The sequence below is a fragment of the Rhinichthys klamathensis genome, unplaced genomic scaffold (genome assembly GCF_029890125.1).
Source record: "Rhinichthys klamathensis goyatoka isolate OS25496 unplaced genomic scaffold, OSU_Roscu_1.1 h1tg000180l_1, whole genome shotgun sequence".
Taxonomy (NCBI): Eukaryota; Metazoa; Chordata; class Actinopteri; order Cypriniformes; family Leuciscidae; genus Rhinichthys; species Rhinichthys klamathensis.
The window spans coordinates 783832-855920 of record NW_026606708.1 but is presented as its reverse complement, the minus strand read 5'-3'; the positions used below and the strand labels follow the sequence as shown (position 1 = coordinate 855920).

Below are 72089 nucleotides of genomic sequence, written 5' to 3'. Positions count from 1 at the left end.
GACAGTGCTGTTGTGAGTAGAGCCATCCTTTTCTTTTTATATATTTATCACAAATGAACCTTCACGCTACCCAAAGCAGATCTCCAGAGGTCGCTTTGTGACACTCTTATACTTGGTCATACTAAATAGAGTTACAGACTAGGAACACCTTTTGCTTTGAGTTCAGTGTGTGGACCTTTATCCATACCAGCATCCAAAATAGACTCAATAGGCAGATGGTGCATAGCAATTTACCAAATGTGCTTTCACTCACACATACAATGTGGACACACCAAGAACCTGTATCCACACCCACCTACACAAATACCAAGAGCAGTAGACACTGATAAACTCGATATGCTGTGAACTGCGAGCATGTGTTTGTGTGTAGTAAGGTGGTTTTGGATGATCTATGGGCCATTCTGCAGAATGATGGGATAGCAATCTTACAGATCCAAAACACACACACACACACACACACACACAAACCCCACTTCAAATATTTTTATAAAATGGTCTGTCAATTTCTTTACAATCCTTCCTGTATCTGTCTGTATTCAAAACAAACACTCTGAACTGTTGTCAGTGACATACCGAAATCCCACCCATCCTGCCACCTGCTACTCAGTCATCTCGCACTTTATTACGGGCTGTAAGTAGCTATGGCGACGGGCCAGGTTGGCAGGTGAATGTTGAGGTCACTGAGGTGGGTGGGGTAAAGCTGTATGCCCCAGACATCACCGCACCACACACACTTACACATTAACATCTCCACAGAAACGACCTCTGCACTTCCGGAACTCATAGCTTTACAATCTACAACCAGATGCTGCCACAGTGACACACCCATTTATACAAGACAAACTCTTTGAACCACAAATCTACCATTGCTGTGGTGTTTTATACTTCAATCTCAGAATTAAAAATGAAATATAAAAAAAAAAAGAAACACACCCATTTAAAAGTTTGGGGTGGGTAAGATTTGTTTCTGGTAATAGCATTACAATTTAAAATACCTGTTTTCTATTGTAATACATTTTAAAATGTAATTTATTCATGTGATGGCAAAGCTGAATTTTCAGCTTTGCGAGTTTCATTACTCCAGTCTTCAGTGTCACAAGATACTTCAGAAATTATTCTAATATGCTGATTTGCTCAATAATGTTTCTTTATTATCATCAATGTTGAACTTGTGCTGCTTATTGTGGAATTTCTTTTTATCAGCATCCTTTGATGAATGGAAAGTTCAAAAGAACAGCATTTATTTGAAATAAAATTTCTTGTAACAATGTAAAAGCCTTTACTATCACTTTTGAATAGAAGGGAAATCTTAATAAAAAATAAATAAATGAAATCTTATAGCCCCCAGTAAGATTAAGTGGTCTCAAAGTTTTGGACATCACTGTATTTACATTTTTAGTCATTATCATTATCATTATTATTAGTAGTAGTAGTAGTACATTAAATATAATTTTATCAACTCAATCCTATAAACTCAAATGAGGTCATAATCTGAAAGGTCAATAAACCATGAACATTTTGAAAACAAAACCTAGTGTTGATGCCAACCAAGACAATGACACAGCAGGCATGGCAACCACGGGAACAATCAAGCATATCTTTGTTTACTGCCAAATACACACGCTGACACAAACTCTCAGAGAGAAAGAGAGAGAGAGATGAGCATACGAAAAGAATAAAACACCATATCGAATTGGCAGAATGTGGCAAGCGTGAGAAAGAACAGAAAGAAAATAAACAGAGGACACAGGACAAGGTTCACACGGTGATTAGGATAAAGACAAAAAATACATGCTGCAAAAATGGTTCTCAATATTTTTTTGTCTTGTTTTTCTATAAAAAAAATAAAAATAAAAAAATATATATATATACATACAGTATAAGCATTCTACAAGATAAATATCAAAATAGTTTTCCCCCTTGTTTGAAGCATAAATCTAAATTTTGTAAGATTTATGCTTGCAACCAGAACAAAATAGCCTATCTATTAATATATATCATATATACAGTATTATTATATATTATTAATAAAATATTTTCACCTATTTTTTTCAGTTATTTAACTTGTTTTACGGATGTTTAGATGTATTTCTGTAAAACAAAACAAAAATCCTGCTTTAAAATGATTTTTGCAGTGCATACAACATTCACACACCCATCCCTCACAAAACCCTCTTTTTCCCCTTATTTCTCGGTTCTTCATGTTTCTCTTTCAGTCATTCATTCATTATTCAGTGTAGGAACACAGGTGCACCTGTTTCAACTGACTCTTTTCAGACTAGCAGCTACAGTCAAACACACATAATCCCCAACTTCGCTGACACGCACACACACACACACACACACACACACACACACACAAACTTCAGTAACACCCACCAGCTCGCTCACTGAATGTCTGCCCTTTAACAGAGGGAGGAGGAGGCAGTCAAAAGTCATCCGTCTTTTTTCCTCTTCAGCTGTATTGTGTTTGCAGTGCGTCACCTGGTGGAAAAAAGAAAGGATAAAAAGCCTGCGGATGGAGAGATGAAAGGCAGAACAAAATCAAAAGATGAAAAGGAATGGAGGGAACGGGAGAGGTGGAGTGCACACAAAATGAGCAAAATAAAGCAGAGGATGTCGTCCAAACTGAAAAGGGCTTTTTAAAGCTGCCCTCCCCTCTAAACTGCTCTTCAGTCCTGTGTGAATGTTCGGTCTTTCTGTTCTCAAGCTCAGGAGACAAAGAGAGAGGATGGAGAGCAGCTAATAGACGAGTGAAATTAAGGCTGAATCGGGACAGTCAGAACAGTTTACTGACTGCATGTTCGAGGAGTGTTACTTGCTGAGTTTTCAAAAGGTTACAGTCAATTTTTTTTTACAATTAACATGCAGAAATACTGAGGAGGAGAGAGTGGAAAATATTATATCATAAAAGGCACATTACTAATTGTGCAAATTATTTATTTATGACCATTATTTCTAATAAAAAAAAATATTTAAGATGATTGTTGTAGTTTAGTACACTAAAAACTAAAAATGTTTTGTCTGTCAGTACAACACAAGCGAATGTGTGTACTGTATATATGAATATATATATGCATTTATTTAAACAAAAATATAGTAAAAACAGTAACATTGTGACATTATTACAATGTAAAATAACTGTTTTCTATTTTAATATACTTTAAAATGTAATTTATTCCTGTGATGGTAAAGCTGAATTTTCAGCATCATTACTCCAGTCTTCAGAGTCACATGATCCTTCAGAAATCATTTGAATACACTGCTCAAGAAACATTTGTTATTATTATCAATGTTGAAAAAGGTTGTGCTACTTAATATTTTTGTGGACACAGTGATAGATTTAAAACTTTCTATTCATCAAATAATCCTGAAAGAACAAAAGTACAGAATTTTTTTGTAACATTATAAATGTATTTGCTTTCACTTTTGATTAATGCATAATTCAATGCATCCTATTAATATATACATTGGTCAGTAATGATATGGTCCCAATATGTAACACTTCACCTTTAAATATGTTAAATATGTTTTTTTTCTGTTTGTATAACGCACAAATGAAGGTGAATGTTTTCTATAAAAAGGAAAAATGCAGTCAGTTATTATTAAACATCAAGTGTGAACATTTACTTTAATATCCAGTGTCTTGCAGTTTCCTCTGATTAAATCAAAGCTGTAACTTACTCTCTGAGCATGTGTGTGGTTTTCCTCACTAGCAATCATGCTGAGCACATTAAAGTACTTACAACAGCTCTTTATGCTCCTCTGAGACTTACAGAAAGAGAGCGAAAGGCCCGAGAGAGAGACTGTGTCTTCCACTGCCCACAGTGTTGGTCAGTGTGTCTGAATTCCCCACAGAGGCTCATATCTCACACAGTATGACCTCACACCATCCTACACACATACACACTTAAACAAGTGAGCTAAGGCTAAAGAATGGGACACAGTAAGTAAAGGGGACAAAACATTCTACCCACAGTGTTGAACATCCCACAATGCAGTACTGTTTTTCCATTTCCTCCCCCGTTCTTTCTGTTCTTTTTCATTTAATGGGGCTTTTGCTGTGGCTGGCAGACAGAAATACACAATACCATTTGTTTCTCAAAGAGAAACGGATTAAAATTGACCATGGTGTCACAGCACACAGTAATTCATCTGAGTGTGTTACTCTGGTATGAATGCACTGCCACCTACTGGATGAATGACACAGTACAGGGGATAGGTGCATTCTTGACTAAACTTTGCTTATTTGGAATTTTTTGTTTTTTTGCCCAACACCATATTGGCACTCATTTCTGGGTATAGAAGTTTTAGGGCAAGTCATTTGAGCCATAAATGTTGTGTTACTAATCAAATGTTCGTCAAGATAACATTGACACCACAAGAACACAATGCCACTTCTACGAGCCTTATAAATAAATAAATAAATAAATAAATAGGTTATTGCCCAAACATCTATCACTTTATAATGAAGTACAACTATACAAGGTACACACTCAGCAATCATTTTCCACTTACCCCCTTAACAAGGTACAAAAATTGTCACTGGGGCCCTTTCAAAAGGTACACCATTGTACCTTATTTAAATTATACATGATCAGTCTAATCTTGATAATTACCGTCCGAATTCAAATTGGCCATTTATTTCTAAAATCCTGGGAAAATGTGTTGCAACTCAGGTCCATGATCATATCTCCAATAACAAATTGTTTGAGCAATTTCAATCTGGCTTCAGTCCCCATCATAGTACAGAGACTGCTCTTGTTAAAATCTGCTCTGGTTTATTAACCATACTTGTCCTTCTCGACCTGAGTGTGGCCTTTGATACCATTTTACATAAGATACTCCTTGACAGGTTAGTTTCTATTGAGATCCCTGTCCTGGTTTAGATCATATCTCTCTGGTTGCACTCAGTTTGTCCAACTTAAAAATTTCCGATCAAGACCATCTACAGTTACTACTGGTGTTCCTAAGGCCGTGTGTCCACCAAAGCGTTTTTAGCCAGCTGAAAACGCTAGACGCTCTGCTGAAAACGCCTAGCTGTGAGCGCATGAGAGCGTTTTGGAAGCGCAGCGTTTTTTCCGTTGAGACGTTTCGTTGCTATGATACAGAATATCCGCAGCACAGTTTACTTGTAACTGATTTCGCAGGTAATTTGTTTCATACTAAAAAAATATTTTTCATCCATTTTGTTCGGTTTGCTCTGCTGGTTGATGTCGTTGTACAGAAAGAATGTTGTGACAGTTGGTCGGTGTGATATTAGTCCCGCCCCTCCTCCACTGTGATTGGACGGTTGGTGAAAAGTGACAGTGATGAGCGCTGCGTTTTATCCAAAAGTTGAAAATTTTTCAACTCTCGGCGACCAGTAAAAACGGCGGGCGCTCAGCGCTTCAGAGTGTAAAAAACGCCGAACGCTCAGCGCTTGAGCGTTAAATACACGCTCAGCGCCTCGTTGCGCTCATGGCGTTTAAAAAACGCGGCGCTCCCATTGAAAACAATTGAAAACGTACGCCAGGCGCGAGTAAAAACGCTTTGGTGGACACTCGACCTAAGGGTTCTTTTTTGGGGGGGGCCTGCTTCCATTCATTTTCTACTTACTCCCTCTTGTCCATATTTTTAGGAAATATGGTATCTATTTTCACTGCTATGACACCCAGCTCTACTTGTTTTCCAAACCCTCTTGACTTTTCTTCCACCTTCTTTGTTTAGCTGTTTAGCTTAAATAAAGATTGGCTTTCAGATAACTTTTTGAAACACAATAGTGATTAAACCGAGGTCCTACTTGTAGGCACAAGATCTACTCTGACTAAATCTGATTGTTTCTCTGTGGATATTGATCATAATGCAATTTGTTTTTCCCTGCAGGTTAAGAGTCTGAGTGTCATTCTGAATAGTACACTTTTCTTTACGCCTACTACATACTTTCACCTGCATAATATTAATCATCTCCGCCCTTCCCTCACAATGAACAACACTGCAATCCTTATCCATGCACTGGTTGCACATATCAATCATTGTAATGCGCTTCTTAATGGTCTTCCTTCCAAACTTCCCTATAAACTTCAGTTGATTCAAAACTCTGCAGCTTGTGTTCTTTCTAGAACTCCTTCTACTGAGCACATTTCACCAATTCTCCAGCGACTACAATGGCTTCTAGTGACGTATCGTGCTGATTTAAAAATTCTGCTTCTCACATTCAAGGCACTTCACAATTTCGCTCCTCCGTACCTTACTGATCTTCATAATATTTCTACCCCTTTGGTTGGTGGTGGTGGGACTCGAGATGTTTTCCCTAATGAACTTCTCGTACCTCTGCTTTACCGATATATTACTCAACTCCTGAAAGGATTTCTGCATGCCTTATGGACATATCAAACTGAACGTCAACTTGTCACCTTAATCTTGACAAGACTATCCTCTTCTTCCTTCCTTCCTCAACAAAATTTCTCTTTATCTCAGTCGAAGGTCAAGCAGTCAATGCCTCCAGGTGTGTTCAAAATGACCAGCTCTCATTTGTGAGTGACATTATGACTGACAGATCTTCCTTTATCCTTCAAAACATAGGGGAAAAGGGCCCTACCTTGACAACTAAAATACAACAATCCAGATTCCAGGCCCTAGTTGTTTCATTTCAAGACTAAAGTAACTCTTCCCTTTACAACTACCAGCATCTAAACATCAGAAAGAGACATTTTATCTGCATAGAAAGCACTGTGGGAGAGAGTCACTTCTAGTAATAACGTGATGTGTTCAGCATTCAAATCCTGTATAGTCTGGCTCTAAGGATACATTATCTGGATGTTTCAATATCAACATGAGCCTCTGAACACAGATATGTTCTGATTTCAAACATTTTCAAGAAGCCCAAAATATCAACTTCACTTTTCTTTTTACTTTCCATTAGTGGCCAAAGGGCCTAGATCTAGATCATGTTATCCCTATACTATTAAAGACAAGATTGTTAAAATCGGCTATACAAAAGGCCTACGCCTACCCTTTAAAATAAAAGACTCTCTCACAGAAACCAGTCAACTCCCATTTAGATGTCACTTTATGCTATTCAAATCTAGTACTCTCAGCTGTTTAGTATATAGTTAGATTATATGACAGTGAGTGATATTAAGATTTAGATGCAATCCTTTTAAAATAAATAGCAGCACTGTAAAGTGCGTGTGTTATTGGCATGGTAGATTTATTTGCAATGCAGAAATGCATAACTTTCACTGTTACTCACCAGTCCTCGAGACGATAGCAGCAGGTAGTATGGGTGCTTCTCAATTCTTATTTGTGCATCCTCGTTTCCTTTCCTCGTGTCTCATCTCCACCCCCTGTAGGATGCGAGGGAAGGCTGCAAGGAAAGAAAAGGAGGAAAGGCATACCGGTATATCACACTGAAATATTACACTGAAATATTATGTTATACTCCACTAAGTGGAGCATTTGAGTTATCTTGAAATTTATCTCAAATGAAACATACTGTATGTGTAGAGGTGTTTTTAAAGACTTTTCCCATTAACTAATGTCCTTCACTTCCGAAGCGCGTACTACCCAAGAGCATTCGAGTGCGTGAGGCGTGAAGGAGCGTTTGATTGGTTGGACATGAGGGGATACGCCCTTCACGGAACGAATTGGTTGAGTGAATGATTCAATGAATCATCAATCCTGTAGTAAGGCCGTATGTCCACCAAAGCGTTTTTCCATGCGCCTGGCCTATGTTTTCAATTGTTTTCAATGGAAGCGCCGCGTTTTTAGAACGCCATGAGCGCAACGAGGCGCTGGACGTTTTTTTCACGCTGAAGCGCTGAGAGCTCGCCGTTTTTACTATTTCGCACTGGCTGCGAAATTATTTTCGCTGCCGCTAGGGTGCGTCTAGATTTCTAGGCTAACGAAATGTCTCAACGGAAAAAACGCTGTGCTGACAAACGCTCTCAAGCGCCCACAGCTAGCAGCTAGGCGTTTTCAGCAGAGCATCAAGCGTTTTCAGCTGCTAAAAACGCTTTGGTGGACACACGGCCTAAAGATCAAAAAAACAAAGCAGTGAACAAACTTTATAGTGAACCGAAAGAGAATGAATCATTCTCCACTAAACAGATGTTAGCTGTCAGGGTGTGAATTTAATAAATACATCAATTCTAGACGGACATTTTAGAGTAAATTCCAAATGTTAAAAAATAAAATGGTTTCATGAGTATGGGGCTTTTGCTGTGGCTGGCAGACAGAAACACACAATACCATTTGTTTCTAAAAGAGAAACGGATTAAAATTGACCATGGTGTCACAGCACACAATTCATCTGAGTGTGTTACTCTGGTATAGAGGTCTGCACTAAGCCCGAACCGAGGTCCGTTTCTCACAGTAAATAGTTGTTGTTGTTTTTTTGCAATGTATGCTGTATTTTATGATTGATTGCAACGATAAAAAAAAAAGGCTACATGTACAAACACCGTTTCACCAAGGCACAGCGGCCCCCTCATCAGTCAGCACCATAGACTGTTAGCACACAAGAGAAGAAAGAGAAAAAGCACGGACTTACTACGAAACTTTGATGTGGTTGAACAGGTGAAACAGTCACAAATTCCCCTGGAACTCAAACATTAAACTTCAAAACAAAGTTTGCGCAGTTGCACAACTATTTACATAAATATAGCCTATCCTTCTCAGTACGAGTTTGAAGGAAGAGAACAGCATCGACAGTTGATGGTTTCAGCTCCGTCCTCTGATTTCGGTGTTGTGACTGAAATGGCGCGGGCGGGAGCACATGCGCACAAAAGTTTTGTAAAATTATATATGATTAAATAAAAATGGTTCATATATCATTTTACAAAACTGTTTTGCGCATGTGCTCCCGCACGCACTATTTCGGTCACAACACCGCAATCAGAGGAGGACGGCTGAAACTGCGCACAACTTTCTCTCTCGCTTGCGTGCTCATATAATTACGATCACAACACAGCAAGCAGCCAAGCGGCACGCAAAACTATATATATAGTATATATGTATGTATTAGCCTATATAGTTTTTCTAAGTTACAAAACCAAACCCGAGGCTATTCATTAAACATTAACCGAACCCGACCCGAAACCAAACCCGTGAGTTTTTCGGGATCCGTCGGGCTCGGGTCGGGTAGCAGACCTCTACTGAATGAATGCACTGCCATCTACTGGATGAATAAATAAGTAAAAAAAAATCCTATTGTGGGTAATATAAACCATGAATAGAGATTCAAAACGTATCAATTAAGTTTATTTCTACAATGAATCAACATTTTTATTTTAATATTTCTAAAATAGAGGTAGTGCTCTGGATGACAGAATCTCTCTTACTCAATCACACTTTATATTTAACCCTTTCATGCATGAATTATGATAACCTCAGTCAGGATTTTTTTTTTTTCCTATGTGTTTTTATTGCTCTTAGGGCATGAAAAACAAGATTTGATTTTTATTTTTTACACATATTTTCAAAGAGATTTTCAGATGTCCACCTTTATGGTTACTGAAGAGAGACTGTATTAAACATAATACAGTAATAACACAGCAATATTGTGTGTATTTAACAAACCAATCAATTCAATTCTATAAAATCATGTGAAAATTATAAAATATATAAAGATATTGCAAAGGCAATTTAACTTCATACAAGTTGAACTTCGCGTATCTTTGAGAACATGAGGACGTGATTCCATCAGAGATCTCTACACAGCCTGTAAGGTACAACTGTGGAAACCCAACTCAGATGCTCCCTCCAGTGTACCAGAGTATGTCAATTTACCCTTATTAGCTGATGATTCTGATAATGTTCAAGATGGACACATTTCTAACATAGCTCTCCTCTGAGAAAACAGCGATCAGGTGTTTTCAATCTCATCTGAAATGAGCAATGAGGGGGGGTCAATCGACACACAACGGCTTACCACTTGGTGTCAATGTATAGGATGATGCACAAGGGTCCACTGTAGGTTGATTTGCAAAACCCAAGCAAAGAAAATGCTTTTTTAATAGCCGTCCACTGTAGTGACCTCTATGTATGAAAGGGTTAAGTTATCAGCATCCCTCACAACAAATATTTTTTGGTTACACTTATTTTGAATGGTACTCTTTAGACATTCTATCAACTACTGTATAAGTAACATTGCACTGTCGGTATAAGTAGACTTTTAGGAGTAGGGGTAGGGCTAGAATAGTAGAATAAGGGGTTAGATAGAAGTAGTTGACATACTTGCAAAGTTACTGAAAAGTCTGTTGGACGACCATCAAAATAAAGTGTCAGATACATACAGTCTACTAATACTCTAATGAGAATTTGTTGGAATGTAGGTGCAACGTTAATTGTAGACAACATAATATCTAAAGCAGGGTACCATTTTTATTATATTATGTATTTTTTTTATATTTTAGATGAAATACAACTACATGCCAAACCTTTTTTTATTTCTCATACCATACTAGATTACAATTCTAAACAGAATATTCCAAAATAGAGAAAAAAAAAAGAAAAAAAATTTAACAGAAGAAACAAATAACATCATTAAATAGGACATGAAATTCAGCAACATTTTCCATCCACACGTCTTAAACTGCAGTGACATCAGCAAAAATTCCAGAAAAAGAAACACTGATTTCAATAACAACCAGTTACGGGTGTGTCTTTATGTGAAAATCTTGGAGTGTTTAGAGGAGTAATGCTAGCCTCAGACAGATGACGGGGAGCTTGAACCTCACAGCATGGAGATGCCACAGCTGCCCTATGAGAAACACAGTTGTCTTTGCACAAATCAACTCTGAAATTTAAAAATAAAGGGATGAAAAGACTGAGTGTTTGTGTATCCAAGTTAGTGAAAAAGGGAGACAAGAAATTCTCAGTGTCTGGTGGTGTGCGTTGGTGAGAGAGTGATATAAAGCAGCTGCAGGGTCAAAGAACCTCTCTGTGTCATAAACCATGAGGAGAGACACATACGGATGACCTCACAGTTTGCCACTCCGGCAACAAGGTCACTAAGAACAATCATACTTGCACACAAACAGAAAGTTAAAGCCAACACACAAACTAAAACGAAGTACATGGACAATTTACAAAACATCACATGCCCTCTTCCACACCTGACAAACACACAACCATAAGTGCAAAAACGCAACAGTGCTGATGTGACTCACAGTTTATAGTTTGACATCTCTTCAAAAGTTCTTGTGGACGTCCTATGAAATAAAGGTCTGGGCCGCTCGGATGCTGAATTTCAAGTTTAACAGCAATAACAAGACCAGCCTATATCAAAACCAGCAGTTGTTCAGTAAACATCTTTCAAAAATCCAGTTAGGTTTTATTCCAAACAGCTTTTTTTGTGAAGTTTTTTTATTTCCCTAAACAGGAAATGTACAACCAACACAGGAAGACATCCTGAAGGCTCTTCACCTTTACAGAACACGGTGAACTCGGTGCTGTTGATAGTGGCACATCCTATCCAGAGGAGTAATATGCAGTTCAGTGCTGTAATATTTCATAAAGGAGGTAGACGCACTTCATCACATTTTGACACTTCAATGTCAGTGTAAACCTCCAGCACGGTTCACTGTTGTGTGTTAGGAGGAAGTGGGGGGTCTTTATCATCATACTGTGGGGGCGGAGTGAGAGGTTCGATGGTGAACACGTTGCTCTGCTGGATATCGCTTAAGCTTTTCCTTCTGAGGTTGTCCGATCTGATGCGCCTAATTTTAAGGGGAATCAGCTTGCGACTGGGACGGCTGTTTCTGCGGCCGCCCGCTCCAGTGGTGGGGTCGATTTGGGATGAAGGTCTGCGTGCTGGGCTGGATCCATCCAGTACGGTGTGCTGATCTTCCTCTAGCTCCTCATAGGCTGGCAGCTGTGTGACGCTGTTGTGTCGCTCAGAGGACTGAGTGATGGGATACTGGCCACTCATAACCACCTCCTCATAAGTGGGCACCATGTAGTTCTGAGCTATTTGATCCATCCTAGATACAAAAATAAACGGCCATTTAAAACCATACACAGCAAATTTAGGTTGTTATACACTACCATTTAGACCGTTTACCGTTTTATTTTTAATAAAAACGTAATTCTTTTATTCAGTATGAATGCATTAAATTGATCAATTAAAGCGTCAATAAAAGATATTGTTACAAAAAAGAAAGCTGAATTTTTTTTTTATCATGGATTCCATCAAAATATTAAGTAGCACAACTGTTTTCAACGCTGATAATAATAAGAAATGTTACTTGGGCAGAAAATCAGCTTATTATAATGAGATCATGTGACTGAAGACTGGAGTAATGACTGCTGAAATTTTTTCTCGATCACAGGAAGAATTTAATTTTAAAATGTAAATAGAAAAAAACATTTTAAATTGTAACAATATTCACAATATTACCATTTTACTGTATTTTTTTAACAAATCAATGCAACCTTAGTGAGCATGAGACTTCTTTCAAAAACATCTTGACCCCAAACTTAAACAGAAATGTAATAAATAAGAATGTTCTTATGTTTTTTTTTAAAACCTTGATTATTTTCAATAAAAATGTTAATTTATTAACTAAAAAAAGTCATGTGGCATAAAAGTATTTTTTTCCCACCTTGAATATGTCAATGTATACATCTTAACATTTTGTAAAAAATATTTGTCTATTTGTCTTATATTTTTTTTTTATTAATTCATAAATAATATAATTTTTTTGAGAATCACCGCAAGACATTTTACAATCTGAACCAACCATGCCAAATTATATGATATTGGATCAATTCCATTTCCTAGAGCTCTTCCTGTTCGATTTTAGGGAAAAATCTATTGGAGACACACAATAGATTACTTGGGCGTGCCGAAAGAACACCACAGACACAGTGCAATCAACATGGGAAAATCTCACAGTAAAACATGCAGCTGTGAAAAATATGATACTCTGGTGTTTTGCCTGATGAGAAGTTTATCCATGTATCATCTTTTTACCCTTTTAATTCCTTTTATAACCGTTTTAATTTTCCTTGCTTTTAATTTTTGATTATTTGAATTCCTTTCTGTGTAAAGCACTTTGAATTACCATAGTGTATGAAATGTGCTATACACACAAGCTTGCCCTGCCTTGCCTATTTATCCTGCATGTTGGTTGGACCACATGATATTGATTTGGCAGAAAAAAAGTTTGTCAAATATTAATAAGCAGTGAAGCAATTTTGTTAAAATATTTTTTTCTAAGACATAATAATACAAGATTATGCCAAAGTACTTTATCATTTAAAAAATATATATATTTAAAGACTTTAAGACTTCTTTCTTCATTATGATATCAGGAGGTTGCATCAACCTGATATTTATGACTTCACACTTCCCCAAAAAATAAATAAACATTTATTTTAATTCAGAAACTAAAAAAAAACATAGAAGTGTATTCAAGTCACTATAAATTGCATTTTTAAATGTTTTTGCATAAATTATTAGAATTAAAACGTCACGTCATTGGCGCAAATATCATCATAAAGTGAATGAATGTGATTTCACCTGGGTGTGTATTTAACAATATGTACTCACGTAGCCCCCTCCCCCTGTGTGTTAGCGGGCGTACTGCCGGCTTCCTGTCCCCTGGCCGCCCGGTGTTTGTTCCGTATGCTCAGACACACAGACAGCAGCAGCAGCGCCACTCCTCCCCCCACTAGGACGAAAGCCACGGACGAGGTCTCCTTAACTTGACTGGATTCCATGCCTGGTCTGGAGCTGTTCCCACCGGACCCTGCCGGCACCACGCTCCACACAATCATGACGATCCCCAGAGCGATGAGGCCCACTCCCAGCGCAGCGGTAGCATACTGTGCCCCAGAGTTACTGCCGCTGGTCCTGCTGGGACTGGGTGGAGTCTGGTCGCTGTAGGACATGCTTCCAAACCTTACCATGGACTTCCTCCGGACAAGTTGTTTTTCGTCCTGTACCTTTCAAAATGTCTGAAAACTCGACCTATCTCATTTTCCACTTTGTTTTCTGGAGCACTGACCCGCTCTGTGAACAGAAGATCAAATAAGGATGAATCATCGGACATCAAAATGTGATTGAATAATCAGACTATCATAAAAGAGTCTTAAATCAATAAACGTCAAAGATCCAAGTCCCTCCATAAATCCTGTGTGAAAATAGCATAGCAGTCACCCGGCCTGTGCTTAAGCAGTGATAAAGTTTTTATCAAAGCATATTTATTGTCTGCACAGTGCACACACATCGGTAGACATGTTAGGTTTGTCTAACTTCCTTCCATGAGATTAAATAGGTGTCTCGCCTACCAAGCTTTAGTTACAGGTGCAAGAAAATGGAAGAAAGAGTTCGATTCAAGAGTGAAGTGAGAGAGAGAGAGAGAGAGAGAGAGAGAGAGAGAGAGAGAGAGAGAGAGAGAGAGAGAGAGAGAGTTCATGAACACAGACTTTGGTGAAATTTCATCTCTGCTCTGAAAGGTTTACGTTGGAATGAAGGCGGCCAGTAAAAAAAAAAAAAAAAAATCTCCAAAATTATCTTTACTGACAATGTGTTATTGTTTCATAGTTACACACTCACACTAAAGAAAGCACATCATAACTCTGCTGTGTCATGCCTACACAGTTTCTGGAATTGTATTGGTTATCTGTACAGGCAGGTCTGGGATAAGCGTTCTTACCACACAATTAATCACTTTCTCAGCAAGGAAGCACCAATAATTATTGGTCTTAGATCAGTGTAAATCATACATGTAGAGCCAGGTGGTTTATGATGGACTCTATTTTCTTCAGCAGTGACTCATACGTTATGCTGTGTATGGAAAAATGTGGGTATAGTTGCTCATGAGCTCTGTGTTTTTTTACTCTTGCAGGGTGATTAAAGTCTCCAATGGCAGACATAATTTCATCCCGGCACATTGACTTGTTGAATGTGATTTCCTTGACGCATAAGCAAAGTTTAGAACGTGTACATGACCGAAAACTGAGTTTACTAAGCACGTCTAAGCATGCAGACAGATAAAATTATGATAGTGAATCTACACTGAGGAATGGCAAGAATTTCCTCCTCTCACAAAAGCCACTTTGGCCAGATTAGACACACACAAAAATAGTGCCACATAAATTCACATTACACAGGGGCACCGTAAGGTTACAGTTGAGGGAGCTCGAGGCAACAATAGGTTACCAGGGGTCCAGAAACTTAAGCGACACCCCCATTTATACGTCTATCTACAGTATCTTAGAAGGAACTGCAGGCTATCACATTTCATCATTCACAGAACGCAAAATAAGGTGCTGTTAACACAGAACATGGTTTTACATTTAAATAGGCCTACGCAAGACAGTGGAATTGAAAAAAGTTTAGGCTAACTTTTAAAGTTGAATTTTAACTTGAGCGATCGCGATTTTAAGAATGACATCTACTGCAAAAGATATGAAACACGTCTGTAAAGCTAATTTTTACATAGAAAAACAATAAATTTCAACACAGTGTGTTCTAAAAAACACACACAAATTTAAGTTTGAAAGTAGTTGAAATAAAAGAAAAAGGTCTCTAGACCATGCCGCATTTTTAAGAATAAAAACGTGTTCCGTGTGAATGGCAAGGCTGTCAGTGCCTACAACTCATGCCAAACATCTCTATTTATGTACTCAAGAAAAAAAAAGTAACGTTAATAGGGGTTTGAAAAAAATGTAAGGGTACTGGCAAAAAAAAATGTTTGGGGGTGAACTGTCCCTTTAAGCATCAACGTCCGAAAATCTACCGGAGAATACTAACGTTACTCATATTAAAAAAAGAAGTAAAAGACATAAATGCAACTTTACACAAACAGACGTCCCCATAACGTAAACAATACGAGAACAATAATCACACTGCAGGGCAAAAAAAAATCCTCTCAGACAAAGAAAAATAAACAACAAATCACGTTGCGCACAACATGTGCTAAAAGAAAAACCTAACGCGCTATGTAAAACCATATAAAGAGTAACAAACGTTCCAGGAAAACGAGCCACACTTCAAGTTCACTGTAAGAGTCTTACCGAGAAAACTTCGCTTCCTTGTGTTTACCCAGTCCGTTTCAATCCTGAATGAAACCACGTTTAATCCAATGATGCACACTATACCGGAGCATTTGTTACATTCCTTAAGAAACTGAACTTGAATTCCTTAAAGCAGTATGGCCTTAAGTTTCACAGATATGAACATCTTCCTGTCCCTGCAGTCCAGAATTAACCCTTTAACAGACCCATTCAGGCTTCTGCCCCGCCCATGTGTTCGGGGATTTAAAACGTTCTCCATCCCCTAATGGTTCATACCACATTTTGAGACGTTTAGTGAAACAGATATTGATGCATGACTTCAGAGTGAATAAAAATAAAAACTTCATATAGGCTACAGAGTCCAAATTAACCCTTTAACAGACCCATTCAGGCTCCTGACCCGCCCATGTGTTCTGAGGGGTAAAAAAGTTCTCCATCCCCTAGCAGTAATGGTCCATATACTATGAACCACATTTTGAGACTTTTAGTGAAACAGATATTGATGCATGATTCCAGAGTGAATAAAAATAAAAACATCATAGGCTAATTAACCCTTTAACAGACCCATTCAGGCTCCTGCCCCGCCCATATGTTCTGAGGGGTAAAAAGTTCCCCATCCCCTGGCAGTGTGATCCGTAAAACTACAGAACCACATTTTGAAACTTTAAGTGAAACAGATATTGATGCTTGATTCCAGAGTGAATAAAAATAAAAACATCATATAGGCTACAGAGAAATTTTTTACTTTATTTTTAAATAAAATCAAGAAATACATGAACCCAGTTTTTAACTGATTAAGCAGTCAATTAAGTCTTAATCTTATTTTCATTCATCTTTTAATATTTTCACCCTAACGGTAAAATAGAAAGACTGTCGATCTGTTGGCATTCTGACAGAGTTTATTTATGATTCTCAGAAAATACCTAATCTCATACAGGTTTTAAGATACAAGCATTAATCACACTGATCGGCAGTCAGGGTGGTGCACGTCAAATCACCAGCAGCAGCACCCACATAAATGTGTCGAAACAGGGTTCATCAAACATAAATCCCTAGAGCGGAACAAACGCTCAACAATATTTAACTACTTTATGGGCAGTTGTGATTCTGGGCAATGTTAATGATGTAGGGCAAAGTTTGACCATATAGGCAAGGTGCTTCCTCATAACTGTCCGTTTAAGTTAAGGGACGTCATGTAACTTTTAAAGTAAACTGAATAAGGAGTGCTCTGATAGGTATTACGTATTTTTTCTCAGTAAATAAAGTAGATTATTAATCCTGTGTGGGGAAATTGTGGGAATTCCAGGTATGATGTGTAACAGATGCTAGAAAAATGTGAAACAAATACTCAAAAATAACACAACAAAGAAACAAATGAAAAAAAAAACAGCTGATTATTTTTCATAATAATTTATAATTGTTTCTTGTCTTAATGTCCTTGAATAAAATAAGGAAGAAGTACCATAAGGAAGAATACAGAATAAAATTTAAGACCATTTTTTAAATGGAGAACTTGTAATCTATATAAATATGCACCTTACACTGATTCAAAAACTTTCAACGGTCATATCTCTGATCTTTGCACATTTCCTGTGACGATTAGAATAACCTCTGCTACAACTTACCAATGTGCATGACCTTGGAGTTAGTATATACTAACTATGGTATTTGTGCATGAGGTTGGTGATTTAGTTAGGACACAAAAGGTTTGAACCGTTTGGGTTTTAAATGGGCTTCTAAGAGAAATTTCATATTATAACAAATTGTGCACTGTGATTGGGAAAGAATTGTAACCTTAGTAACCTTTAATTATGGATCTGCTAATCACCTGACATCAATGATCCTCATGATCCTCATTCTAATATGAACCACATGACTATTTGAACCCCAGTGGATTTGAACTTTATTCAATTCAAATAATCATCTATTCGAATAACAATGTACTATTTAACATGACATTTCACATTCTAATCTTCAGTATTTTGTGGTTTTGAATCTAACATCAACAGCTAAAATTCAATGTAAAACATATTCATTTAAATGGAAATAAATTCCAATTTCCACACAAACGTCAGCTATAATTTCATCAAACATCTAAACGGATAAATAAATGTTATGTGCTCTTTCAAATGGATGCTTAACTCTGTCTCACTTTGAGACAAATGAGTCCACACTCACAACAACATAAGGTCTACAAAACAATGCCAAGGCCCCTACTGGCATACTGAGGGTCCAGAGTCAGAAAATGTGAACTTTCTTTGAGAGTTCTTCAGTGTTGACCTTGAAAAGAAAATCCCTCCATTTGGGAGCCTTAAGTGTCATGTTTTTCAACAGTAGTCTAGACAGGAGAAAGACTCAGACATTAGTGAGCTCAGCAGCAGAAAAATGTCGAACTGGGCAACGCTCTTGCTGAAGCGAGACCTCTTGAAGTCCATTCCTTGGAAATGAGCCGGACCTGTTCTGTTGACTGATCTTCCGTCCAGCGAAATCCTTTGGGCTGAGACCGAGCTGCTGCTGCAGAAAGAAATGGATCCATCAGATTTCTGATTCACTGGTTCTACAAATATTTGACTTTTAAGAATTATTCAAGCAATAATATAAATCTTCACTCTCTGAGGGTGCATTGTTACTGAGAACTAAACTCAAAGGAAACTAAAGAGCACAGACCTTGAGAAGAGAACTCACAGTGGTTGTGCAAAGAGATTTATACAAAGGATAAAGTGTTAAATGGCTACCTTTAAAGGGTTAGTTCAGCCAAAAATTTCATTTATCTCATAATTTATCTCACCCTCAAGCCATCCTAGGTGTATATGACTCCCATTATAAAGCTTGGAAGAGCCAGGATGTTTTTTTAATATAACTCCGATTGTGTTCGGAAAGAAGAAAGTCATATACACCAAGGATGGCTTGAGGGTGAGTAAATTATGGGATCATTTTCATTTTTGGGTGAACTAACCCTTTAAGGGTTTCATTTCCTATGCGTTCCAAACCTGTATTAATTATTTTCTTCAGCGGAACATAAAAGAATATATTCTGTAGAACGTTGGGAACCAAACAACATTGGAGCCCATTGACTTACAGTGGTGTGAATAAGTTATTACCCCCATGCTAAAGTTGCCTAAAAAGAGGAATAAAAAATCATCTTTTGGAAATTGATCTTAATGCCTTAATTAGAAAAATGAGGAAAAATCCAACCTTTAAGGACACCAATTTTCTTTGTGTATGAATAATGTATCATACATAAATAAATGTTCTTCCTTAAAATACAGGGTGCATAAGTCAGGCCCCCCCTATGTTAAATTCCCATAGAGTCAGGCAGATTTTTATTTTTAAAGGCCAGTTATTTCATGGATCCAGGATAATATGCATCCTGATAAAGTTCCCTTGGCCTTTGGAATTAAAATATCCCACATCATCACATTCCCTTCACCATACCTAGAGATTGGCATGGGGTACTTTCCATAAGATCATCTTTCAATGCAAATCAAACCAGCTATTAGGCTAACTGAAATAACACCATGCCAATCTCTAGGTATGGTGAAGGGAATGTGATGATGTGGGATATTTTAATTCCAAAGGCCAAGGGAACTTTATCAGGATGCATATTATCCTGGATCCATGAAATAACTGGCCTTTAAAAATAAAAATCTGCCTGACTCTATGGGAATTTAACATAGGGGGGGCCTGACTTATGCACCCTGTATTTTAAGGAAGAACATTTATTTATTTATGATACATTATTCATACACAAAGAAAATTGGTGTCCTTAAAGGTTGGATTTTTCCTCATTTTTCTGATTAAGGCATTAAGATCAATTTCCAAAAGATGATTTTTATTCCTCTTTTTAGGCAACTTTAGCATGGGGGTAATAACTTATTCACACCACTGTATTTTTCAAAATACCTTCTTTTATGTTCAACAGAAAAAAAATCATACAGGTTTGGAACAACATGAGTAAATGATGACAGAATAAAAATACTACAATCCATGTTTTATTTAAAAAAATAATAAATATATATATTTGGGGGTGGATGTACTTAAATGTAATGAATTTAATGTCACAAAAAATAGGATTTAAGGCTCATTCACAACAATAGCAGAGTCCCCACCACAACTATAATGATAACAGCACAGAGAAACAATATTGTTGGAATCACTTTCTGAACTCCCCCCCGCCAGCTGATGAACGATACAAACATTGACAACCAATCAGAATATATCCTGCTTAAAAGAGCTCAAACATTTAAAGCGACAGACGACAAAACTGCAGCGTGCACTAAGAATAAACAGAAGAATAAACAGAACGATATCATCCGCTGGTGTGGATGCTAATATAGTTATCGTTATAGCTACAATTCTTAGAGTGAACGTGCCTTTATTTTCTTTTAATATTGTTTATTTCTATTTTTGATGTTGCCATCCATACATGTTCTTGACAGGTTTCAAAAGATTCCCCCCTAAAGGTGGCATTAGTATGAGATTTAAGAATTTCCGATTCAGGTTTAGTTTTCTACCTTCACCCTCCTTAAAGACTGCTGATCGTCATGAAAACTGGTTGATGAGCTGCTTAGAGAACTTTGTCGGTGGAGTGTGGGCGGAGTCCCCAAAGGTTCAACTTCCTGATCAAGCCCTGCCCTGCAGATACAGACATCTGTTGAGAAATCTGCACTACTCGACTCTCTCTTCATCTCTTGATTTTACAATATATAAAGAGACATTTATTATGATTGTGTAGTGTTCTTAGATAGTACTACAATACTAACAGTGCATTACCTGGCTGTACTGACAAGTGCCTTCATCTCTTCATTGAGGTGATGACGGACCATGTGCTTGTTGCTTGGAATACATAACGCTGTTGCCATGGTGTCAGAGCTGAAGGAGGGATCCAAAACCATGACAGCACCATGAACCCCACTGTTCTGAAGACTGTCAGCAAACTCCTAAATACAAAATACAAAGATACGTTTTTCTTTTGAGTCTTGAGATATACCAACACCTACACTTTCTCTGTTAGCATTGCATACCTTCAGATCAATCTCTTTGATCCATTTGATGATGCGATGACAAGTCCACACTACAGGGTCTGTGTTCTGATTCTCACACTCAAATCGTCTGGACTGCAAAATCTGCAGCAAAACAGTATTTGGTTATTTGTTGTTAACTTCATTAACTTTAGAAAATTTTATACATTCAAACGGGTTGTTTTTCCAAACTGGGCTTTTCTAATGTGTGTTTGTGATTGTTGTTGTTCCTTTTTGGTAAGGTTTGGTGCCTGTGGGAATCGCCAGGATTACAGCTTCTGGTTTATGTGTGTGTTTTTACCTCTTTGTCAAAGCTGAGCGTGTGTAGCAGCTGTATTCCCAGTAGCAGGCTGTTCTGGTGGGCTTTTTTAGAAACGTGCATATGTTTCTCTAGGTCGGTGCGCGTGAGTGTACTCAGGAGACGTCCGTCCACAAGGTGAGTGTGGAAGAACTGGGAATATTGAGGGAGACCCACATCTGTCAGCCAGGCCTGAGCCACCCAGTGATGATCCAGATCAGCTGCTTTAGAAAGGCTGAAACACATGGTCACCATAAAGAAAAAGGAAAATAGTTTAAAAATCTAGAAATAAATGCTTAAAATGCTTTTTATTCATGCTGGTTTCATATGGTTTAGAAAAATATACCACTTACAAATTGTTTTTAAAAATAATAATATTTGACAAGCCTTTTTGTTTTTGGTGGTAATCAACATTATGCCACACATTTTGTAGTCTGAACTTAACTTGTATTGATCTTGAAACTTTATTGAATATATTTTTTTATAGGATAAAAGTGCATGTACATCATGATATTTTCACGAATATCATGAATTATGAACATAATATTGTGATGTTACTAATAAAATAAATAGCATAATGGTTTTGCGTAGTCACACCACTTGCCTGACAATTTTAGAATTTGAACTAACCTTGTCTTGTCATTAAAAAGGTCCGTTTTTTTTAAGTGTCACCTTGACAGAACAATAAGGATCTGCAGGGGACATTTCTTTTTCTATAATATTATTTTATATAACTAATGGTGCGTTTATGTCTCACCCATGTCCTGATTCCGCATCCCTGTAGTCTTCAATTGCCAGACGGAGTTTTCGGCGGTGCATTGAATTACTGATACCCAAAACAAATTCAAGGTCCTCATCTGTAAGAACTAACAAGACCTAACAAAATACACCGAAATTAATGTGGGATTCTTAAATTCAGCCCAAAATAGCCTAAGTATTCAGAGCTGATATCATTGATCATGATAATTATAGACTCATGTAGACGTGTTTATGTACAATAACGGTAGACTGTATAATACAAGGTCACACATCTACCTTCCCACTTTTAACGTTGTCTGCACAGGCCCTTATGTACATCGGCATAGCCATGATCACCTCCAGCCACGCCTGCACGGTTCCTGCACGCCAACGACACATGGGGGCCGTCCGCGCGAGCTCCACCTGCTGAAGCCGATCCAGCTGCTCCTCGCATTCTGATAGGCTCGCACTGAGGCGGGCGGGGCTTGATAAACTATCGGAGTCTAGATTGGTGGATGACGGCAAAGGGGCGGGGCTTAAGTGCGAGTATGTTTTCTCTAATTTATGAGCATATTCATCGTGTTTTCTCAGGTAAAGAGAGGTGTGGGTTGTGTTCACGGTAGGCTACCATAAATACAAAATGTATTAATTCAGTGATGTTATATAAATGTCATGTAGCACATATTTTTTCTCATTTATATCACGTTTTTGAACACTAGCTGTTTAACACGTCTGTTAAAGCATCTTGTGTGTGTGACTGTGAACCAATAGTTTTACCAGTAGACGGCAGCACTAAACCGCCTCCAAAACCTCAACCAACCCAAGCGTCCATGGGTGATCCAGGCAGTGTTTGCTTAGAATTAACCTAAAGTGTTTGGGTCCAGAGGTTATAAATTCATGACTGACAAACCCGATGGCTACAGCTAAATGCTTGTAAAGAGTAAATGTTGTTGGAAAAGACATAAACAGCTCGTCTAGCCTGGTTTTGCCTGAGATTGCTCATCTATTCTACACAAGCCATCCATATATTAAACTTCCCCCTTTTCTAATAGTGCCTCATTATCTGGATTGTGGAGCTTACACATCACCAGAAGCTAACGAGGCACTGCAGAGGAAAAACAATACAGAATTCATCATGTGCCAAACTGACTTTGAGAGCCCCCGTCAAGACTTCAAAGTGAGATAAAAAGAACAAATGCATTAAGCAATCACACACACACACACCCCACACACGCATACACACCCCATGTGGTTAAGGATATTTAGTAATGAGTTAATTATGATTACACACACTCTATTACCTGAGATCCATCAGGCAGATGAGTTAGCCAAAGATGAGCTCAGGGAGGCAAAGTGCCAAAACACAATTACAAAGAGCAAAGAACTCAGCCACACGCTGTTCAGTGTTTTTGATTTTATTTCAAAATAGTCTGTAGTTATATAACTTATTACCATTTTCATTTCCATGCCATTTAGAGTTCCATGCTATTCAGCACCAGCCTGAGCCAAAACACAGCAGGGGAAACGAGAGCCGTCTCTCCATCTCCAGCTGATGAAGAACACACTACATGCTCTAAAAAAACTTGTTTATTTCTTCATTTCATGTCAGTGCAATATTGAAATGTACACAATGGTAAGAATCTGCCACTGAATGATAGCTAGCACTGATTTCAGAAAAATAAAAAAGAGACTATAATTACAACGTTTAATGGTGAAAGGCCCTGTAAAGGCAATGCAGTCCTCATTTGCAAAGCAGCATGGGAAACTACTGTGGAGCTCTATGTCATACCCTGCTTTATTTAAGGTACAGTAAAAATTTCCATGACAACTACCCCAAGCTTTTATAACCAATGATCTGAGTTTTGTATTTCCACACTGTTATCAAATTTTTTTTTGCCTCCTGGTTAGTGTTGTTGTGAAGGGATTTGTCAGAGTTAGTGTGTGTTACGGTGGTTATAAATTCTCCTGTGGGAAAGGCAGGGCGAGCCACTGCTCACTAAAGTCACACAACTACATCAAATATCCAAATATCATAATATGCTACAGTTAGACGAATAGATATCTTTTAGATCACAGTGTGAAATGGCACACATCCTTTTTTTGGAGGTTTTCATACACACTGAGGGTCCTGCTGACTTCCTACAGGAGAGCTCCATCAATATGTTTAACACACAGGTTTAAAAACAGCTGAGACGATGAGCGTTAAATGATATAAAAAGGCATCTGGAAACATTTACAAGCACTGAGCGCACAATGACAATTATTTCACATTCAGCAGTCCTTCAAGTTTCCAGTGAGATGCTAAAATGGGTATAAAATGAACACACACACACACACACACAGGGGAGGTTTGGTTCTACTGCGGCACAGTTTGGAATCATTGAACAGTCAGCTTGTGCTCATAAAGATGGCAGCGATACACACACACACACACACACACAGAAATGAGTAGCGTGGCTCTACGCAGCGTCACCAGTCAGCATCCTCTTCTATGTAGTAGTCGGGTGTGTTAGTAGTACCATCAAACAGAGTGGGGTCCATGGACTTTCTTTGCTTCCCTCGACCGAACACCCGCGACAGAGAGCCCAGACCCATCCTCTCTTTCTTTTTTCTGCGTCTCTGCTCTTCTAGATCCTCTAGAGACTAGAGACAGGGACAAAGAAATAAATAATGAGTAATAGAAGTAAAGGTGATACATCAAAAATGAGCAGAGAAGCTATTCAGCATTATGGCCCGATGCACACGAAGGTTGTCACAATATCTTAATCTCACGGTACAATACCAGCTAAAGTATCATAATACCACTCAAGATGTGTCATTCAAGATGTGCAAGGACAGAAGGCGATGGGTACTCTGCTGTGGTTTTAATTCTTTACAGTTTCAATGGATTATTATTATTATTATAGGTTGCAATTTTAAAAACAGTACTATTAAAATCTTAATATAATTTTAGATTACAATTAATCACAATATTGAATTAATAGCAATTATTATTAAAATAAAAAATTAATAAAAATTATTATATATATAATTATTATTTAGTCTCTATATTTTTTTTGTTATTGCAGACAAAATGTTTACTTAAATTTTGATTGAGTAAATAATATATGCACATTGCATTCTGCGCAAAGCATTTTTAATAATAGTAACAATAATATTATTATAATTTTAGAATCCAATTAATTGCCATATTGAATTAATAGAAATTAATAATAATAATAATAATAGTATATAGTAGTATAATGTAATTTTTGTACTAAAAGTTTGACAGGGCAAATAATATTAGCACCATGCATGCAATAATAGTAACACCATATTTTGTGCACCTCTTCTGAACAATTAAACATTTCACAACCTAAACCAAGGCATTTACAACAAAAAAAAGGTTGCATTTCACCTCTGCTTTAGCTTGTTTCCTAATCTAGCCATTCAATAAACCTATGAATATTGTTTAATATAGTATACTATAAATATTGCTGGCTCTGTGATGAATTGCTAGATATATTTCGCATTTGTATGTCGCTCTAAATAAAAGAGTGTGTTTAATGAATAAATGTAAATGTACATGTAAATGTATTTTGAGATTTGGGTATCAGGTAGACAGTATCATGCCACACCACCGTACACGTTTGTGTATTTTTGTAATGCAAAGAGTGTCACAGTGATTTGAATTCTGTGTTTGTGTCTTACATTGCAGAGGGAGTGTGTTCTGTGTCGTGGTGAATCGGATGCCGTTGAGGATCTCTCTCCCTCCATCACTGAGGCGTCTGAGATGACAGACGGTTGTTTCGAGTGACACGGACTGATCCTGGCTGCGGCTGATGACATCATGCTGATGCCATCAGCATCGCAAACGCATGATGATGCTTTCAGTGCTAACATACACAAACATATGACTGATTCAGTGAATTTGTTTCAGAATTAGGAGGCTGATTTTAACTCGGGTAACTTCAGCTTGTTCAGATCTCTATACAGACAGGTCATTATTGTATGTGTAATGTGTACTATATGTACCCTGTCTGTCCATTGAGTAGTAAAGGTTTTGTTGACTCTGTCGTATCGCCGCAGTCAGAGGAAGCTCTGCATGCATCGCCCACTCTTGGTTGCCGTTGACGACAGTTTCCGTGGGCATGGCCAGCGAATGTCGCTTAGGAACATCCTTAGTGAGAGTAGCCAAAGACTGTTTTGCCTGGAATACACAAACAGATTTAATTCAATTAGGTCCACTTCTTTGTCCAGAGAGTGTTGTAAACAAGTGTAAAATGTGTGAAAATGAATGTGTAGTACTGCCCAGAATAACTGCTCCAAACTGTTTCATGGTAGTGGCAGTCTGGAGCTACAGACAAGTTATTAATAGGCCCACACAGAATTCTGCAGAAAATACTACATACGTCTAAACTTGTTTAATTCTAAACTTGTTAAAACAATGTTCTAAAACAATAGAACATCTGTTTTCCAAAACAAAATTATCCATCCTTCTTCCCCCCTTATGTGTTAAATCCCATTGTTTTAATATTTTTTGACCAATAAATATCCATGAATTTTCAAGTTGTTCGTGTCTACTGAATTCGGATATTTAAAAAACACATTTAGAAGCTTTATGCTATATATATATAATTTATATATATTAAACATTGTTTTTATGTTCATAAAATATTAGGGATGCACGGTATATCGGCAACCATATCAATATCGGCCGATATATGTTCATTTTTAATGTTATCGTTATCAGCCTGATAAGAAAATTTTGCAGACATATTTAAGCTGATAAATAATGGATTATTTCCTTCCGCTGAGACACTTCAGATGCGCACTGTTTGCCATGATGGTTTTTATTTGCTTGAAATATGATTGGAAAAAAGGAAACTATAGTAAAGTGCAACATGTGCAGCACAAGTCTGTCATATCGGCTACATAAAATTATAACGAGAATATTATAATTGTGTGCTTGAGACATGGATTTTAATGGTGAGACTTTTGCTTTTGTAATCAGGCTCTCAAAAATTATCAAAAAAATTGGATTTAGATTTATCGGCCAATATATCGGTTTATCGGCTTTCAAATATAAAGAATTATCGGTTATCGGTATCGGCCAAAATTTTCATATCGGTGCATCCTTATAAATTTTTTTATATATTATTTAAAAAAAAGAAGTATATATATATATATATATATATATATATATGTTGATATTTTTTTTAAATATAAAAATAATCTTCATGTTTCATATAAATTATATATATAGCATATAGCTTTTTATAGTTATAGTATAGTATAAATAGTATAAATATAGTATAGCATGAATATAGTATAGTTCCCACATAAAATAACATATATATATATATATATATATATATATACACACACATATAGTACTGTACAAAAGTCTTAGGCATGTTAGTATTTTCACCCAAAAAAAAAAAAAGGTTAAGGCAGTTAAATATATCTTTTGCCGTAGTGTGTCAGTAGGAAATATCAGTTTACATTTTCAAACATTCCTTTTGCCATTAATTATAATAATCCATTGAGATTTTTGTATGCACAAGTAGTCTGACAACAGCCGGTATATTCCACACAGAGATCTGATCTCACCCTCATCGAGTCCATCTGGGAGTCCTTGGTGGGACTCGATGTTGGTGAGATTAGATCATACAGGCTGTTGTCAGACTCCTTTGTGCATACAAAAATCTCACTGGATTATTAAAATGAATGGCAAAGGGAATGTGTGAATTTCCTACTGACACGGTACAAAAATATATAAATAACCGGCTTAAACCCATTTTTTGGGGTGAAAATACTAAAGTGCCAAAGACTTTTGACTATACATATATATATAATATTTAAACCTATGTTGCTATTTTATGTGGGACTGTGGGAAACCTGTTTTCTTATAAAAACAGGCAACCAATAAAAGTGAATTCTCAATACTGTTTAATACATTATACCATTTGTAAATCATTTTTGCAAATTTCTGCACAACTGTTCCCGCAATTGGTGCGCTAAAGCCTGCAGATTCCATGTTGGGCCTAGTTCGAAATCATTTCACATTACAGTCATGACAGACAACAAGCCCAAATAACACCACCACCATCATTGCCATATTCTTCATTATCATTGGGTCAGAATGCTTCCCGAGTTTCTAAACATTCTAATAAACTAGCATGCAGAGAGAAACACACAAACACATTGATACTCACAGCAAGGGAACAGAACTGTACATGCTTTTTCCATTCCATAAACAAAACGCGTTTGTTCTCAAAACAAAATACACGTGCAACCAATAACATAGTCTAAATTCTGCATATCAGAGAGGGAGTCAACACTGCAGACCGATCAAAGAGGGACTTGGGGTTGAGTGACAGGCCTGGCTTATCTTACCGACACTGTTTTAGGTGATGCTGGTCTTTCTGGAGATCGAACAAACACGCGACTCTCTAGTTTCTGAGCCATAAAGTTACTCATCTGTTAAAGAAACACACACATAAACAAAGCACCCATACACTACTCAACACTGAAGTTTTTGAGCTAGTTGACAGATTGTTTGAAGACACTCTAAATCAGATAAACACGCATTTCAAATATTTATGAACCCACTCGGCAGACAAGAAGCAGGATATTCTAATGTGTGGTATCCTGTTTTTCTAAATAATGTGTATCTTACCATAGTTAGTTCAGCCTCCAGCTCCTTGATCCTGTTCTCTTTCAGGTCCAGTGCAGAGCGGAGTGCACTTGCGTGTTCTGTGGCCTCTTTGGTTTGTCGACGTAGGTCCCACTTTTCCCGCTCTAAAAGATCCTTTTCCCTCGCCAAGACTCTCACTGCATCCTCACTCTCCTACAACACAAACAAGTTTGTGTGTGAATACTGATGTGTGTGTGTGCATGTGTATACGTGGGAATTCATGCATGTTTAAAGTTGCTGTGCAAGTATTAATGCATAAGACATGCGAGTCTGCCAGGAAAATACTTTTCGGTGTTGCTCATAGTTGCGTATGAAGTCTCGTAGCTGCTCCTCACGGCTCTCCAGTGTTGTGTAGAGCTGCTGCATCTGATTCACGAGATCAGTCCTCTCCAACCTCAAACGCTTCCGGTCTGCCTTCATTGCTAGGGGAAAAAGAGAGATAAAGATAAAGATATATAAAAAGTTCCTCAGATGGACCCCTCTCAAAAACCTCTAGACAGCAAGGGAATATGCTTTAAGTATTCAAGGAACTTTAATATATTTTGAGAGTATTTTTAAAAACCTTCCCATTTGATGGGGTTCTTGGAAGAAAGTCTGACCATCTCTGAAGTGCGTGCTGGAACTTATGGGTTACTTGTTTTAAGAGAACCGACCCTATACTGTATGGACCTTATTCTATATATACCCGCAAAAATTAAGCAACAAAGCTGTTTTCAACATCGATAATAATAAGAAATGTTTATTGAGCACCAACCAGCATATTAGAATGTTTTGTGAAGTGACTTGAACTTTTATTAAATTAAAATTGCAATGATATTTCACAACATTACTGCTTTTTAAAAAAAAAGCAGCCTTGGTGAACATAAGAGACTACTTTCAAAACCATTAAATCCTCTTACTAATCCAAAACCTTTGAGCAGTAGTCTGTTTCCTCAAGTCACATGATTATAGGTATAATTCATATCCATAGCACAAACACCAAAGTTTAATACATAGAGTTATCGATTTAAAATAAATCCCAATCCTAAGTATGAGTGATAGCAATCCTTATTGGAGGCCTTGCGAGCACCAATAATTAAAGAACACAAACCAAAAAGAAAGAGAAAACAATATAAGCAATAATGTTTCTTATTATTGAAAATAAAAGTACTTGTATTAACTTTGCAATGTGTGTAATAGTTTAAAATAATTTTCTAAAATCAAGGTTCTGTGCTCCACTGCTAGTTTTGCTCTGACAAATCAGAAGTGCTGCACAACCTTGACTATTGTCAACCTTCTGCTCTGTTTTAAACAGTATGAATTAAAATAATATTCATAATAAGACCTTGCCGAGAGGCCAAGAGAAAGCATGAAGGATATCTGAGATATAAGAAAGGGAATTACTCATCTACCCATTATAAATGGACCTCAGTGTTGATAAAATACTGCTGCTATGGATTCACCTGCCAGTGCAGTTGTATGTAGTCATATTAAACCTTAAAGATTTTCTGAAATGTTTTTTCAAGTGCTATTTTGGTCTGTGGTCTTGATCAATTTAAAACTATAATATGGTTTAATTTGCATATAACCGTTCCCATTTATACATTACTATTATTCTCTTGATGCCCAATCCCTCTCTCTCTCATTCCCTCTTTTTCCTCTTCTAGGGTGTCTCTCTCCCCAGCTGGCTGTGGTTAATATTGTGTGATAACAGAGGCAGTAATTGACTGTTTTAGGTTGTTTGTATAGTCTCTGCTCTGACTTGCAAATTGCAGCTCGTCTTTTCCAAGGACATTGAGTCCATTCACCCACCACTTAAAGACTCATTATACAGGAGCCAAAAGGCACACACAAAAAAAAACCTTTACACACTCGTGTACACACACACACACACACACACACACACACACACACACACACACACACACACACACACACACACACACACACACACACACACACACACACACACACACACACACACACACACACACACACACACACACACACACACACACACACACCTGGTCGGAGGTGGAGAGAGATTGTGAATAGCAGTGAACATTCAGATCAGTAGATCCTGTAAGGAGAGCTCTTTAAATGTTCTCCCAAACAGTGTGCGTTTCATTTAATATTGGATCATGTTCCTTTTCCATTAGCTCACACACAAAAAAACATGATTAGTTATATGAGTTTTCTTTATCCCTCCATCTATTGCTGACGTGGATTTCTACAGCAGACATGTACAATGCTCATTTCAAAATGATGATTTTCATTACTGATTTCAGTAAGCCTTCGCAGAATACTGCAGACACACAAAGTCAGCTCTGCTCAGATGAACACAGAAGACAGCACCCACAATGCAAAGCTGTTTAGGTGAAATTAATGTTAAGGATTGCCATTCAACTCTCCCTGATCTAGAATATCTATTCCTGCATTCCTGTCACACTGGGCTTTAAGGGTCATTGGAAAAAAGTAGACTTCAAGACAAAGTCAGACCAAGGAGGTTAGAATCCCTTGATACCTAAGCACTGAGAATATTATGGCAGTTTTGTGGTCAGTGCTTTTCTGATTACTTCTGCATTTCACAGCTACAGAGCTGAAAAATGAGTAGCAGCACAAAATAAAGAAAGACGAGAGATGACATCTAAATCGCTTTGAGGAACTTTTAAATGGTGCAGTCAAAACACCTTTTGCACTTCAAATATATATACTGGATCAAATCACTTGTCTGACACTCTTGTTTAAATATGAGGTGTATAATATAATGTAATGTAATGTAATGTAATGTAATATAAGATTCTAAAACTGCCAGTAGGTGGGGGTAAATGTCCAGCGTTGTCCACAAATGAAGAGTCAGTCATTCATTCAATTCGTTGAAATGGCTGATTCATTCAAGAATGAAGGAAATAGGTGTGTCTAATCGGTGTGTGACATCAAAGTACTGCGAGAGCGAATAGAGAGCAGACGGCTCTGTATGATCTCTAATCTCTCTGGCAGTACTTTGATGTCACACCGATTGGCCTGCGCAGAGCCGCTTCAAGTTGAACACACCTATTAGCTCTCTTTATTAATGGGCCATTAAATAATTTGTTCACCCGATTGATTTGCTCGAAACGTGGATTCATTCAGTAATAAAACGCCGCTGTTGTGTTGCTCGGAGACGCACTACAGTTCTGTTCTGGCTTTATAGGCAATATATTAGTTGGAATTTTTTTGCAAAAACAGACAATATTGTTTGTAAAATATATCACAATTTTACCTTCTTATTTATTGAACTGTTGTTTAAATCAATATCACATTTGCACTCATGCTATTCGAGACAATGACAGCACTCATGTGATACTGCGCTCGTAACTCGTGTGATATTGATATTGCTTAACTATATCATATCATATAGGCCTATATACTGTATATCAACTCAGACATCAACTCGTACAGGGGCATTTTTATCTTGAATTTTAGGGGTATTCTTACTACATTCCATAGGCTCCATCACGCGGTGAGTTGTTGCCCTGCATCATGTTCATCACCAATCAACTATATGAAATGTAAGATTATCTACATAGGTCTGTGGGTGGGGCCAGGTTTGGTAAATAAGTTAAATTATTTTAACACATTATTTTTCCATAACCAATTAAATAAAATTAACACGTTAAATCAACAGCCCTGCATATAATAATCAACAATAAAGTAAATATATATATAAAGTAAATAACAATAAAGTAATATAAGGGTATGATAGTGGGCTAATGCCGCTCCACAAGTCAATTCATGTAAATGACACGTTAAAAATGTGCCAAAATGAATGCATAAACCATTATAAATCACTCATAAATAAATGAAATCAATAAAGCAATCAACCACTCCTATTCTCTCCATAATATTTATGAATAGTCTTTGTTTCCATGAGCAAGTTTGCACTAAGCAAGGGGTTTGTGCTTTTATGTCTATTGTTTATTTCAAAATGACAGGTCTAGGGTAGGCTGAGAGCTGGGGATGAAAGGTCGGGCTCATTGTATTCATTTCCTACCTTGTAATGCCTCCTTTGCTCTGTCCAGCTCCTGCTCTTTCTGTGTTAGCTGCACTCGGATCTGCGAGACAGACAGCAGCTCCACGGAGCATCCTCCTCCTGTCTCCTCCAGCTCACGATTCAACATCTCCCTGACCTGCTTCAGCACAGACACCTCCTCCTGCAGACGCACCACCTCCTCATGCAACAGCACTACAGAGGAAAGGACAAAAAGAGAGAGAATAATTAAATAATTCAACATTATAATCATCACTGTGATGGTTTCCTGATTTACTTTGCTAAACAGTTGAAGGTTTTTATTATTATTCAATTATTTACAATCATTGATATAAGAAGTGGCATGAGCCAAGTGGATTCTCAATCAATCAATCAATCAATCAATCAATCAATCAATCAATCAATCAATCAACAAAAAGCATGGACATGATTTGACAACGTTAAATGGTCCTGAAATAGTCACACTTCTATTGTTCGCGGTAAAAAATGAGCGCATTGGAAATGAATGGGAAACTAATTTCAACTAGTGGAAGCATTTGGTACTGCGCCCAATCAAAATCTTACTGAAAGCTAATTTTTTGAGATATCAACCTCAAATTAGGAACACAACTTGTTTAGATTTATGTTATGAACTTTTTCAGCAACTATTTTCAAGTCTACTTTAAGAAAAAAAAACTTTTCACTTCAGCAATAATCTGCCAAGTATTTAAAAATATTAAATCCAAAACATTAAAGATTTATGATAGTTTAACTTGGAAATGTAATTTTCAGGCCCATGCTGAAAAAGTGAATACATGGATTATAACTACTGCATAAATATACATTGATACAAAATATGAAATAAAAAACAAGGTCATTTTTGACCGACACAGTTTTCTAAAACGTTTCTGTTTCAACTAAATGCTGCTTTTATAACCCAATAACCCAAGAAATATATAAATATTATTTTTCTATTTATTCTTTTTGCAGTGCCTGCAACCCCTAACCATAACAATAAATCACAATATACCTGAAGAAGTTTATTATAAATGGCAATTATAATCCAGGATTTTGGAATATGAAAAGAAATCTTTAAGTATTCCATCAATTTAACTACATACTCAATATGCAAATATTCCTCCTACATGCGTTCTGAAACAAGTAGATCCACTCAGCAGGTGTTAGGACACAAGCATAAGAGCATTCCAGTCATTTCTGCAGAATTTTGCAGAGAGAGGCTATAGAAACTGAGTATAGGCAAAGGATGATAGTGATAAAGAAGACACAGTAATCATGCATCTACAGTACACAACGAAATCACACATTCATTATCTAAATATGCATGATTCTGCACATATGCATACAGAATCACAAAACATCTGCTTACTACAATCTTTGAGCTTTAAATTCTTAAATAGCACTTCTGGATTTACACAAAGAGATAAGTGTGCATACATACACAGTAATGTGTGAATATAACCATAAAGACTATAAAACAGTAGCCTGTGAGCCAATGTAAGGTGTGGTGTGTGTGTGTGTGTTTCATAATGAGCTTTGACCCATGTCAGTATGGCCGTGTTTATGAGTTTGTTTTAGTTGTTGCCATTCTGAAGAGTTCAGTTCAGCCACGTGAGAGCTTCAGTTGATATCTGATTCACTCTCTATCCTTTCTAAACACTGTGAGGAGATCGTGTGAGTTTAAAAAGTTCAACAATCTAATAAATATTCACATCACAGTTGGCTGGTATGGAACAGGTGAGGAATCCTGAACATCTGGTGTTCCTTCTTGCCAGAACAGGCTGAAGTCTTGTCACAAGCATCTAATGCAGTTCTAGAGCACTGCAGATCCGGCAGGCTGTTTTACACGGATTAGAGCTGTAAGACCTTGGCATCAACTAATCCAAAAATGAGCCTCTAGAATGCAGATGCGACTCTAGATTAGCTGATGGGTTCAGTGAAGGGTTACAGTTGGCACTAGCCGGTAGTTTCTTGTCCAGACAGGATTTTTTTTATTACTGTTATGTATTACATAAGTGTATGGAGTGAGTTTTTACCTGGACTCTCTGTGCTTGCTATTTTAGGCCTTTAAAAACAGGATATCAGATCATTTAAACAAGCTAGACAGAGCACCCTACGGAAGTAGCCCTCAAAAAAGCAAACACTTCGAACAACGTTCATGGCATGAAATAACAAAATATCAAACCAATTGGTATCTGGAAATGATGCTAAACGTTTATTCCAAAGTAGTTTATTTTGAGCAATTTTTCCTGTCAGTTCCACTTAAGTTCCTTCTTTGCAATAGATACCACTTGGTTTCATGTTTTGTTAACCAAGGCAATGACATTAATACATTTTAAGTGTGACAGAGAAATAAAACACAGAATGTGTGGGCTTTTCATGGAATTTAAAGAGTCTTGAGTGTCTTGGCCTTTGAGGACACAACAGAAAAGGGCAGAGATCTGATATCCACGCTCTGAAGAGTTTGATTAATTCTATTAGTGCAGTCAACCACAAAATGAGTCTGTGAGCCTTAGGGAGATGACTAGAAGAGGACTGATCTTTGGGCTTTTAATTAATATAAAATAATGTAGTGAAGGCACAAAAAAATAGTTAAATAATTAATTAATTAAAGGTGACCAGTTACAGTACTTAAGATACGTTTACTCTAATCTCGCAGCAACCATAAACAGCATTTCAAAAAATAACAGTGACTGTCGGCATGAGCGTTGCAGAGTCATAATTGATCAGATGAACGTTTGCATCATACACATGAAGTTTGGACTTGATAATAAAGAGACTGCTGGCTTGTGATGTGTATTTGTTTCTGTTCTGGAAAGCTCGTGCTTCAGTTTATGTACAGTGGGATGAAACGATGCCAGGCCTGTCCAGTGTGATAAATACAACTCCCAGAGTTTCACCATGCTCTGTGTTATCCATCTTCTGATGGTGGGCTTTTTTGATGCAAACAGCTCCATGACAATGCATCACTGCATGTTTTTCAGCTTTTAAAAATGAATTTTACATTAAACAGAATGATGACGACGACATGTAAAAAAAAAAAGCCATTCATTTTCTCAAATATTTTCATCATTTATCTGGACAGACAAAAAAGGTTTTCACAATTTTGGAGTCCTGCAGAGTTGAGTGACTCACATAAATCATTTCAGGAAATAAATAAGAAATTTTCAAGCTTTCCTCCTACTATTAAATTAAGTAGCCTAATGTTTATGAGGAATTACTTAAATGTTAATTTATGTACATCTTATGGCGTGACACCTCCACATAATAAAAAGAGAAATATTTAGCATTAATAGCATAAAATAAAGCAAATTATACATATTTATATTACTGTATAATGTAAATAGTTATACATAGTTAATAAATTATATACATAATATTTTAAATATGCCTATTTTTGGTTAAATGTTCTATTATTATTATTATTGTGCACACCATTAAATCTTAAGAAATGATCATCAGCAACAATTTTTTTTGTTTTACACTCCAGAAAGTGTAAAACATTTACTTTAACTTAAACTCTTGATATACTGTCCATTTGTTAACTATCCAAGTGTGTGTGTGTGTGTGTGTGTGTGTGTGTGTGTGTGTGTGTGTGTGTGTGTGTGTGTGTGTGTGTTTGTGTGTGTCCACATGTGCACGCCTGTGTGCATGCATGGCTGTGTGTCTATTTGAATATAAACAAGCCTGATGATGTTACAGTCCATAATTTCTGATGCTTCATTGCATGCATACACATACATCATCTGAACACACACAAAAACCCTCACTCTGTAAAACCAGTCATGCAGCTACAAAGAAACTTTTGCTGCTCTCCGTTTCCCTGCAGCCTGAGGGAAATGCTCACAATCACTCGTTTACTCACCCGCATTCACCTCTCGTTCCTCGCTGACATCTCCACAAATCAAATGATTGGGATTAAAAGAATCTCAACTACCATCTCCTGAACGGAATCCAACAGCAAGCCAAATTCAAAAGCTCAAACTCCCTCTTCACCTGCCAGGAGCGACTCCCACTGGTTTACAGATATTAACTATCCTCAGCCCTCCCTCTCTTTCTCTGCTTAAAAAAGGAGGAGCTACAACTGACACCAATGTTCAACACACACACACACACACACACGTTGTGCTAAAGGAAAAGAAGGATCTAAGGTCAAGGTGCAGAATTTCAAACAGGTAATGACTCTCTTTTCAAACATATCCACATACACACACACACACACACACACACACGCCAGATTCCGGTAAGAGGAAACCATACACACACACAGACACACACATTGAAGTTAACAATCAACAACTAACGCACTGTTCTCAGTATAAGCTACAGGAAACCCCTGATATTGGCACCTATCTCCATTCACTTGTTTTTGTCAATCAGTTTTGATCCAAGTCTCTCAGCATGTGAAGGCGGGAGGCAGGGGGGTAAATGTAACACACTAAATTGAAAGATGACACTTACACAGCACATGCTCAGTAAAGATAAATTCCCGTCTGAGAGAAAGATCTTCAATTGTTTCACTTTGTGAGAAATTTACAACAAAAATTTGTCAAATGTTTCTCTTATGCAGTTTAATTATTTAATTCAAAATAATATTAAATTAATATGTCATCTCTCGGTTAAAAAGTTAACCGTTTAACAAAAACGCTTCATCATGACTGTGTTGAGATTCAAAACTAGTCATGACATCTCCATTTCAGATAAAAAAATTTTTTTTTAAATTATAGTGAAAATTATGTCATCAAAATTTTTACATTATGTAAGGGTTAATGCCCAACGAGGTGTCCATTGTCAGGTTTTAATGGACGATGGCGAGGTGTGAACAGGCCGACGCGCAGCGGAGGACGGTTGCCTCCGCCGAAGTCCATTAAAACCTGACAATGGACACCTCGGAGGGCATTAACCCACTTATACCATGGTCACTTGCCAAATAAAACATTTTTAAAACATTAGTTTATATTTTAATTAGGCTGAATCTAGTTTTTACAAATAATAACTTGCCTGACGTTTTATTTAGCAACCGGAGATATTTATAGTCTGCTCAGCTTGTAGAACCCTTCAGGTTCAAAAATGCATTTTTTTTTTTCATGAAACACAAAGGTAGGCATAGTTATTTTTTTATTACACATAAAACAATTAATCAAACAAAAAAACCAATTAGTTCTGCGCTCCAGCGATTTGCGCTTATAGAGGGCAATAAATTAATCAGATCAAAGAGAGGGTCATTTGCCTACACATGCTCCCGGTGTTATCTCTTTGTGTCGTTTCTCCGTTTTATTTACATTTTTTCTTTCTTCAGCAGCATCCCAGTCGTCAAAGTTGTCATATTCTCCATAAATGTTAAAAGAAATAACGAAGTCGCTCATTGTTGTATTAGTAGGCTATGTAATATCTAACTAACATTAGATGTTTGTTTTGATAGAGCAAATTGTTAACAGATACTTTGACTGCCTGTTGCTATGGTTACTCACAGCTGTTGTAAGGCAGCGCATTTATTTATTAATTTCAAATGGTAAACTGTCAGTTTCACCAGAACTACTTTACTAGGTGTCCTCTATCACTTTTTAACGGACACCCTGCAGCCAATCAGAATCGAGCATTCACCCAGACCATGGTATAAATCATAATAATTATCACATTATATGTTTTTACTGTCACTTCTGATTCAATTTTATCTTTGCTGAATAAAAATATTCATTCCTTTAATAAAAAAAAACCTTACTGACCCCAAATTTTTGAAAGGTAGGCTACTGTACAAATGTTTCTTATACCAAAAAAAGAAAAGAAAAAAATGGCAGGCAGATTTGTAGTAGTCTATCAGTTATGAGGTATTTTTTTTTTTACATTTCTTGACTTGACACATCTTTTTCCCCAAAGTGACTTTTAAAAAAAATCAGTTTGTATCTCCCTTGGGAATCGAACCCATGACCTTGGTGTTGGCAGGCAGCATAATGCAGTATCAGTTGAGCATGCCCAAAAATGTGATTAAGCTCACTAGGTCATATGTGCACACTGACATATTCACTCAGGTACTTACAAACCAAAACTGATTCACACACAAAATATGTGTGTCTGAATATAGCTGTGTTGCTTTTCAACACTGAGATACATTTTACAGATCCCTCAGGATGGTTTATCAACACACACATGACACCTGTCAAAAGGGTTCACACACATCCGCTTAACGCACAGACAAACATACAATCCCATTTACACAAAGGAATGTAAAGTGTGAATAAATGCTGTGCCAACCCCACCGTAGGCAAAGACAAACAACTGCAGGCTGGAGTCACCTTCTGACAGCGGATTATTCTAGTCTTTGAGTCACAGAAACAGAAGCCCTTACACTTATGAAGTATAATAAACAAACTCACAAAAGCCAACATAAATTGACAACGTGACCCAGATGAAAAATCTAAGTTTTATCTAAGAGAATAAAAGAGTGATAAATGAGACGACGTTTGTTTAAGAACTGCAGCCACAGTCACTCCCTCTATGGAGATGATAAATCAATGGATTCATAATTTATCACCTTTGATTCAAAGCTAATGAATAGAGAACCTCAATCAGTTGAGTCTCTAAGAGTCAACCTGCAGTCAGGGCCAAGAAAACACTGTAAGATAATATGGTAGGGTCTCTCTAACACTCCATCTCTCTCCCTTTTATGACATGTTCAGTAGAGAGTGAATGTGTGCAGTCTCTCATAGCTAGACTGGACCACAGACATAACGTCTGGTCCACAGTGTTGAAAGTTATCCTGGCCAAGAACTAGGGCTGGGCAATATCTCACAATATCATTTTTTCCATATCATACAAAATTGATATTCATCATCGCAATATTCATTTACTATTAATGGGGAAGGAAATGCTTTCCAAATATTTGTTAAACCTTGAGAAAGAATGTACACATGTAAACTTGTTTGTTCACAATTAAACTCCACAGAGTAGCCATTTAGCCATTTTCATTTAGGGCCCCATGAAATCCATTTTATTTTTCCCAAAATTCTATTTTATTTTATGATTTAATATAAATTTATATAAACTTTAACAATTTAATCAAGCTTTTAAAATGTAATCAAATGAAAATATATCAATTAATTTACAACAAAACATTGGATTTGTATTTTTGTCAAGATGCTACACAACAAAACTATATAAATGTAAAACATGGATGAAAAAATTACTTGGTTGTATGATATTCCTTAGAAATAATAATATTGTTATTTTTACTTTGAGAAGTACATTTAAGTATTCATTTTAAATTATATTCAAGGATTGTTGTGAAGATCTTTCAGTTTTAGTTTTAATTTCAGTTTCAGTGTGTATTTGACGTCAAATGAAACGGTGAAAAGCTTGTGAAGTGACTCTTAAAGCAGCTCTGGAGTTCATGTCCTCATATTGAGACGGCAGATGCTAAAAACACTGTGAGCGTCACATGCGAGTTTGTGTATCAGACGAAACCACGCTGTTCATTCACACAGAGACACAGAAATTACTTATTAGCGACATGCACTGACTGGCTGGCTTTTACGTTTATTTCTGCTGCATGATAGGCTGTTAGATGAATCCATATCAAGTAAAAATCTCCAGAGCTTATCATCATTAAGTAAATATCAATATGATATCGTTTATCGCCCAGATAAATAGATAAAGGTCATTTGACTGACACAAAGTAACTAACCACACTTTTTAGTTGATTTTAGGTGCTGTAATCCCTCAATAACAAGGCATCAGAGCTGTGGACATGCTCAGGATGCTCAAGGAGTGTCGGCTCATGGGAAAAAAAGTTTAATCTGGGACATGTCATGTGCTTTCCATTGTCATATAAAAATAAAGGCAAGACACATCCCCCAAATCCCCCCAAAAAACAAACCAACAAGCCGCCAAAGAAAATAAACTGGCAGCTCATTCAAATACACAGCAGTTCTCACTAAGGTTGTAAAGACAATGATGAAATTACCCGAAAATCTCACAAAGCTCACAATTCCAGTAAACAGGGATGGATTCTCGAAACATTCTTAAGAATACAACTCTTCTTAACTGCCCATTTCTTCTTGTTTTTGAACTTCTAATCTAAAAAAAGTTAAAACATTTTTGTATTCCCAAAAACTTTTCTTAAGAAAGATCAAATTTAAGAAGCATTCATATTCCCGAGAAGAATGTTCTTAAAAATCATCGTAAATAACTTAAAGTGACAACCTCCAACATGTCTTGAATACCCAAATGTGGGATGTTTAATGAATTTATTGGGTTGTCTTAAATAGTAAACATTACAACATAACACTATACATATAATACAAATTACTACCAGGAATGTGGACGAGTACTCTGAAGTGACACCGATCGATCATGAAAGCAGTGATCACTACTCTAGAATTACCGAGGCACCACATATTCGCTCTAAAGCACAAGAAAGACGGAGTGAAAATGAATTGGAAAGACAGCTGCATCTTGAGACAGGCTCTTTTAAAATGATCTATTTTAACTTGACACAGCCCATTAAAAACACGGCGAGCAATGAGTAATAACCTTTCAATCAAAATATACCAAAGCCTGTCATTTTCTTCTAAAATATTTTCTTAAGAACATCTTCATTTTTTTAAGAACTTCTTAGATTTTCAAGAATTGCACTTAATAACATTCTTAGGAACTTCTTTATTAAGAAAATTTTCGTGAATCCGGCCCCAGTTCTTCCTCAGAAGATGCTTGTGGCTGCAAAGTGGTACGTAAACAATTTTTACTAACGACTATTCAAAAGTTTTGGGTCAGTTAAATGTTTTAAACCATTTCACAAGTTCACCTTCCCATCCAGTTTTAACAATTAATGATAAATGAACTTGGCTTGCTGTTCTTGAAGGAGAATCGAACCTGAGGGTTGGCTTAAACTCCAAGCTCAACCACCCTATAATGGTACTATGTAGAGGCCGAATGAGAGAAATAACCTATTTGGTTATTTTATTATTATTTTATTATTTGGTTTATATTAACCTAGATCACCTCCTCATGAACCTATTTGGAACTTAATTTAATACTTTTATTCAGCAAGGATGAATTAAATTGCTCAAACGTAACAAACAAGTATTACAAAAAAAGGTATATTTCAAATTAATGTTGTTCTTTTAAACTTTCGATTCATCAAAGAATCCTGAAAAAACTGTTTTCAATATATATGGTAACAAAAAATATGTTTCTTGAGCACCAAATCAGTATTATAATGATTTCTGAAGGATCATGTGACACTGAAGACTGGAGTAATGATGCTGAAAATTCTACTTTGACATCACAGGAATAAATTACATTTTAAAATATATAAAAATAAAAAACAGTTGTTTATATTTAAATTGCTAAAAAGGCAACAAGGATAGAAAAAATCTGAAATCACCTATACATTGTGGGGACCAGGCAGCGTTCCCCACAAGGGAAAAGGATCAATAAACATGCTAAATTGTTTTTTCGAAAATTTTAAAGAGCAGAAAGTTTTCTGTGATGGGTAGGTTTAGGGGTAGGCTTAGTGTTAGGGGATAAAATATACAGTTTGTACAATATTAAAACCATTACACCTATGGAGAGTCCCCACAAAGATAGCGAAACTGAATATGTGTGTATGTGTGTGTGTGTGTGTGTGTGGGGGGGGGGGGGATTCACTCTCATCTCTCATGTGACGCCTCATAGATCACACTCTGAGTTTCAATCTGAAACACTCATTTTCATTCGACTAGTCAGTGGTGTGTTTTAGTGGTGTGAGAGTGTTTATGATTATCTGGACTTCATTTAGGCTTTTCAGCATGTGCACTACTCTTACCTTTATCCAATGACGTCTCCTGGAGAACGACGTCACCTTTTTGACCAAGCTCTGTCAAAGCTTTCTGTCTTTGCACCGGTGCATCTGTGGGAGAAACACACAGACATATAACATTGGCTTGAAAACACAGTTTTCACAAATTCACTCTTCTGGCTTCCTTATAATTGCAACAGATGGAAGATGGAAGTTCACATTTTAGTCAAATAAATGTCTAGAGTTCAGCTTGAATGACCTCTGGTATCGGCAGCAGTGTATCTCACTTCTGATCCGGCTGAAATATCACACCACTCACTGCAGAAGGAACTGGAAGCATTTAACACACAAATCAATGACAGAATAGAGGCTCAGCCACTGGATGCTTGTTATAACGCCTTCAGGATAGCTTTCAATGCTTAGAAAGCTTCTTTACCTAATTAAAATGAGCATAATCTTATAAAACTAAAATCACTGGCTTTATTCTGCAGGGGAAATGTGTTTGCTCTCTCTCTCTCTCTCTCTCTGAAGATGTTTTCACTCTGATCATCCGTCACTCAATTTTAATTTCAGCACTGACGGATAAGAGAACCTGTTTGGAGGGTGCAAAGATCAACATCCTTCAGATGAGTGCGATAAGATCCTTCAGCTGTCAGCGACTCAAAACACTTACACATACACACATGTACACATGCACTTGAAAAATATTGATTTCGTGATTGTGAGCGACATAAAATCACTAAAGTGCTAAGTGTTAAGACATCTAGTTTTCTTTGCTCTTTCATTCTCTCTTCAGTCTTTCTCAAACCCTTTAGCTGTCAAAGAGCATTATATAAAAAGCATTTCTCTACACAAAGTCTGAGACCACTAGTAAAAATGCTTCTTTTTTTATTGTTCTAATTTAATACAAATGTTTTCGGTACAAATTATGTTCTCAGCATAGCAATTTGAGTGGAAAAATGTTCCCTGTCTCTGTGACTCCCTCACATGCCGAGTTTAACAGATCGATGATGAATGGATGAGATGTGTTGTTTCCCAGACAAAGCGACAGAATCAAGATAAAAGAGAGTGAGGGGGAGGAATGACATGTCGAACTAAGAACAAAATGCAGCAGAAGGAAACTTCAAACAATTAAAGACTTTAAATACAGAATGTTAACATTTTTGTTCTTGTAAATCCTTGAAAACGCATCCTCTTAATCAAATAAATTCACATCACCATAAGCATCCCATCACCATGGGAACCAATTGGGATGACTAAAGAGGTTAAATACAATCTGTTTACTAAACAGATCTGACATTGCTTGTGTGGGCTCTGGGAGGATGTGAAGTTTGAAACATCTCATTCAGAGGTCAAAACTCCTCTGTCTTTCTGACAGAAAGTCTGGAGCCGAGTCAGGATATGACCAGGGGTTGCTAAGCAACTAATGCCAAGGTAACGGCACCCAAAACTCATATGCCTGGCAGTTTCAGACAGAACGTCGTCATAGGGGCCTACATTTGGAAATAGGAAACACCTGTGGTGCAAAATACTTTTCCAAGTTACATCAATTGAAAACAGCAATTGAAACACTGTAAAAAATATCCTGTAAAATGAACAGTTTAAAACGCCAACGGACTAAAAAAAAAGTCTCCTATCAAATAAATGCAGCCTTGGTGAGATTAAGAGAATACTTTCAAAAACCTTAATGTTTCCAAACGTTTAACTGGTAATGTAACACTCAAAATATTCAAACACAGTCAGTTTAGTGAATGTTAGCAAACGAGAATCTTATGGAAAGCAATCCTTCAACAGTTAGATACTGAAAAGCAATTTGCTTGATTTCTTGTTGCAATTTCGTCGTTTTACTATACGGACTGTTTCTTTTTAAAGCTGTTTAATTCATGTTTAATTAATTAGAAAATAATTGAAAGATACCTGCAATCGTTGTAATGTATTATCTAATAATAATAACCATTTACATTAATATTAAACTTTTTAAATAGTTAAAGCAGTTAAATCAAGTGTTTTGTTGTATTGAAAAGACTTTCAATCGAGAAAGTTCACTGTTATTGGTATCAACAACACCATTGAGCTTTATCAACAGCATCTGTGGGATTACCACAAAAAAATCCTTTAAAAATAGCTAATAAAACCAAAGAAAAATGTACACAATAATGCTCTTACAATGTAGGCCACTATTATTAAGCAAATGCATCAAGTCTTAAAGGGTTAGTTCACCCAAAAATGAAAATTCTGTCATTAATAACCCTCATGCCGTTCCAAACACGTGAGACCTTCGTTCATATTCGGAACAATTCGGAAGATATTTTTGATGAAATCCAAAAGCTTTCTGACCCCCCATAGACTGCAACGTTATTACCAATTTCAAGGCCCAGAAAGGTAGTAAAGACATCGTTAAAATAGTCCATGTGACTCAAACTTAATGTTATGAAGCGACGAGAATACTTTTTGAGTGCAAAAAATAACAACTTTATTCAACAATTTATTCTCTTCCGTGTCAGTCTCTGATGTGATTTACATGAGCACCACGACACATGCGTGAAGAGCTGGACTGACAACATGAACAGTATCAGAGACTTAAAGGGAAGAGAAGAAATTGTTGAATAAAGTCGTTTTTTTTGCACACAAAAAGTATTCTCGTCGCTTCATAAAATTAAGCTTAAACCACTGTAGTCACATGGACTATTTTAACGATGTCTTTACTACCTTTCTGGGCCTTGAAAATGGTAATGGCATTGCTGTCTATGGGGGGGTCAGAAACCTCTCGGATTTCATCAAAATTATCTTCATTTGTGTTCCGAATATGAACGAAGGTCTTACGGGTTTGGAGAGACATGAGGGTGAGTAATTAATGACAGAATTTTCATTTTTGGGTGAGCTAACCCTTTAAATCTAAATATATATATTTGTATATACAGAACAACAAAGAACGTTAAGAGGCACTTGAATTAAATAAGTTTGGCCCTTATCAGAAATGGAATACTTAAAATAAATGACTAAACCCATTCAATTCATTTATAAGCATGTCTATATATTAATGATAGTTAAATCAGAGTGCACCACTTAAGAGACTTGAGACTTTAAGGAAATATTAATGCAAAATAAAAGGAAAAATAAAATCTTGTAAGTGCCTTAAGCAACCAATTAAACCCACTGAATGAGATGTTATAGGACACAAACAAGTTAATAATAGTGAAAGAAAGATCTGTTTAAACCGATCAGCTGAAGCTGTGCTGATGGCCTTGTACATTCCCTGAATGACAAGTGATCAATGTTGCTTTCACAATCCACAGGCATGTAATCAGGCCTTCATCAAGCTGCTATGTGCTGAACTTGAATGCGCTGCTGCTTTTAAAGTGTAGAGAGACCACCGTGAAAAATGTCAGTGCTTTTAATAAAGCCTTTTTTAACCTCCCGGCTTTAATGCCACAACTCTGCCTCTGTCATCTTCTCCTTGATCAGTATACATATGTATGTGCAGAGCTTTTTCCATCATGAATCCCAGCCAAATAATGTCCAGAGGCACGGCAATGATAAACACCTCTGGTTTAACAGCTTAAATATTGGAAAATTTCATTTTAATCCAGGACACCAAATAAGAAGCTGGATACAAAACTTATAAAACGCTTACCAAAAATTTCCAGTTGTGCAGACAGTTTGACATCTAGCTGTAACCTCTTAAACCTCATTGGTACTGTAGGCAGTGTACAGTGTTTATTTCAGAAGCATATCATCTCCAAGTGCTGCAAATAGCAAAACACACACACACACACACACACACACACACACACACACACACACACACACACACACACACACACACACACACACACACACACACACACACACACACACACACACACACACACACACACACACACACACACACACACACACACACACACACACACACACACACACACACACACTCTCTCTCGCTCTCTGGCTGGTAACCCCATCCAGTCGTTTTAATGCCAAACGGTAAACAGATATAAGCTTACTCTCGACATCTGTGTTTAACATTATAGTGAACACTGGCAAACACCAGCACACACAAACTGCACCCTTACAAATCAAACATTAACACAAAAACGTTTATGATTTATCTACTACCAAACATGCTGTACAGATGATTTGTTTGGAAAATCTACACACATTTATTTATCAAAACTCCATTTAAATCACACCTAGTTCCAAACCCCAAGTCCTTTGCTACATAATATAAAACAAACATAACTGCATAATTTTACAACAGTGCAAAAGAAATTAACTGAAACCCTATTATAGACATTTAAATATGGCAGAAAACGCTTCACATTCAAACGTGGCTGATCAAATTACACGGCGAGGAGCAAAACTCGCATGCTCCACAGGTTAGTAACTATGTGTGAATGACAACAAATGCATTTCCTCTCACACAAAATAACAACTCACTTTTTTTCCTACTGCTTCGTAGCCCAGCAAACGTGAAAGAGAGAGAGCAAGAGGCAAAAATGTCCCGTCAGCTCCTCCAGATCTTCCATACTAACAGAGCAGGTGGAATATGACACTCTGTGAAGTGTGTGTGTGTGGGGGGGAAATAAGAGTGAAGGGAGTTCATTGAGAAGTTTAAAGCTATGCTGTGCAAAGGTTGTATAGACTGCCCCTTTACACCTTCTCTCACAGGGATTCAACCCAATGTGTTATATTGTAACTGTGCTGATAAATGTGAAGTTAACTTAGCTTATGGACGTGCTGTACACGTGTACGGGATCCAAAATTAACACTCAACAAGCAACAAATGCAAGTAGGAGAAAAATGCTTTAAAGGCACAATATGTAACATTTTTGGATTAAATTATCCAAAAGCCACTAGAACAATGTTATATATTTTGTTGACTTGTATACTTACATTATCCCAAAAATCTGCAATTTTAACCAGTGTAACATCCTGTGTCATTGCGTCGCCTGTCAATGACCTCATTTCTGCATTACCCTCGACTTCTGGTTTTACTTCCGTAGAAACCATGGAAACACCAAAGAAGCTTTAATATATTATGTGTTTTATTAGACCGCTCATTCAGCTTTTATGAATATGATATTCTAATATTGATCTAGCTTACTGCAGTGTGCAAAAAAGTAGAGTAATGTTATAATATAACTTTCAACTTTGCTACAGTTTAAGTGGCTCATCATTGTTTGTCAGAGACATGCAAGACAAAACCATATGTAACAATATGTCAAGACATGCAAGGCAAAACCATCCATTTCTATAAAATGTATGACAGTGTCATGGCATGTAAGACATATTTATGCTGGTAAATTCTCAATTCGCCATCGGCAGGTGTGAAAAAAAGTTATTTTTAAATTTTGATACATTCATGATTTATTAGGTTTAGATACAGCCACACACACATTCATACAAAGTGACTCAGATAGAGAACTGCAATGCTCTAGAGGAGTAAACAGCCTCAATCACAGGCATTAGAGCAGCAGGATGTGCAGGTGTCAGGTGACCTAAACACCTTCAGTATGGTGACAGCCAAACATATCACAACACAGCAGTAAAGATTTATGACCACAGCGTTCATCAGTTCAGCATGCAAGTGAGTACCTGTGAAAAAAAAAATGAACGAAAAAGACAGGGAGAGAGAAAACAGAGAGATAGACAAGGAGAGAAAGAAATGTGGTACTGGATGTGTCTGTCTGAGATTCTTGCTCAATGGATGCCAACAGCAGAATGCGTTGCAGCAAAAGATAAGATTCTCTCAATTTGTCGACTCATGACAGACTGTCAATTTCACAGACCTTCCCTTTGCAAAACAGCAGGTTCTATGTTTACAGCGTGAATGGGTCTTTAAAATCCTAGATCTTACACATCAATCCAGAAGCAAGCAATAATATTCTGGGTAGTTGTTGACCGATGTGAGTTTTTGAATAGCTGATGCCGATATATATAGAGACCGTTCAAAAGATTATTCAATTATTTTGAAAAATGTCTCTTATCTCTGTTGACTATGGCCGTATTTATTTTATTAAAAATATAGTAAAAACAGTACTATTGTGAAATATTATTATTACTATTGAAAATTAACATATTTTAAAATGTAACTTATTCCTGTGATGGCAAAGCTAGATTTTCAGCATCTTTACTCCAGTCTTTAGTGTCAGAAATCATTCAAATACGCTGATTTGGTGGTCAAGTAAAATTTCTTCTTATTATAAATCTTCAAACATTTTCTTAATATTTTTTTGGAAACTATGATACATGAATAGAAAGCACAACAGGAACACATTTATTTGAAAAAGAAATCTTTCGGAACATTATAAATCTCTTTACCGTCACTTTTGATCAATTTAATGCACCCTTGTTGAATTAAAGTATTAATTTATTTTAAAAAAAAAAATTTACATCACACTTTTGAACAGGTAGAGTATAACTTAAAGGGGTCCTATTATGCTTTTTGACTTTTTCAACTTTAGTTAGTCTGTAATGTTGAGCATAAACAAGATCTGCAAGGTTACAAAGTTCAAATATTTTATTTAACAGAATCCACTTTTCAAGAACTACAACGAACGACTCGTTTGGACTACAATGTGTTTTTTCTGGGCTTTGTGATGTCATAATGTTACTAATATAAATAATCCCCGCCCACGGAATACAAAAGAAGGGGGCGAGGCCTGGTTGAGCTACAGCTGTGTCAAAAGGACGCTGTTTTTTCCACCCCTATTCCAAAACTCATTTGTTTCCAATAACAAGTTTTATGTTGTTGCTACGATTTAAACAAAGGGAAAAGCTGTTTGGCTCCGCTCCCCTGCAAGCCAACATTAGTGTTGATAAAGTTTTTACTGTAGCTTTTGTGATCGATTCCTGTTTGTATTACCATAGTTTTCCAACAAATATCATGATTAAATGGTGTATAACATCGTATCTAAAATATATAAGAAAATTACACACAAAAAAACACCACTCTGAAACCTCCTGTGAAATCTGTGCTTGCAAAGTCTGTACATGAAATCCATTCAGGATAATCCTCTTGTTTGTTAACATTGTCAGGGTCTGAATCTGGCTTGAATTGGTTTGAAATTGACACCATCCTTAATATTTACATCTGAGTAGAGCTTGTGGTGATGGTAAGGGGTCAAAACATGCACGTAAAAGCCAGCGGTGCCAATCACAACACACTGGGCCAGCTAACCAACATCACAGCACATTTCATCTTTCGAAAGGAGGGGCTTCATCGAAATATGAACTATACGGCGCGTTCGAGTCAGAATGGAAAGAGAGGTGCTGTAATAATGGAAAACACCCAGTGGCCTGGCCAGAGGAATTTATTGCTGAACAAGATAGATTGAGTCAGTCATATTTGTGTTGAGCACACTTATTAATCAGCGTGTGTGTTTTTTCTACGGCGTGAAAATAAGTCACAAAATTGGTGTGAAAAGAGGCAGTGAATATCACCAAGGTACAAGATTGACTCTACATCATCAGAAAATAGAGTAGAGCTCCATTATCAGTCAAATAAAATAATGAGTCTGCATTATTCAAGAGGTAAAGTCTTTATGACCTTTAGTTAAAGGTTAAAGTCGCATTACATTTCATTGCATCTATTTTCTAAATCCATATTTTATTGTGATCTTATTGTGAACAATTCATCCATGTTTACGTTTCACTTTTTTCAAAACAATTTGACCTTGTACTGTTTAATCAAAATGTCATAAATGGACCTTCCAGAGAAAAAAACAACAGACTTTTCTCTGGTGACGTATGCAGGACATTTCCAGTTATTTAGTCCACTGAGAACTGAGCTGAGCTGGACGATGACATCACTGTATGTTTTCTGCAGAACAGCTTTATAGATGAAATTAACTAATTTAATAATTGATGATCTTTACAAAGGAACTGAATCAACGCTGAACAATGACAGTATTTTCTTTTAGAGCTGCTGTACAGCCAAAAAGAACTCTGTTTGCATCATTAAATCTTTTTCCTGTTATCACTGTAAAGCTGCTTTGAAACAATCTGTATGGTATAAAGCGCTATATAAATAAAGGTGACTTGACTTAGGGTACATTCATACAACAACGATGTACAACTAAAAGCGGAAAAGTTTTCCTTGGCGTTCTTCGCTTACAGAAGACAAATTAAAAAAAACCCGCTGTATTATGCTGCCAGGCCAGTAGTTTTTAGTTGAAAACGGTGTCGTGTAAACGGACCCTCAAACCCACCCTTCACATTTTGAGTGCAATGCCCACATCTTACACATCACATTGCATTCGGATGTACTTCATAATATGGAACAAAAGATCTGTCGCTACTTCCATTTCATCGCAAGCTTAAACAGCATCATTCCCAAGAAAGGAGCCAGAATCACAGGCCAGGGGTAATATCAGTCAGCACCATCAGGAATTCAAGTAGGATCAAATAAAGAAAGAGAGTGAGGTAGGGCTGGGCGATATGGAGCAAAAAATATATCTCGATATATTTTGCTATATCTCGATATTCGATATATATCTCGATATCTTTACAGGAAAATGGATGTGAATACAACTCAAAATATAGGCCTACAATCAATAGAAAATTAATTTTCCATAACAGAATGTAACCAAATGAGAAAAATTAAACACAGGGCCTGAATTTCGTCATCATTATTAATCACGTGATTCATATACAGAAACTGAATAAAGTAATCAAATGGAAAATAACACAGTAGTATTTTAGTCCTGAATAAATTAAATACATAGGTTATTAATCCTGATTCCTTTAACTTAAAGCTATCTTTTGTTGTATTGACAACAAAATGAATGACACATATGGCTGCCGTCACTTTAAGAGGTAACTTAGTGCACGGATCCTGTGTTCATTATACTGGCATGCGTTTTATGCTTATTAAAGACAAAACCGACTATGTTTAGAGTATACTCACGACGACCGAAATTGACAATTTTGCGTGTTAAAGCAATATAATCCGCGAAAAATAACTTTTGTTACTGGCCAGCTGTTCTTAAGGCGGATTTTCTATGAATGTGCGCATAGAAAATAATCTCTCAGAGAGCGCGCGAGATTAGTTTAAAATCGCTTGAATGTTTAAACTGGTAAGACTTAAAAAGACGTGCAAATGGTAAACTTCAGTCACGATGCACTGCTGGCCCGATTGTGCGAGTGAATATCCATCATGTCCCGACTCCTAAACGCGAGTGTGTTTTATCGCCGCAGCGCTTGATGCTTGCCTTGCACAACACATTATGAGAGACGAGAAAGAAGCGGCACCGCTGAACACTCACGCTGTTTGTGAAATTGCGTCTGGCAGATAGTTGTTAAAAGAATGATTTGATTTTATAATCTGTGTGGATTACGATTGCGGGAATTTCCCGCATTATAAATGGGAGACCTGCGGGAATGATTAGAATTATGCGCAATACCCGCGCCGAAATTCGAGCCCTGCAATATACAAGACGTTTGTAGTAGCCTTCTGATTACTGGAGTCCATTAATCGAACTTCCATGCCTCTTATATAGTAATTATATATTGTAGTATGTAGGCTACCAATTTACTAATGCAATTAATGCTCACACTCGGTTTCTCTCGTGCTCTGTCGCTCGCGCGCAGACACACTCGGAGTTCTGTAGCCTCCGGGCTGGTTGCGGATGAGACAATTGTTGAATGAGACAACACGCGAGGTGAGGGGGAACAAAAGCAAGGAGGCGGGGGCGAGCACAGCACAGAGAAGGCAAACAAGCAAAGTGGCGAAATCAGGATTAAATATAAACAATATATCGATATATACGATATGTCAAAATCCATATCGTGTTTAAAAAATATCTCGATATATTTTAAATATCGAGATATCGCCCACCCCTAGAGTGAGGTATCACAGATTAGTTGAGAGCACATCCTACTCATATGTCTAATAATATTAGATTAAAACTGAGCCCGGAACAGTCTCTAACTTGATGGTGGTGATTTAGCCTGACCTTTAATGCTGCTTTACTGCCATTTAAAGCCTTACATCTTAAATTATGGTGATTCCTTTTGATCCAAGCATGGAAATGGTCTTTATGAGTGAGCTGAGCTCTTGACTGCTTCAATCCAGCTGCTTGATCTGGATATATGTCGTGATGTTTCATCTTCTGCCTTGCATTTAAATTAGGCAGTTCACACGTCTGAGGGATGAGGATCAGGACTGCTTTCAGCCAGCTCCCATCCCAGCGCGCTCACACACATACAACACCTGTCTATAAACACGCTCTTGCTGGGATACAAACAATTAGATTTAGCATTTTAATAATAGATAGGACAAATGGTCAATCACCCTTTTGAACATGGACAAACACCCATATGAAAATATAATCACTTTTATGCAACGCAACAATCAAATATGAAGAGCTAATGACCCCCTTAATAGCTCATTAATGTCAGTAGGATAAACTAAAAGCATTGATCCGCTGGAGTGTGTGCAAGCGTATATAGAAAGAAGGGAGAAAAGCTTTTAGCTGCATTATCAGTCCTCCCCTTTGTGATGTCATAATGAGAGAAGATTGCCTAGCAACCCACACTGCTGCATAGAGACCAATAGATGGGGAATTTGAATGGCCCCTATGACATAATCTACAGATGAACACAGGTTCACCTGTGTGGAGCGAATCTTCTGTTGGTATCATCTCTCAAACTAAAGCAGTAAGCTTTACAGCAATTACTTTGGTAGTGATTTATCCTGACTAGCTCATATTTGCTATTCTCAAATGTATATGCATTATGCAAGTGTAATTGAACAGAAACAGAAACAACCAGCCTTCCTGTATGTGCATGGCAGCCGACAGCTGTTACATCAAAACAATTATGCAGCCAGGCCATTAAAGCAATTTAGAAACGTCAATATCACATAAGTCAGATGTACGGTGGCCAAGTGCACTTAAGACACATCCTTTGCTGGCCATAGTGGAAAACACTCTACACTGTAAAAAAAATTTCCGTAAAATAACGGTAAAAAGTCTGGCAGCAAAGTTGCCAACCACTTACCGTCAAATTACAGTAAAAAAACTTAAATTATTTTACAGAAAAATGTTGTTTTTTGAAAACAGATATTTACCGTAAACATTTTCTGTATTTTTACATTCAAACTGCTGTAGAAAGAAAAAAAAATCTCATAAAAAAAATGTCTGTTGAATGTTAAACTAATGTATAAATCTGTATAAAAACGTACAAATATTGCAGAAATACCTTAAAATTACATAATTAAAACAAAGACTTCTGTTTTAATACAGTATTATTTGGTATATTTTTAGGATAATCCAATCCATCTACAAGAACTCCTTGTCAAAGTAAAGACTTTTCTATGTAAAACACACAGAAAATGTTGTATAATTACCTTCAGATACCCTAATTTAAAGCCTAATACCAGTATATTGATCGATTTAAACTTTTATTTTATGTCATTATTCAATCTATTTACAGTAAATTCCTGTTAAATATTGGTTTTATCCTGTACAAAAAAACCAAGATCTTGTGATATTAAGTTTCAGAAACATATTTTTAACCGTTATTGCTTTATTAAAACATTATTTGACAGTAATTACAGACACATCTCCAATAAATTTACAAGCTTTTACCATTAATGTATGCAGGTTTACTTTATATAAACATTATTTGACAGTAATAACAAGCAACTCTCCAATATTTCTACATATTTGTACCATTTAAATACAGTGTGCTACTTTATATAAAGATTATTTGACCGTAATAACAAGCAACTCCAATATTTCTACATGTTTACCATTTAAATAAGGGGGTTTACCTTATATAAACATTATTTGACAATAATTACAGGCAACTCTCCAATATTTCTACATATTTGTACCTTTAATGTATGGGGCTTTACCTTCTATATACTTTTAACATCAATGTATGAGGTATACTTTATATAAACATTGCTTTATACTAATTAAAATCAACTTTCCAATATATCAACATGACATTTACTCAATGTATGGGTTCACTTTCTATACACATTAATAGACAGTAATTACAAGCATTTCTCCAATATATGTAAAAATACACATGTTTATTTTATGTAAACAATATTTGATAGCAATTACAAGCAACTGTCCAATATATGTACATACTTTTTCCATTACGGCATGGGGTTTACTTTAAAATGCACATAAAATACTGTCAAGCCCTTCAGTCAAAAAGTTCTTTGTTTGTTACTGGAAAGAACTTAGCTTCTGAACTAAGAACAAAGTTAATATATAATCAGTTTTAATATACAGATGTGAATGTGCATGCTAAAAAACTTCATTTGGCAGATTGATATTCACCCACGTCCTTTCAAAATTCCAACGATGGCTATGATCCTCTGTAGTGGCTCTCACCAGGCATTGTCCTGAAAAATAGATGAGATGTATCATGCTTGTAAAAATCGCCAGAGCAGAGCCATTAGGTTGCCCCTTAACAATAATTGCAGTTTGGAGCTTGAATGAAAATTGAACTGTATGCGTTGCGACGTTCGTCTGTTATAGGACAACTTAGTTTGAATAAACGAGCAGACACTGATTAGCTACTTGCTCTACGTTTATTTAAAATTAACAGCAAGACGACTAGAAGTGAATGTGCTTTCCATTAAATGAATCACACACAGGAAACAAATCCTTAAGAAAAAAAAAAAAAAACGTGTGATTTATTTAAAATAAAGCACGTTCATTGCACAGTAAACAAAACCTTAACAAAAAAAAAACTTTGCAATGAAGTCGTTCATCCTCGGATGCGGCGCCGTGCGCACTGTTACAAAAAACCCTGTGCACACAGCCAAGCGAAATGGGGTCTTGCGCACCCAACGCGTCATTTTTGCAAGGTGCGCGCAGACCATAGACAGTAAAAGAAACGGACGCGTCGAGTATAAACAAGGCTTTACTACGTGTAAAGGTGAATTCCGTCTGATCGGTAAAGGTGCACAGACCTCTCCCGAATCATCTCCAGCAGTAGCAGCCTCCGAAGCACCACTAACTCTCCACCTGTTTCCCTCGTAAGCTGATAATAGTATTTAAACATTCTCTATGATAAAAAATGTTTGTAAAAAAATATTTTAATAACGGTTTTGGCGGTTATAGAGTTATAATGACGGTGTTCAACTATAACCGTCGGTCTCACGGTTATATAATAACCTTCACCCCCCTACTGTTACGTGTTTGCAAGAGGCAACAGTAACTTGTAAGATGTAACGTTAAAGGGATAGTTCACCCAAAAATGAAAATTCTGTCAGTATTTACTCACCCTCATGTTGTTCAACCCCATAAGACCTTCGTTCATCTTCGGAATACGAATTAAGATATTTTTGATGAAATCTGAGAGCTGTCTCACTCCTCCATAGGCTTCTTCAGGGATTGAACTTACCGGCCTCGAAAAGTTGTTAAAGACATCGTTAAAATAGTCCAAGTGACTACAGTGGCTCAATCTTAAGTTTATCAAGCGACGAGAATACTTTTTGTGCGCAAAACAACAACAAAAATAACGACTTTATTTCAACTATTTATTTCCTTCTCTGTGGGCCTCGAGTCAGTTCACTAGTGTAATAGCGTAAGCTTCTGTTGTTGTACGTCACACACATCACGCACATGACCAGCGTCGGCCAATAGTGAGCCTACGTGTGACGTAGCTCTACGGAATCACACTACGTTAACTGATTAGAGGCCCACAGAGAAGGAAATGAATAGTTGAAATAAAGTCGTTATTTTTGTTTGTTTTTGTGCACAAAAAGTATTCTCGTCGCTTGATAAACTTAAGATTGAGCCACTGTAGTCACTTGGACTATTTTAACGATGTCTTTAATAACTTTTCGAGGCCGGCAAGTTCAATCCCTGAAGAAGCCTATGGACAAGTATGGACTAGTATAGTCAAAAATATCTTGATTCGTGTTCCGAAGATGAACGAAGGTCTTACGGGGTTGGAACAACATGAGGGTGAGTAATTACTGACAGAATTTTCATTTTTGGGTGAACTAACCCTTTAAGTTAACAGCTAACGTTATTAAATTCATGTTAGTCAACCAAAGGTATTTAACGTTAATGTTATGATGGCTGATGCATGTTTCACATTCAGGGCTAACGTTAATAACGGTTTAACTTTATTAGGACCAGCATAATGTCACATTTGCTAAAGCTAGACAGACTTTTATAAGGTTAATACATAATGTAACACGGCGAGTTTTAACCTTAGCCCTGCTGACTCGACATAATGTTAACTTGCATATTAAAATTGTAAAATGTATAAAAGCTGCCGCACTTAACAAGCACATTTGACATTGTGAGGAAACATATATATATATATATATATATATATATATATATATATATATATATATATATATATATATTATGTATATGAAATTTATTTAAATTGTAAAAATGTTATCTTTGAGTAATGTCATCTTTGAGACTGTTAGTTATTACATGATTTAAAATGTAAACATACACATAAAGCATGGCAATCCCGTCAGAAATGTGTAACGTTAACGTTATCATAGAAAGGGAAGCACACACAAAAAAAATGCCAGTTGATACACCAAAATCAAATAACCCTAACCCCATCAAATAATTTTACCTGCATCTGAGGGTCTTTCCCTTAGCTGCTAATGGTTTCCAGTGATTAAAGAAAGGACTGATGAAGGTGACACGAATCTCCCCTTTCAGTGTGCCACTTCAGCAGAAGAAAGACAAAAGGACAGAAAGTTACTCAGACTTTCCATCAGTAACAGTATGAAAATCACATCACACTTAATACTATCCCAGTGTAGGTTTTCGAACAGTACGTGGGTAAAACTGACTTACTGTAACGTTAGTTGGTGAATGGGTCTTTCTGTTGGGTGTTCTACCCCGATAAACATCTTATTCCAATGCTTGATCTAAAAAATAAAAAATAAAGTAAACAAATATCTTTTCAATATGTTATCAGTGTTTGAAGAGGTTATGTAAACATACTTCTAACGAAGAAATGACGGTTTTATCACTTTACTCATTCCCACGCTTTTTTTACCTCATGTTAATTTACCAACAACAAAACACAGCAATGTTAGATGGTACTAACACATTGAAATACGTGCTAATATCGCTAGCAGCTAACTTACGTTAATAGTGAAGCAGTAAACGTTAGACTGTTAAGGACTGAAAAATGTTTTCTTACCTGATATCGCCAACAGACCACGTACTCCTCTGTCTGTTCATATTCCAGCTTTTGTTCTTCATTGACATAGCAACTAAAATTCGCTCAAAATTTTAGAATTCAACAGGCAGATATAAAATAATCCAGGTCTGACCGAGTAATCAACGCAAACAGCAGCTGCTCACACCAACCGAGAGTAACGGACGTATTTTCAAACTTAAAATAGGCGCGCAGAGCCGCGCACATTCTCATTGGACAGTTTCCTGGAAGACAGACAGATTAACCAATCATGCTCAAAGTAAAACGGAGAAACAACCAATAACAATAGCAATAGTTTGCGCGAGTTGCAGTCTGTATTATTATTTAATTAATTGGTCAAATGACATGACAGTGTATGAATATGTAATAATGCAATGTACACTGTTAGGCAAGCAGACAAAATTGGCAAGCATACAAAATTGTAAATTCACACAAAATCACATAAAGCAAAAGGTTTCTGCTGCACTGCCCTGTTGAGGGTGAAACTATTATTGTTAATGATAATACTTATATTTTAACATATACATTGAAGAACTGTTATGAAAATAAGAAAAATCATTAAATGCTAATGAATTATCATAATAATATGTTAAAAGGCAGATATTTATGTATGTTGTTGAAAACATTACATTGTTTCAACGTACAGATCTTGTAAAAAATTAAACGTTGATTTAGAAAGTGTTTTTGTTAACCTTTTTCCAACCATTTAGCATTAAACGTTGTTTCAATGACTGGCATTATTTCAATCATATTTCAACGTTGAAGGTCGGTCATGTGCCGACTGGGTATATTAATCTACCTTTAGTGAAAGCTGAATGCCGATATCGTGGAAATGCTCCATACTTTATCCAGGGCAGGCTCTCTACTGCTTCGCGCTAAGTTATGACGTATCCCCCTCCCAAAGTCAAACAACATCATTGGTCGAGATTACCTCTGGCATATGATTCGTCCAATGATTGTACAACATTAAATTATTTGAATCTGCGCGCACTTTCTTGATATCTAAAGCACAGAGACTAGAAAAACAATTAGGATGTTTGTTTACGTTGTGTAATGTTTCAACCATTTTAATGTCTTCAATTCCTTTACCCCCAGTTTATCAAAGCTCAAGTTTATGCTACAAGAGCCTTGGTTGAACTCGAGCCCCAGAATAAATTCCTTGTCTTTCACACATTGCTCACCTATTGTAAATTAAAAATATATAGCACCCCATTGTAAAGCTTTATTCATAGTGTGGCGGTTTGTTCCCATCAACCGAGAAAATTGTGGAGTGGCCTAATGATTTCACTGCAGTGAGGGCCTTGAATTTTGTTGAATATAGATTGACTTTGTGTCTTAATGCTTCAACGTTTTTAAAGTGGATTTACAGCCTTTACTTTTAAATTGAATCACATATTTTCTTCTCAAATAAGCATATGAGATACGTGTCAATATAGTATATGGTCAGAAAATCACTGTCAGGGCAGCATTTCAAACAGACAATGTCACCCTTAAAAGCCAAGCCAAAAGAGGACATATCAGCACACAAGATTCAAGAGTCCTTTCACACCAACAGGCAGACAGGCATTAGGAGGTTAGTGTCCAGCATTCTTGAGCCTGGTTGTCTTGCGGAAAAACTGTCCCAAAGCATGATGATCCGAGACTTGAGGCTGCAGCACCAGAGAGCAGCAGCTAGTGCACGGGGTGGGGTCTGAAAATGTTGCCACTCAATTTTTTCTCTGCCACTTATGAAATTGTTACAGAACACTTCAGAATTGTAAACACTGAGTCAGTGGTACCTGACAGTAGAAACACTGGATATAGGATGCATAAACAATCACTGACTATTCTTGATTTAATTTTATATTAAACTTAAGCTCAATTATTTCATGTACAATAACTGTATATTTAGTTACACTGTGCAACAATATCTCCTGCTGTATTCATCCATCTTTCAAGGCAATATTTTTAGATCTGTTTCTGTAGTATAACACACAGTAATTATTATGTTCAATTTTTATTTACAGCATATCTGCATGAAAGGTATAGCCTACATAGCTGTTTTTTTATTTTTTATTATAGATTTTTTATCTATCACTCTTGTATCTGCACTTGTTGAATCTTAAGCTGATGTGGCCAACAAAGTTTATCTTTGCTTCTGAAAAATATCTGCATTGGTGGCAGGGGACTTGGAAGTTTTACATTTACCCTGTATTTGATAGGTGTGAGGTGCTAACCTAACCCTAACCCTATACATTAAGGTTAAAGTAATGTAGATTGGATAGTTGCTTTTATTTACTATAAAACAATGTTTATATAAAGTGAACTCCTTGAATTAAAAGTATGTAGTTATATTGGATAGTTGCGTTTAATTACTATAAAAGTATGTTTATTCAAAGTAAACCTATACATTAATGTGAAAAGTACGTGTTTTACATCTAAAAATCTGTACTTTGACAGGGAGTTCTTGTGGATGTAATTGATAATGTTATGAATTTACCAAAGAATACTGTGTAAAAACAGAAGACTTCTTTAATTGTATAATTGTAAGGTATTTCTGCAATAATTTCCAGTTTATTTGCAGATTTATTCATTTGTTTAATGTTCTACAGACATTTTATTAATGAGATTTTCTTTTAATTCTACAGCAGTGGAACTGTAAAAATACAGAAAATGTTTACAGTAAATATCTGTATTTTAAAAAACAGAATTATTCCGTAGAATAACTTAAGGTTTTTTACTGTAATTTGACGGTAAGTGTTTGGCAACTTTGCTGCCAGACTTTTTACCGTTTTTTTACGATTGTTTTTTTACATGTATTTACCTTAAATTTAAGGTTTCACAGTAAAAAAACACATAGTTGTCTTAATTTTAAATAAGTGATTTGTTTGTCTTTTTACATAGAATTTAATGTAATTTAACATTCAAGCCAATTAAACAAAAGAATAATCCTGTAAAAAAACTATAATTTCTCCTTATATGAATTTACAGATTATTACTTTTATTTTATGGTTAATGTTTTTAATAAAAGTTTTTTTCTTTATTTTAATGATATTTACACGTAATGTTAAAAAAACAGAAAATATCTGTAAAATAATACAGTATATTTCTGTGAAAAAACTTTTTTTTTTTACAGTGTATACACATCATCTTTAGGCAAATAAAATAACTCTTAGATACTATGCCATAACTGGGAAAATAACTGAAACACAAAGACTGTGTTTATTTGTATGCGTTTAGCGTCTCATTCATTACCAGCAGGTCTTTGTAGGGCCATCTGCACTGCTACTCTCTCTTCCAAGAGATAAATAAGCACTGTTCTCATCTACACTGACAGGCCCGTGTCTGGCCACATGTGTCTGTGTGATTTTCCATCTTGATAAGTCATTATTTTGTCAATACACATTTCCTGCATTCTGACATGTGGCAAAAAAACACAAGCAACAACAATCAAGTCCTTGATTCGCTGATAGAGCAGCTTGGCTTGGCCAGACTGAAATACTGTAGCTTAACAGGCCCTAGCAACATCAAGGTCATGGGTTTGATTACCAGGGAATACATGTAATGATAAAACGTATAGCCTGAATGCTTTTTAAATCACTCTGGATAAAAGCATCTACCAAATACATAAATGCACATACAAATAAATTGCATCAAGTGACTTGGCAAGCCAAACCCAAGGCAGAAAAGTGCCTTTCCTGGAGTGGATGTGGGACATTAGACACAAGATCACAATCTGCTGAGCTCTCAATGAAGTGCTGAATGAAATCAGAGAGAGCTGCGGGCAAGAGCCTCGCAGTGTCAGGATTCATCTGCGGTCATGTGACGGATTTCTATTGATAGAAATAGAATAGAAAGATTAGTGTATTTTTATATGCTTTACAGAAGTAATTTTATAGCAGAAATGTATGTAATGCATAATGTACAGTTAGCCAGCATAATCACAAAATAAACATCATGTGATGTACATCCGGAAGAGGTTTGTTTTGCAATAACTACTGGCTGACTACATTTTTCCACTTGTTATACGGCTGCTTACCAAATAGATAAACAGACATGAAAAAATTAGGTGGCAGAGACGAGGGTCAAATATACAGTTTAGTGATCATTATAAAAAATGTATAACACCATAAAAAAAAAAAAAGTAGCCATGTAATACGTGCACACTGGAAAATATATTTTGTAGTATTTACAGTAAAATTATGGCAGCTGTCTGCGTGATGCATAAATGCAAATGTAATTTACAATTAAAGGGGTCATTTAATGGTACATGCACTTTTACAAGTTGATTGTACTGAAATGTGTGTTGGCAGTGACTGTCCACAACCACCATAAAATGATAAAAATCCATCCAGTGGTTTTGTTTTAATCTCCTTATACGTTTACCCCTGCCTCAAATTGAGCCGTTCGATTTTGTGACGTCACACGGTCGGAAGCCCCTCCCATGATTGTTGATTGACAGCATCGTTTCAACACAGACCCGCCCTCGCTCGTCCTGTCAATCATAGTCTGCACGGACCAGCGCGGTCATTGTTGATATGCTGGAGCACTGTCTATGAGCAGAATGGCGTCTAAGTGATTGTGGTGTTCTGTTCTTGGGTGCAATAACGAACACAGCAGTCATTTTGATGTTCCTAAATCCGAACCGCTGAAGACGCAGTGGCTGAGTTTTGTTTTCGAAGGGAATATTCCCCACGAGCAACGTCAATGCTCTAATGTTTGCGCGAATCATTTCTCACCAGACTGCTTTATAAACGAGGGTCAGTATAAAGCTGGTTTTGCTAAGAAGCTGCTCATGAAAAAAGGATTGGTACCAGCTATTCGTGTTCCTGCTGAATCTCTAGAACAACTGAAGTGAGTGTAACGTTTTATTAAACTTTATATATATTAATCTTTGCTAGGGTTGGGTACCGAAACGCGGTGCCAATAGGGAACCGGTTCTGACGTAAACGGTAGTAACCAGACCGAATAAGAACGAAAATTTCGGTGCCTGATTTCGGTGCCTGAGTCTCTGTGGCATAAGGTGCGCGCACACGCAAAGTCTCTCGCTCTCTCCCTCTCTCTCTCCGCCGTGCACGCACTATACGGTTTATTGGAGCACTGTCTGTTCTGTCTCACATGCGCGCTTTTGCTCGCTCGCTCAAGCGTTCCGGGAGATTTTAACTAATTTGCGGGCATCAGGGAGCCGTTATCAATATGCGGGAGACTCCCGGAACGTCTGCTGATAGCGAGGGGATTATTGAAGATGCCGAAGACAAAACGCTCCAAGGTTTGGCTGCATTTCACGACGTGTAAAATTACGCGTCAGAATGATTGTCTGAAGCCCATATAGAATCACGATTCACTCCAATCCATTGGCTGATGGCGCGGCCGCCGCCTTGACTGTCACGTCATCGTATTATATTAGCGCGCGCATCATCAGCTCCTCAGATTTCTCTGCCGAAAAAGGAAGCTTGTCGGCAGCGCGAGGAGTTTGGCAGTGAACGCAGCGTCTCGTTCCCTATTCAGAGAACATGGGTTACACCAGTAACCAGAGACGTTCTCTTTCATAAGTTTACTCAAAGCTGCGTAGCTAAGACGCAGTGGGAACGAAATACCTAACTTGACAAGCTAAGCGCTGCGTAACTAGTACAATGATCAGATAACTTACATGACTGGTTCAAGCAGACAAAACATGGGAACCTGTAGCCATGTCGATATTAGATTACCCAGGTAATCTCTGTTAATCTCCAGTATTATTACATTGTTTGATACAATATTGTTTTATTTGATATTATGTAATGTGAATTTTTATTTTATATTGGTTTATTTATTATTACCATATGTTACTTGTATTTATATTGTTTAAAGATATAAGTTAATATTGTGTCCAGTTTGGCCCTGTAAATAAAGTGGTATTATTTTTTGACAAAGTGTGTGCGGTTTTGTTTTCTTAAGTACCGTTTCAAGAACCGTTTAAGCACCGGAACCGTTTAAAAAATACCGAGTAGGTACTGGTATCGGATAAAACCCAACCGATATACCCAACCCTAATCTTTGCAAATCGCTAGCTGGACGCTTCACAATGAATGCGTCTAAGGTTTACACTTAGGGTACATTACGGCATGTTTTCTATGTATGATGTTCTCAATATAATTCATAATCCCACGTTTATACTGAACAACGCGTTATGGTTATTGTGTTATTGTGTTACAAACGGTGTACACACAGAACAGAGAGGCGGGGTGAGCAAAGCTCATTATCATTTAAAGTCATATGCACTGAAACGGCGTGCTGAAAACAGAGCTGTTTTTGACCAAGTAAAATAAGTGTTTTCTTACAATACTAATGAGAATTTTTAATTAAAGTATAATTAAATTTAGACCCTAAAGAATCATACTAGCTTGTACAAAAATTGCATTATATGACCCCTTTAACAGGTTTTTACTGTAGCATTTCTAAAACATTTTTTACAGGGCAAGATGGATTAATTCTCATCAAAACACACACAGACTAACCTTGTATTGTGTAACCTTGTAAGAAAGTGTAAAATTATGCATGTTTGTTTGTACAGTGAAACAAAGCTTCACTGTCACTTCAGGGCATATTAAATGCAGCAGCAATTATCTGAGATTGTTGAGTGATTATGGAAATCACAATCCTGATTCATCATTGTGCCCTTAAGCAAGGCACACAGCACACAACCCCAGGGTGGCTCTAGTCTGGAGTACAGTAGGTTGCTTTGGATAAAAAGCATCTGTTAAATGTTATGACCCACACCAGCCCAGGGTGTCCACTCCACCCAGTGAGAGCAGGTGGATCTGAAACAGAGAATCACTCTGAACACCCAAGAGACTCAAAACCAAAGCCATCCTGAGCTCCACCACACAGATTACAGACAATCAGAAGACTGACCAATCAATCAATGACCTAACAGCAAACAGAATGGCAGGAGAGCCGTATGCTCTCTCTTCTGTAATGTGGTACACTTAGTGAGACTAGCATTAATGGAAAATGAAATGAAGGGCCATTTCCTGAAACATGAGCCATGCTCGATTACAGTAATCGGGTTCTCAATAACAGTTTCTCTTGTGGATATCTTGTTTAAGCAAGGGAAAGATGTAAACTGCCACCAAAAATGACAATGGCAAAACATGGAGGATAAATTTGGTATTATTGGATTGGTTATGTAACATTTCATAATATCCAGCCAGGGGTTTTGACAATATATAATTTCAATGAAATGATTAAATTGTTGTTAGAAAAACAGTGGGCTAAATAAAAAAAGTTGATTTCTGAAACTTGCTGATAAACAAACACCCTTTCTCTTAATGAAAAGTATTTAAACACACACACACACACAAACAAGCAATATTTCCTGACACTTTCACACACAAAAAAAACATAGGCTACTATAATTGTCCTGAAACACCCCAGCTGTCAGTGAGGAAACTGAAAACTGAATCACCTTACTAACCCACTAAGAATGAATCGGAGCAAAAGAGAGAGAGAGAGAGAGAGAGAGAGAGAGAGAGAGAGAGAGAGAGAGAGAGAGAGAGAGAGAGAGAGAGAGAGTTTGTAGCTATTCTGTCCATTCACTCGAAGGTCACGCAGGTAAGAGATATGAGCGAGCGGTCACAGGTGCGGTTCCTTACCGTGGTGGTTCTGTTGTTGTTGTTGTTGATGTTCCTGCGGTTCGCCCGGTTCTTCCAGCTCGCCGAGTTCCGCCAGTCTGTGACCGGTGGCTGTCAGCTCCGCGCGCAGGTTCGCCACCTCCTGCTTCGCGCACTGGATCGCGCCATCGATCCGCTGCGCGAGCTGCTTATTCTCGTCCATCATTCTCCGGATCTTTGCCTGCCGGGAGAATCCACAGAACCCACGGAGCGTGTCATATCGCCTGCTGCATCATAAGCACACTAAAATCCCATTCTGTCCTTGTGCTCTCTTTTTAAGCTCAGCAATCCCCCCAAATCCACAAGATGAGAACGGATATTCAGAGTCCCATACTGTCCTGTGTTTGGATATGGCTGTCAGAGAGAAAGATAAACAGTGAGAGACAAGAGACTTTGGAGAGAATAAAACAGCGTGCTTCACTAAACGAATCTTTCCGCCGCGCGCTCTCGTGGAGAGAGTTGAACGCACGAGAGACTCCAAGCGGCTCTTTAAACGGACTGTACCATCTGAGGAAGAGAGGAGGAGGGCACCCATCTAACAGAACGTCACATTTGCATCTTAAAGTAACGAACTAACTAACTATTTATTTATTTAACAATATAGGATTTAAAAATAATTTAAAGTAAATTAAAGTAAACAACTAAATAGATAAATACATTAGTTTATTTATTTAATTAGGGATGAATTCAGGTTGATTGGGACACTTTCCCCCTATTTAGCCTACTTTAAATATTTTTTTATATATAAAGGAGAAATGAAAAAAGGCTATGGTATATAACAGCTAATAATAATAAAGAAATGGTAGTAATTGTAATAATAAATGATATAAATATAAAATGTAAAAAAAACAACACTCATTAAATAGTTACCTTTCGATTAATAATTAGGTTTTCTCCCCTCAAAAGCCTAGATCAAATATCATCTTTGATAGATTTTTTTTTTTTCTAATTGTATATACCAAATTCATTTTTACATGTATATAGTTCTGTACGACTGAGTGAAAGCATCCCAGAAGAAATGTGCCTGTTTTAGGTTTGGCTACAAAGGCCGCATTTTCAAAAATGTGCTCACAAATATGTGAAACCTACTTGTGAGGATATTTTAAGTGTTCCTCACTGTATGAGAGGCTCATAAATCTGCCGAATTATGTTCCACTTTAAAACTTATAAAGTAAGTTGGTTTATGTGAGGGTTAAATATTACTGTTGGATATAGTAAATTTTATTAATGGGAAAAATGTGAAAAATATTGTAGACCCTCGCTATGGCATATAAGGTCTTTATGTCACGTGTGACACTCATCCTCACTCATCCATCTCTTACTTCATACGTCTCCCACACACATTTATTTGTTTTATATCAAACCATAAGGGAGAAGAGGATAAGCCGAGGCATTCGAAGTGTTTGTGAGACTTAGGCTACAGTATGTGTGTGACAGAGAGAGAAAGAGCATATGTTTTGTTCTACTGTACCCACTCAAATTCTTCACTTCAATCATCTCTGAGACAGCAGAATAGTGCGGTTTTTGGAGAATGGTATGAATGTGTGTGTGTGTGTGTGTGTGTGTGTGTGTAAGAAGTTTCAAAAGCCAAAGCAAAATAAAGGACTCATTTCAAAAATCCCCTTTATGCCACTTTCTGCTAGAGAATCCTTTTTCTTCATTCCCCTGTATAAACAAAACGATTCCACATTAATGGGAATCCCAAAAGCTTACTGACTGTGGCCAGTCCTGTCACATCTGGGTGGAACCACAATAGATCATCTGCTCATTCTCTCTTTCATGTTAATCACAATGTCATAATGTCAAACTGTCTCTGAGACTTGGCTTAAAAGATTGCTGACCACACCCAAAGGCAGTAACAATCTGACAACATCCTCTTAACATCCATCACCTTCTAAAAAGTATTCCATTGGGATCCCAGTTCAATATTATCTGCTTTTAGTGAAAAGCTGAATCATGGCTGCCATTGAATTCGTTTTGTTCTTGTGACCTTGACTATGTTCAGTATAAAATGTAGTATGCATACTGTGCACAGTACGCACAAAATACTTGGATGTCCTCATGCATTTAATATTGTGTATCAGTGTATCACATCAATTATCTCATAATGCAATGCACTCAATCAAAGCCCCTTTAGGGCAGGCATTTCACTCAGCTGCAGTGACGCAATTACTTTACCTGTTGGCGATTGGCTCTTTTATTTCGAAGGCGGGGCTTATTCTGCCATATTGTGCATTGCACTTTCTCCCATTCATAGTAATAGGAGTGCACTATCTTTGTAGATCTAAAGTCTTTGATTCAACCTGATCTTCTATTTCCAAAATGATGAATAATCTCTTATTTTTAACATCACTTTCTTGACTCATTATTTAATCAGACTGCCAAAAGGTCATGTGACAACAACGTAGCATACTACTCTTTTTGTTTTTCATAAAGGTGAAGTCACATTTACCATTGCTCTGTGAAGTTTCATTGGCACAATTCAGTCATTTCAATAGGAATCTGCACAATCAGGAGTTTTGAATGAGGGCAAGATTTTGCATCAGGTACTATGTGAATTCACCGCAATGACCAACAGAAATCTGCTTGCTTTGAAAGTGACTTCTGTGTGAGCTGTGCTTCATGCATCGAATTGACAATGGACAATTGACCTTTTTTCACACAAAACTTTTCTGCTCTGTTCTCCCAAAAATAGCAGCTACAGTGCACAGTATTCAGTAAGCAACGAGATATACATTACAAGTCTTTTTTTCTGTGTTAATTTAGTCCCACGTCCCTGACCAATGTCCTCACTGACCACATCCCTCTTAGGATGCATGATGTTGACCACCGGCTGCAAATAATTGCTGCTCAAGTCACGTGGGTGAATGTATAAATCAAGCAGATAAAACACTGTTAAAGAGAATACGAGTACCATATATGACTGGAGGCAGTGGCGTAGGTTTGATTTTGTAATTGGTGGGGACGGGGACGGGGACATCAATATTTAATATATTTAAAGTTTTGATCGAAAATATTGCTAGGGATATATCAGTGCCACTGGATATTGGTAGGGACACGTCCCTAGCGTCCCTACTAAATTCTACGCCCCTGACTGGAGGTGAGCAGCACACTGCGAGAAATGTAACACATGCATTCAGCTTGTATTTTGAAGCAGATGACAACACCTCCCTCTGTTTATGACATCACTTCCTCCGGGCTGCTGTCAGAGTGGTGTGTGAGGGTGACATTCAGCTGTCTCTCTCAATGTGTTTATTGTCAGTCACAAACAGCTCCAAAATTCCCTGATGGAGGACGGTTTTCCCCTGACCTCTTCAGTACTTGAATAACTGTCTTCACCCAAAAATGAACATTCTGTCATCATTTACTCACCCTCATGTCGTTCCAAACCCGTATGATTTTCTTTATTCTACACATAAATAAAACAAAAGAAGAATGTTGGTAACCTAAACATTTTGGTTAAAACTGAATTCCATTGTATGGACAAAACAAACGACATGCAGGCCCCAATATACTTCAAGCAAAATTGTAGAACGAACTGATGTCATGTCATGTTGTTCGTTTGGAGATTGTTTTGGGAGTCCGAAACAGCTTGCCAAAGCAATCTAACCGGAAAAGTTCACTCCAACTGGTAAACCTTGTGACAATACCACTGGTCCGTGGCGATTACATTATAGATGTGCTGCTCCGAGGCTCCGCCTTTATTGACGTGGAAATCTTCTCTGGTTAATTTATTCTGTTTAGTCCTTCGAGGTAAAAACATGATCACACTGGAAAGCTGCTTTATATTAGAGATAGAATTTGTAATTCTAATTGTAAGCGACACTGACACGGTTTCTTCATGTTTAATACTGTAAAGCTGCTTGCTTTAAAACAATCTTTTGTATACTTTTAAAATGCTATATAAATGAACATAATAGGACTTCACTGCAGAGCTAGTGCAAAAAAAAATTGTTGTGTTAATTTTGTTCCTTGAAAGCAGTACATTACATATTCATCTAAACACTACATCCAGCAGTGGGATGTTCACTGACAGTATTCCGCTATACTTCAAACTTCTTTTTACCCCTAAGCAAAGAACAAAATAGAAAATTTGGACTAAACCGCACAATTCATGGATCAGTTTCACAATCTCTTTATGATCTTTTTGAAGTGTCAAAGTGGTTGTTGCGTAGCTGTTAATGGAGGGACAGAAATTGCTCAGATTTCATTCAAATATCTTCATTTGTGTTGCGAAGATGAGCGAAAGTTTTATGGGTTTGGAACAACTTAATGGTGAGTAAACAATGACAGAAATTTCATTTTTTATTGAACTATCCCTTTAAGAGATGACAGATTTTTCCCTTTCCCTTTAAATACTTTAAATCCCAGAGCCAGAGTCTCTCATCTAGCAGCTGTTTTATGAAAGATCCTCCTCACCATTTGAGAAACAGAGTTTTTCATCATGCCTGATTTTAATTACTACTTTCTGGCTTTGCTTTAATGAGATTTAAGAGAAAGAATGAGATCCCATTTTTCTTATTTACACTTTTTTGCTAATCTCCTCTGGTTCTCTTTGTCTTCTCTTTATGCCCCTCTGAATCTTCCTCTCCCTTGTCCTTTGCCCTCTCCCTTTCTCTCCGTCTCTCTCTCTCCGCTCTGCTGAGCAGGAAAATGAGGAGAGGAGAGACAATTAATGTATCTCTTCCACATCCAGACACAATAGACCAGCCAGACCCTCGCATATACACCTATCGAGACACTTACTAAGCATCTTGCCCTGATCTCAAACTGACTCAGACCTTAAACACAAACCTGACACACATGCACGCAACCGCTAAAACAATTTGTTGTGGAGTTTGAGGCACTCATCCGAGCTGGGCTCATCACCATGGTAACAGCCGGCCCTCTAATGTCAGTCAGGTGTTTCTTTGGTGACCATGTGTTTCTGATTGGTTGTAGGCCTTCTGGGATATCAGAAGCAGATGGCATTATGGGAAACGTTAGTCATTTGTGACATGTGCCCTCTGAGAACCAGCTGGGCCTTTGCACGCTGACCAGTGTGTGTGTGTGTGTGTGTGGTGAGTTAGACTTGATGAGGAATAGCAAATTGACTATAGCAGACCTTATCAGTCCCCCAGGGACTCACCGTTGAGATTAGTCTGGACCTTGCTAGGTCCCGTCTAGGCCTGATTCATATTGAAGGCCATTAATGTGTAGCGTGAGGCTTGAATCGGCAAGGTTTTTAATCATCAAGTCACGATAAACCTTGTAACCCTATTAAAAGCTCACTCGAAATAAATGTGTTTATGTGTGAGTGAACGGCGTGAGAAGTGAGAGTGTGCTTCGGGATATTAAAAATTGCAGGAAAAGGACAGGAAGATGGCAGGAACATTATCATTTCCAGCCCCCCTTTGGCCTTGAGTGGCAGGTTGGCTGATGGATCTCTGGTTTGTGAAAGGGGGAGGTTTCAGCGTTTGATTCGACCAGGCGGAGCAGATGGGATAGGGAAATTGTCTGTCCAACCACACATTATACAACAAACACAAACACATTCTCACACCTACTGTATACTGGAACACTCAATTTCACACTGACCAACACAACATTCTACGGCATATTTTGGGGGGAATTTTACAGATTATAAACAAAAATATACCAAATGTTTTCGAAAGAAATGTTTTTTGCTCACCAAGACCGCATTTATGTACTCAAAAATACAGTAAAAAAAACATACATAAACGGTGAAATACTATTAGAATGTAAAATAACTGTTATATTTAAATATTTTAAAATGTAATTTATTCCTGTGATGGCAAAGCTGAATTTTCAGCATCATTACTCCAGTCTTCAGTGTCACATGATCCTTCAGAAATCATTCTAATATGCTGATTTGATCCTCAAGAATCATATCTTATTATTATAAATGTTGAAAACAGTTGTCCTGATTACAATTTTTTTGTGGAAACCCTAAATAATTTTTTATAAGTAGTTCAAAAGAACAGCATTTATTTGAAATAGAAATCGTTTGTGTGATGTTATAAATGTCTTTACTGTTCCTTTAAATTTATTTCATGCATCCTTGCAAAAACACTTTTGAACGGTATAGCAGGGGCGCATAATTTAGTAGGGACGCTAGGGACGTGTCCCTACCAATATCCAGTGACACTGATATATCCCTAGCAATATTTTCGATCAAAACTTTAAATATATTAAATATTGATGTCCCCGTCCCCACCAATTTCAAAATCAAACCTACGCCACTGCGGTATAGTGTCTATAAAGTAATAATGTATATAAAATATACATAAAGGAACATAATTGGCCATACCTGTGCATTGAGCTGCAGGTGTGTCGTGAGTGTCATGGCTCTCTGAAGTGCTCTTCTTTTGATAAGCAGTGATACCTGCTCTTCACCTTCCAGATTCTTCCGCCACCCATATAAAGGAACCTTCTCGTTCAAACTGCACAAAGACTGACCCTCTGGAGAAGAACAAGCATTCATGTAGGCCTACATACACAATTAAAGCACTAGCAAATAGCTGATAAAGACAAGCCTCGCCAAGTCTTTGCAAAATAAAGCTTTTAATGTTGTTTATGTGTCTATTAGGAGTTTTTAATATGCTTTAAGACAAACCCTGTGCCAATTTATAAGTCAGCACCATTGCTCCTTAAACCTGTAGTGAACCAAAAAATCGGTTTGAAATCGCTGGTTTCTGACGTCACAAATTACCTTGTAACAATCACGTCAATGTGTGATCGTCAACGAGTGGATCTGAG

The 72089-nt window shown here is 37.0% G+C and overlaps 2 protein-coding genes across 4 annotated transcripts; both read right to left on the bottom strand.

Annotated features, from left to right (window-relative positions):
- Nucleotides 1–11327: 11327 nt before the first annotated feature.
- Nucleotides 11328–16196, bottom strand: tmem51a (transmembrane protein 51a). The gene is made up of 3 exons (XM_056260907.1): nt 16009–16196; nt 13538–13999; nt 11328–11966 (listed from the first exon to the last, which is right to left on the bottom strand). The coding sequence occupies exons 2-3, from the start codon at nt 13894–13896 to the stop codon at nt 11564–11566; spliced, it is 762 nt and encodes a 253-aa protein (XP_056116882.1). The 5' UTR covers nt 13897–13999; nt 16009–16196; the 3' UTR covers nt 11328–11563.
- A 1698-nt stretch (nt 16197–17894) lies between these two features.
- On the bottom strand, nt 17895–65811 carry kazna (kazrin, periplakin interacting protein a). 3 transcript variants are annotated; one of them, XM_056260870.1, is made up of 16 exons: nt 65313–65810; nt 42553–42636; nt 32757–32948; nt 29030–29166; nt 28727–28897; nt 28444–28527; nt 26080–26254; nt 25756–25940; nt 24585–24708; nt 22363–22568; nt 22085–22203; nt 21331–21562; nt 21033–21134; nt 20782–20948; nt 20523–20643; nt 17895–18522 (listed from the first exon to the last, which is right to left on the bottom strand). In XM_056260870.1, the coding sequence occupies exons 1-16, from the start codon at nt 65494–65496 to the stop codon at nt 18364–18366; spliced, it is 2442 nt and encodes an 813-aa protein (XP_056116845.1). In that variant the 5' UTR covers nt 65497–65810; the 3' UTR covers nt 17895–18363. The 3 variants fall into 3 exon arrangements, with proteins under 3 accessions (XP_056116845.1, XP_056116846.1, XP_056116847.1); XM_056260871.1 differs by lacking the exon at nt 28444–28527 and having other exon boundaries at nt 65313–65811; XM_056260872.1 differs by lacking the exons at nt 42553–42636; nt 65313–65810 and adding an exon at nt 36616–36773.
- Between the last annotated feature and the right edge of the window lie 6278 nt (nt 65812–72089).

Bases quoted from the DNA above. Each gene is read 5' to 3' on its own strand.
- tmem51a (XM_056260907.1), bottom strand. From the start codon at position 13,896: ATGGTAAGGTTTGGAAGCATGTCCTACAGCGACCAGACTCCACCCAGT. The intron at 11,967-13,537 runs GTGAGTACATAT...TTTTGTATCTAG, and splicing joins ACACAGGGGGAGGGGGCTAC to GATGGATCAAATAGCTCAGA.
- kazna (XM_056260870.1), bottom strand. From the start codon at position 65,496: ATGATGGACGAGAATAAGCAGCTCGCGCAGCGGATCGATGGCGCGATC. The intron at 28,898-29,029 runs GTATTTTCCTGG...TTTGTGTTGTAG, and splicing joins ACTATGAGCAACACCGAAAA to GAGAGTGAGGATGCAGTGAG. The intron at 25,941-26,079 runs GTACATATAGTA...TGTGTATGTTAG, and splicing joins CTACTCAATGGACAGACAGG to CACTGAAAGCATCATCATGC.